Source organism: Dryobates pubescens, chromosome 24 (assembly GCF_014839835.1).
Source record: "Dryobates pubescens isolate bDryPub1 chromosome 24, bDryPub1.pri, whole genome shotgun sequence".
Classification (NCBI taxonomy): domain Eukaryota; kingdom Metazoa; phylum Chordata; class Aves; order Piciformes; family Picidae; genus Dryobates; species Dryobates pubescens.
The window spans coordinates 8,640,204-8,712,292 of record NC_071635.1 but is presented as its reverse complement, the minus strand read 5'-3'; the positions used below and the strand labels follow the sequence as shown (position 1 = coordinate 8,712,292).

Genomic DNA, 72,089 nt, shown 5'->3' with positions numbered 1-72,089 from the left:
ATGTGCAACATCCTTCCACATGATCATAAATCATTTCTTATGCTTACTATGCTGCATAATGTTAGAAGAGGTATTTCTATAGAACCAATTTGCTGTGACTGAGTTTAAGCCTGATAGCTTTGGCTAATACACAGGACATGCTGTTATTTTGATTTTTTTTACTTTCAGACCAGAACTCTTCCTCCTCTAGGTCAAGAAGCAAATACAGTGGTGCACTGTCACTCCGGTTCTGCCTACAGGTTTTGGAGCAATATGCAGTGCAATTTGCAGAAGATATCAGTTTTTATTACTGAAGCCCAAGGATTATTTTTCAGGAACAATTTAGTTTCTTTTTCTCCTGAATGTCCTTGACTGAGGTTATTTCCCTTTGTCACTGCAGACTGTCATTTCATGGAAATGACATAGTCTTCATAGTCCTAAAAATTATTTTCTGTTGCATTGCCATGAAAATAGATCATCCTCTCTTTCTTTTCTTTTTTAGTGCATAACATATATTCATTATCTTCCTAACTTGTCTGCTTAAATCTGTACTGTACTGACATGTTTTCTGGTTTTATACTTCAGTTTATAAACCACCAGCATTTTAAAGCCTGAGATTGTCCTCTGTAATATCCAATTACAACAGCATTACAGGCAGAAAGTGAAGTAAATTATACTGAATAAGCTCAAAATTCCTGACTGAGCTACCTCCATGAAACACAATTGTATACATATGTCTGTGGCAATGCTACACTAAGACATCTTATAAATGTTTACAGTTATCACTTTAGTGTCTCGGTTTGATTTCTCCATTAAATACCATTGGCTTTTTCTTGCTATTTATACAGGAGCCCTGCTTCACAGAAAACAGAAAAACAGCAAAATTAAGCAGGACACTAAATCCATCTCAGGGTTCTGCTGACATCAGAAATCACTCAAGCTTTGCTCAAGAGACTCTTCACGTATTTATAACCCTGTCCTTTACAGGCTTCTTCCATTTACTCTATATGTGGGCGACCAACTGAATATTTGCATGACAGCCAATATGGATCCCTCATATGCCAACTGTGAGCTGTCTGATGGTAGGACCCACACACCAGCCAGGTTTGAAAATGTCCTGGACAAAAACATTTATCATGTAGCAAGAACTAAAGGAGCTGCCTGTTAAATACTATCCAGAAAAACAAAACTGTTGTAAGAGAAGTAGACAAGATAAAAGTAACTTAAGAGCCTCTTCAGAGATGAGAAGAACATTTAGGGTTCATACAAACAGTGGTGGTTTTCTTTAATAATATTTCTTGGTTAACAGATTTCTGCAGAACCTTTTGAGCCATGTACTCAGCCTTTCCTCAGAGTCAGGTAAAGCATCATTCAATGAGAAATGCTGCACAGCTGCCACCTGCTCAGGTGATCTTACATCACATTATGACAACGGTTACAGCAGCCTTGTTCTCTCAGGGACTCCACAAATGTTTTCTACTGTTTTGGTGGGGTTTTTTTAATTATTCTGAGTAATTCCTGGGTTTTCTGACAGCTATTACCAGCAAGGACAAGATTAAGGAATGAGACCATTAAAGGACAATGGATTGGTCCTAACAGCTTTCAGGTAGCACACAGTACTCGGCACTCAAGGACTGTAATGAAATCCATACATTGGCCTCTTTGGCTGAAAGGAGTGATCTGACTAGCCATGGATGTTTGTGGCATGCATGTTTGAATAAGCACCTTCCATCAGCATTATATGTCAATGGTAAAAATCTGTCCCCACTGACATAAAAGTAGAATCATTTTCAAATGTTATTCACAAGATAGGACAGCATTATTCATGTTGGATAAAACCTTACTTTTGATAGAACAGTTTCTGTTGACACCTCTTCAAAGGTAAGCTAGGTCTTAAAGTAGGAATAAATCCAATGCCACTGGACCATTTTGTACTTTGCTAGGAATCAATTTTTTCTAGTTTGCTTATGATATTAAAACAATCTTTAGCTAAAATAATCCCACTCCCTTTTAATGGCAATCAGCCCTTCTGCTTCAAAGCTAGCTTAGTTGCTTTGCATCTTCTACTTGTGTCTGTGTGTCAGAGTCACACATGAAAAAAAGAAGACTCGAGCGTTACAGTAAGGTGTTGATAGCATCCAGGTCCCAAAATTCATGTTCTGAAAACACTGTCTCAACAAAGGAGCTGCAGAACCTAATTGCTTTCTTTTTCTGTAAGATGTGGTTATTATGCTGTGAAGAGTGAAGTATCTTTCACTGTAAGTGGGAGTTGGAATGACTGAACCTGCACTGCTCTTGATGTGTGCCCTGCAGCAAGTCATTGCTCTCTCTGCAACACTTCCTTCAACTGTAAAATGAACTTGTAGAACCATCCTCAGAGCAAGGATGGGAAAATAACTAGTAATGTAGACATCTAAAATATCTGTGATCTTCAACTATACATTTCTAAAATGAGAAAGGTGAAGTGACTGGCAGCCTTTGCTATACTGATTTCTTTTTTTACTACGGTGAAATTAAGAAACTGCCAGAGAAATTGCCAGAACATGAAGATTATTTGTTGTTTAATTTTTCAATAAACATTTGTCAGCTGTCAGTTTCTGGAGGCAGGACTCCGAGGACTGGGTACCCAGCAGTCCTCCAGCTTTGTCAAGAGATCAGCTGAGAGAAGAACAGGAGCCTACACCACCAGCTGCAGGGCAGTATGCAGGTCAGCCACTTGGTATTGCCTCCAAACTGCAATGAGTAAGAGCCAGTTTATGACCCATCTAGGATATGCTGTCTCTTCAGTCTGTGCTTCGTTCTTGAACACAGGCTGTAAATTAAACCAATTCTTCAAAACCAACTTGTAACCTCCTAACCAAACTGCAACTGGATAAACCTCTTGTGAAAATATAATTGAAACAGATCTCTGGATTTACATGTAAGAAATATATAAAGTAATGTCATAAACCCTGACTGGACTTTAGTAGAATGGTTTCAGAATCTGAAAGACACTATTAGACGACATCGTGGCACTAAAAGAGCCTGGTGACAGTCATTACTAATTTTTTCTCTACTGTGCACAGAAGACTGAAAAGATTAGGAGTGCTTGGTCTAGAAAAAGATGAAATCAAATCTGGTCTAAGAAATAGAAATGGCATATTTTCCATGTATTTGTATTCATAAGAAAAGAACAAATGGGCATTCATAATTATGCCAGACTAACATATGCCTGGAATATTTGCGCTGACCTGTAAATTTAATTCTGGGACCATTATGTTGTCTGAAAAGCTTCTAATTTTGTTTATTCTTTCCTTTTGCATTTACCACTTTGAAGTAAATGCACATTGAATGGTAAAGGTTTTCCATTCAGCAAGAACACTATGAACAAGAAATATGCCAAAAACTGGCAATGCAAATCATTCAGCTGGGTTCACTCTAGAAAAATGGGCTGCCTGCAACACCAGAAACCCATTTGTCCTTGTTTGCATTCATTGTGCAAGGATAGAGTCAGGGTAGGTAGGCTCAGAACAAATCACAAACACACCTCTTGTCTTCTAGCTCACGAAGAATAATAAAACATTAGGGGAAATCAGTTTCCTATGTGTGTATCAGACACCTCTGGAAAGACTTGCAGCCATTGTAACATGCTAGGAAGCTGAGTCTTTTTGGTTCTGCTAAATGATGGACGGACAGTTGACACAAGATAATCAAATCCTAGCATAAAAGAAAATAACTAAATGCTCCTCAGAAGGAAGGATAGGGCAAGGGCAATGTTATAATCCACAGCCTTTGGAGGGCTTGTCAAGCACATACTATTAAAATAAACACTCAGCTCTGAGGAAACCTACATTATGCTCCAACTCAAAATATGCTGAGAATCACCATTTACAGGGGAAGAAGGCTTAGGAGCTGATTCAGTGGTTCTATGTCATTCAGCTTTTAACCCTTACAGGGGAAAGTGAATCCATAAGATATCAGGCAACTCTGTGAAGCAGAAACCATGTGAAAACCTGCTAAAGTATGGGGCAGAGTAGAGCTGCATGGTTTCTGCTTTTTGGGTGTTCTTTTTGGGGGGGTGGGGTGTGTGTTTATTTATTTGTTTGATTGTTGGTTCCTAAAGGTTTCACTGTCTTCCTTTGCAGTCATCTTATTTTAATATAAAATCTAACGGCACCCAAATATAGGGTGATGTTTTCAGATCTGGAGAGTTGGAACTAGGTGTAAATTGATTGTGGTCTTAGTTTAAAAACAAACAAACAAAACTGAAAAAAAACCACCCAAACCTGAAAGCAGAGTCTCTGCAGCAGAACAGGATATCTGAATTGCATTACATCAACAAACACTGACAGTCTCATTTTTACAGTAATCATTGCAGCAAGAAAGGAATATAATATTCTCACTTTAGATGTTACTACTAAACCCAGGTATCTTCAAGAAAAACTGCAAGAGTTTACAATCACAGCAAACTCAGTAGAGGGTTAAAATAAATAAGATCTGAAATGTATAAAAAGCCAAAAGGAATATAAAGGCAACTGTTGTAGCACGACATGCACAAAGTACCCACCATGACAGTACCTTAGACATGCTGCTGAAACTTTCAAGGGTAAAATATATTTATGTAGATTGAAAAATAAAGCACTTAAAATTGAAGAAAAGCTAGATTCAGGCTGGTGTTATAAATGCAATTCTCTCTTTATGCCTTCCCAACCTATGCACTAAACTGCAGCAGGGCACCCCTAGGCAAATAATAGGCTATCATGTAATTGTACACTGGATCATAATGTATTCACATCAGAAGGCAAAATTAAAGATACATCTACTTTCATGGGAATAAAAGAGGCAAGTAATGATGGTGAAGGATTTACAAGTCTGTATTTATCAAGAACAGAGAATTAAAAGGCTTTTAGCAAATGGACTTTTTCTAACTGGTGAAAGTATCACATTGATATTCTCCATAGTTACAGCTCCAACACTGGTAGCAATAATAGAAGTGACGTTAGAAATAGGGCTTAAGGCACTGAGGCTCAAATTGCTGTCATCACCAAGGGGAAATTCTACATCTAATTGCAGATTCTCTAACAGTCAGCTAGCCTGATTTAGTCTGATGACCCATCAAGATTCAAAACTGAACTTAAGTACAACCTTCTGGAAATTGCTTGTATATAAATTCTTAATGTAACCTTTGGAACATACTATTCAGATCTTGTCCTCTTTACATTCAGGGGTTTTTTAATTACTTTTTGTACCATCTTATGGCATTTAATGAAGAACATGCTTAATGACCAGAAGGTGTAATTTTGTACAGGTTCACTGTAGCAGCAACACAAACATGCTGAGATCTGAGAGGACAACTCTCACAAGAGCTTGTGCTCACAACGACCTCACTTGTCTCAGTTTCAGAATGAAACTATGATAAAGCTGCTCACTGAGCAGATTTCTATTCCTTGTTCTAGTAAGCAATTAATTTAAATCCTGATAAATAATCATCAACTTTTCTCTTGTTCCTGTCACTGCAGTAACAAATCAATTCTCAGTATTATCCAAAGGCTGCAGATTTACGTATCAGCAAGGGCTGGGAGTATTCCAGCTGTACATATCGGTTCATGTTTATTTCCAGTAACAATATTAACTACAGTACTCAATAAAATAAATTGCACAAGATTGGAATTTACCTTCTAAAATATGCAATTCCTGTGTGCAGCCACTGGATGGACTTGTGGAGCCAGTGAATATTTTCTTATTGTAGACAAGATGCACAATTAGGTGAGCAACTGGGAGGAACTTTCCCTTCTGGGCAGGAGGAGGAGTTTTCTGTAGAAAGGACCGAGCCTAAAAAGCAAGGTACAAGGAGGGATTTTAGCCTTGCCTCTTCAATTGATTCTTTTTTTTTCAACACAGTTAGTTTAAGAAAAGCTAAGCTGTAGAAATGAAGTGAACAGGGTGATAAGAACATTAGTTTCTAGGAGAGCACACAGGTCAGTTCCAAACGTGGTTATTTGGCATTCAGGTTTTAAGGTACAAACACTAAATGTTGTACCGAAAGGAAGGTAAGGCTTTTTGATCACTCAGCTTGCAAACAGGCCATAGTTATTTAAAGTTCTGGTTAGTTTTTGAAACCTATCCTACTTTAAAATGCTTGTGTTCTTGAAGAATACATTAAGAAGGTATCTGCTTAAGCTACCTTACTATTTTATATTTTTTTTGGAATAAGAACCAGTTTGAACCACTCTGAATTCTAGGTGTAAAATGAGCCCTACCTTAAGTAAACTTTAGTATGATCATCCATGAACATAAAAATGTTACTTCCTTTTTCATTACAGCTGGCTGTTGCAAGTGCTTCTGAGAATTTTGAGTGCATTATACTTAACTATAGTACAGTCTATTTCACATAGATTTTAGGCTCAGTTACCATTTCAGTGCATACACACGTGACTCTATATCCTGTGTTCTGCTGTTGTGTAGCTAGGAGAAGTAGCAGATGCCAGTTGCAACTCAAGAAATTCACCTCAAAGAAAGTCCAAGTATATAGGATTGCTCGCTCACTCTCCCTCTTCAGATAAACCCAGCTAGAGGATCTAAATGTGGCTCACATGGTTGTATCATTTGATCTGACTGCCATCACTCTATTCTGTCCCAAACAATTTAGACTGGCACCAAACTCAGCTTTAGGTGAGGTTACTCTGCATGCCTGGATTTGTCTGTGTGCTGAGAAGGCTATATGCGGAATCTGCAGTGAGTCAGTGTCCTTGGGGTCTTTATTAATTGCATGGGACAGTCTGAGTGAGTGTCCATTACAGCCAGGATGAGCAAGGCACAGTTCAAAAAGGCATTTGAGTGGGGAAGGAAGGCTGAGGCAGTGTCTATTCAGCGTCTATTGCTCTCAGTCCTCTTCTGGAAGAAAACATGAGATTGTAGACATGGCTTAGCCAAGAAGGTCTTTCCATCCTAATTCACTTCTTAATCATGTACACCACCAACTCTGTGGATAAAATGACAACTGAAGAAAATTCGCTCTGGATCACACCAATCTTTTGCTGCTTTCTACAATAATCTGTAAATTCTTGTTATTTTTCAGGAAAGCAAACTATGCCTGAAATAGGGCTCAAATCAAACTGATTTAGCAGCCACATTTCAAGTTATGCATGCACTTTAACACCATTCTAAGTCAGGAGCTGACACCCATGAATTAATTGCCTGCAATGATAACACAGGCCCTGGAATGGGATGGAATGACACCTGTTACAATTACAATAATCACGATGCCCATCACTGGACACGAAATGCACGCAGAGTGTCTCTGGCATGTCAGGGCTCCCGAATGCCATATGCTGCCCTGACCTCAGATGGGGGAATACCATCTGGCATAGAAGTCCTGCAGTTGGCACTGCAGGCTGCAGGCTCCTCTGTCCCCTTCCCCACCTCCTGCCCTACCTCTGTGTTACGAAAAGGGATCTTGCAGGAATGAAGTCAAGCTACAAGAATATTGAATGTCTGAGTCAGGGACTAGGAATGGGGCTGGCAGCTCTAGAGACTGCCTGATTATATCATTGCCTGAAAGCAAAATTGTGACAAATCAGGTTCTCCAGTACCTCTCACTAGGCAGTAAGATCTCCCTTCATGTTCTCACCACGACATACAGTGTCATGTCACAGGTGTGTGCCTCCCTGATAAAAGTCTCCGGAAAACATCATGCCTCAGCCAAGAATGCTTCCCCCTGCAAAGCCCCTGAGCACAACTTGCTATTCTTAGATTGTTCTGACCTCCTTTAATTTCCTGACCTTGTTCTGTAACTAGGTGTTGGTCCCCTTTTAATCATGCCAGACCAACCAAACAGCAATCTTCTCATACCACTGCTGATTTAGGAAGCCTTTGCTAAGCTTCTGCACTGGGAATCTTCCACCATGCAGAGATTAAGTCAGAGACTTCCTTCCAGGGTAGGTGGCATCATGAGCTGCCAGCTCCAGGCTGGGACAGTAAATTAGGTGGGGCAGTATCCTAGTATTACAGAGGGCAATGTAGGCAGAGCTTGTGGAATTACTTAGTACCACTAAACCAGCCACCTACACAAGCAAATCAAGTGAATCATCTACCTTACTGGTCTATCAAGCCTCAGGCACATATACTGGATGTGTAATGGTGGACTGGTTCACCTGAATTACATTTTTAAAGTGCTTCTAAATTATATGTTACAATTTAAGCTAGTTAAAGCCACAGCCTCAATGTGGGAGCCATCCTCCTTTGGCCAGAAAGTCTAAGCCATTTATTATTGTAGATGAACCACTGAACAGAAATCTGCTTATTCCTATAAATGGAATATTTGCCTAAAGTTCTAAACCCAAAGAATTGCAGGATAATTGAATTATTCTATCACTGTGTCAAACTTTTCAATCTACTCGAGTTAGGAAACATGAAATAAATATCTATACCTATAATGCTGGTTTGAATTAAAGCTCTGTCAGGCAATCACTTGCTAGATCCACAAATGACAAAGCTGATGCAACGCTCTCAATCTTTTCACTCACAGATTGTTTGGTAAATGGCTTTATTTATGTTGGATGCACTACTAAAATCATTCAAATTAGTAACCAATCTGTTCCTGTTCCTGTACACCTGAGAGAGTAACAGCAAATCTGTCTTACTGCAGCCAAATGACAAATATCAGAAAAACTGTTGCCAAGACTGCCTGGTTTGTCTGGGTTGAGGCTTGTGGGTTCCCACCTGTTCTGTGCAATGCCACTCCGTATATTATGTCACAGCACAGGCTAAGCACAGCTTGGAACACTGCAAGTGTGGGTGACATATGACATCCAAAATGAATTCCCTTCACTTAATTAACATTATGTACTGTCTTTGACACAGAGAAAAATGTTAGTAGCATATTCCTAAAATGTAGAAAAATTGCATTGATTTCTGTTGGGGCACTGGCATGTGCCATTCTGAAGAAGTAACACGATTACAGTGCTCACACAGCTCAACCCCAACATTTGAAATGTCTAAAGCTCCTGCCAGATTATTTTCTGCATATCCAAAGTGCTTTCACATACTCATGCTGATAGGTATTTCTTATCTCTTGACATTTCAGTTAAAGGCATAAGGGCTACTAGTACCTGTTTCCAAGTGTTCTGTAACCTATTTCTAGTCAGTTCAGGGTTTCATTTCTGACACCACACGCACAGCCCTTGCTCTTTGAAAGCAACTACCCATGCAAATATGAAGGAAGAAGGAATTGGAAAGGAAAAATAATAACTTGTGATTCCTGAACAACAGATGGAAAAAACTGATAAACTTTCTGTCCTGGAGAACAGGGATAATCAGCTCCAAAGCCAGAAGCTGGTAATGACAGACTTCTCTCCCCACTAGCAAGTGCACATCCAGAGCTGACCAATGCAGTTTCCAGGCATGCTCAACGAGGCAGGCCCTGATCCAGAGCTATCCCTATCCCTGTTTTGCCAGTTTTCAGTGCCTTAAAACTCTTTATACTATGTCCCAGCTACCTTTGCCTTTGATCCACACTGCTTTATAATGGGGTATGTCTTTTATGAATTTGGTCTGTATTTAAACCCCTGCCAATGAACTGTGCTGTTACACAGTGTGCTGTGTACTTGGAAATGAGTCTCACACTGCTTGCTAACTGCAGATTGCAAGCCACAAATCCACTCTCACTGGCCATCCAACCCAATCCCACTTGGGGGAATGGATTTCTTCAAAAGGAGTAGGTAGAATAATGCAGGGCACTAATTTCATGTACCAATATGCATAATAATTTCATGTATGAGTATGCTTTTTCCTTATCCATGATTCAGTGGCTCTGGATGAGCTCAGAACTCAGGTGACTGAAAATAGTCAGGGAATAGTCTTTATTCATATACTTGAGACAAAGAGTGATGACACAGCTAGTTAAACAGGGAAGGGGTACATTCATGTGTGGCAATTAAAAATTAATCTAGTGGTCTAGCAAAAATGACAGAACTCATACACTAGCAGAATGGAGAAGCATACTGTGATCTTTTCCATAATGTGCTGCTCATGCATTAAGGAGTTCAGTGATTTCTAAATATAGCAGTATTGTGTAGCAGCACTACTTAGATAGTAGCAATGTAATTTAATCTAAAAATAGAGGAATGCTTCTCCCTACAAATACCTAAAGACTGTAACTGTGGCTTCACAGGCAGCTTAAGGCAATCTAAGTTTGCACTGTCACTGAAAGCAGCTGTCCTATCCTCCCCTCCATCTCTGGCTGTAAGTTTCTGCTTTTCCCTTGCCAGGGCACTATCCTGTAAAACACCACCAAGCCATCACACAGCCATTCAGTTTGTGAGCAAAGAAGCTCCCTGGCATCTGGCCAACTCAGAGAACACAGCAGCAAACTCAGTGACAATTTGTACAGCGGTCTTAGGTAGCATTTAGGTTAGATATTAATGAGATGTGAGTGGGTTTGGAAGCCAAAGATCCATTTTCATGCTTAAGCATTTGATACAGTAGATGGCCTGCATGCCTCAAAATGAAATCCAAAGCAGCTAGCAAGCTGATCTGAAACCTGCTTGAAGGCATTGTCTCAGGAAGTACTTGCCTACAGTGGGTCAAAAGGGACATCTCAGTGCATGGCCACGTGTGCTCTGTTACACCTAGATGAGCGTCACTAGGCAGCACTCCAGAAGGTAGTCCAGATAGATCATCGTCCTCTGCTAAAGTGACCTAGCAGAGGAGAGCACCACAGTGGTAACACTGATTTACAAAATGGCATTAGTCCCTGGTTGGAGTTGGGAAATATGAACTAATTCTTGCTTTGGCTAAACACAGATCTTTCAGGTATGATCTGGTTATCAGGCTAACATTTTGCGTTTGGATGGAATAAAGCAAAGCGTCAGGCACTTGAGGCACTTGAAGCTGTCTCTTGAAAAGGGAATGTCAGGCTCACTGGGCTAGACAGGACCACAACGCTAATCCTTTAACATAAAAAGGACCAAAGAAAGAACACATCTTAATGCCATGATGACCAACTGTAGGCATGAGAAGCACAGCTCTGCATCTGAATGTAGATGGAAAAAAAGATTTAGCTTTCTTACATGTGAGCCTCTTATTACTGCCCATTTAAAACAGAACAAAACCCCAACTCAACTCACTGATTTGTCTTACAAAGCTGAAGAATCTGGTCTTTTTTTCATGCATCCAGATGGATGTTGCATGTGTCACACAGTTACTTTATCAAGCCTGCAGTTTCTAATGCAAGGTAGTGCTCAGGCAGAAGCCCCTACTTCCATCTTTGTGAAGTTATGTGAATACTGAGGAAAAATGACAGGTATTTTTAAAATGCATTTTATGTGGCTGTGTTTTCCCTCTCTCATCCCAAATGCCTCCAGGTCAGGCAGCAGAGCTGCATGCCACAGCACCATCTGTCAGGCTGTTTAAAAAGGCACAGACATATCATTCCTATCTTGGGGTTCTTCTTTCTTGAATTGTGCAAAAGAGTGATGAGGCTACAGAGCAGTTTTTCCTTCTTTCCCCTCCTTTGGGCTGTAGTGATTGCCTTTCATTTTGAAGATCGTTCCAAGGAGCACAAAATATGAATTGCTGTTATAAAGACTGGAAACTTGTGTCATGGTTCTTCTGACATCTTTCCTCAGACACCATACATATATCTTTTCATCCTCAGCCTTAAAACCAGTTAAATCAAACAGAAGGCTATTTCAGATTGGGCTGTCCTGCTAAACCAGTGTGACTGCTGCTCTTTACCTGAGAGTCTTTTTATGAGTTGCCAGTCAGGTCACCCAAATTGTCAGTTCAGAGCAGGAGAACCAGCTACCAGGTACTCACATTTCCACAGGAGCTCTCACATCAGTGCAGAACATCTCACTTAACATGGATTCCCAAGTGCAAATCAATAGAGAAAAAAGCAAGTCCTATCCATGAACTCATCTGATCACCAGATTTGTATTGAAAAGCTAACCCTAAACTGTCTGCTGTAGCTAAAGACTGCAGTCAATACCAAAGCTTCTTTTCCTTTTGTTTTGGAAAACAAAGATCAGTTGCAATATGTTATTTCTAATCCACCTTCACAACACAGATTAAGAAGCTGTGTAAACAGGGAGATTAGGCTCTATCAACTGCTCTTTAAAGCAGCCTATAAAGAAAGAATTGCAGCTGCCTTAATTAGGTAACACCTGTATTGCTGGCTGTAAAACGTCTGGAATTCAATCAGATTTGAACTTTGCAGAGTTCTTGCATACGTGGGCCAGTTCACAGTTCTCTGCACTCTGGACAGACCAACACAGCATGGCCTGTTCACCTTTGCAGTTAGGAGAGGAACTGTCTTTCTCTCTAAGTAAGTTTTCCATCCATCTTCTGAGCAAAAATAGCATTAATACACAGCTTGGGTGTCTACATTTGGTAATGATTACAACCGTAAACAGCTCCTAAGCTTGATGCAGTGTTCTGCTGTATTTAATGAGATAAATCAGTGGGACCTAGCAATGCTGGGTTAACAGTTGGACTTGATCTTAATGGTCTCTTCCAGCAAAAATGATTCTATGATTCTGTAATTCATGCATTTCAGAGTGCTACATCCTAAATTCATGCTTACAGCCAATCCATCATGACAGGAGAAGAATGATAGAGAACACCTCAAATTTAGAGGCTACAGCTAAAGAACAAAGCACAACACTGCACGTTGTCTGCTGTGTCTTAAGAGACAATTTACAGGTCTAAGTCTGTGAAAGCAGCAGAGACTGCCAAGGGCAGCCAAGTGGCTGGCTGGTGGCTGGGAAGCACTGGCACCCTGAGGACAGCTGAGAGGGTATTAGTGATGCTGCAGCATCTCAGAACACAAGGAAGTGTTTTCTAAAAGAATCTGTACTAGCTGAGCAGAAGCAAGTAAAGAGAGCTGCTTTCTTCAAATTGCAATCTACTTCAGACTAGATGAAGAAGTAGCTATCATCAGCTGTACTGGGAATCCCGCAGTTAAGAAATCTGCTATGCCTGCAGCACAGCTAGAGGCATAGAAAATGTAACTGAGATGTGAGATTTTGTGATTGCATTGGCAAATATTTAGATGTCACTGAAGACACACAGTACATAAATGGGATGGAAGTACTCATGATTGTAGGAGCAGCAGAAGGGAGGAGCACAGGTGCAAATTACAATAAACACAGCAATACTGATGCAGAGAGGACTGTAGTCTTGTCAGCTCAGCAGAAGATTATTCCCCTGTCCCGATCTCATTTTGTATGAAGGGAAAAACTGAACTTAACACGCATGATGACGTATCTCTAACTGGGCTTTTTCAAATGAGAAATGCCTCTGACAGAAGAAACAAAACTCCTGATTTTTCATAGGCAGAAACAATTCTTAAATGTCCTTGCACTGAACAACCCTTTTGTAAAAAATATCAAATGACATTTATGAAATCAAAAGCAGAGTATGAAGGGAAGCACAGTGCAAGTATTTAATTTGAAAACTCTAGTTGTACTTCGTTTTCCAAGTTTAATTATCAGAAACTGCTAGGATCCTACTAAAAAGAACAGAACATTTGCAATACCAGATCAAATGTTCTATCTTAATAATTCTTTTCCTTAAAAGAAGAGAGGGTTTTTCTCTTCTCACGTGTGCAGTCTTTAATTAGTCTGCTCAGACACAAGCAGCGTTAGCTAGACTCTGCCACAATTACCCACATTTGGTAGCTAATTACTCCTTGAATAGTCTTAAGGCTACCAGCAATTTTAATACAATTGGCAGCCTGGGGCCCTTAGGAGCTGTTCCAGCAACCAAGAATAGCTGGAACGGAGAGGCGGGCCAGCCACGACCCTTTCTCCTCAGCCACAACCTAACATATCAACGAAGCCAAAGGCAAGAGCAACACAGAAATGAAAATATTCCCAAGTGGCTAAACGTGCTCTCTTTATGGCCTTTTTAAACTAATGGAGTAGCATAAAGAGACTATGGGGAAATGGAAAATAGGACCTTTTAAATGCTAAAGCACTGGCAGGACTACTAATGATTTTCCAATTTTGCAATGTTCCATTAAAACCACAGTACAAAACACTTACATGGGATCAGATTCTGAGACAAGGCTTTTATACTAGTAATTTTATTCACTGATGCCTCATTGCAGTAATTTACATTACTGCAATATGAGTGTCAAGTGGATATAAAATGCTGACTTGATTTAGTCACATTCCATATGTATTTTACACAGGTAGAAAAAACTTCACAAGGGACACAGCAGTGTCTGTGATTTCATTAAAACGATTCCTGCTGTACCTTGTGTGACATCAGTGGCAGACTAAAATTAGCATGAAAATTTAAATGAGAACTTCAGTTTTAAATACACTGTTAATTCAGACTCTATTCCACAACTCCAGAGTGTTCCTTGCAAACTCAGCAGTACCGAGTTAGCAAAGAGCAAAGAATTCCTTTCAGAAACTTCACAACGATATGAGAGTTAAAAACCTTCCCTTTCTGAGTGTTTGTGTAACCAAGACCTAACTGAAGAACTAGCTCATCACCTCTGCTTCTCCTGTTCCCTTCAATCGAGGCCAGTGTTCCCACCAAAAAAATTACTGGTTTCCCCTCAGATTCTCAGAGGGAACTCACTCTTCTTTCATTGCATGACCATTGCATGACCATTGCATGACCACTGCATGACCACTGCATGATCTGGGACAAGAGAAGAGGTGCCAGCACTCGATGCACACAAATTTGGAGGAAGAGTGGAAAAGGTTTATCCCATTGCTACTCTGGATTAGGTGTATGGTAGAACTGCACCTCAATCATTGCCACTCTGAAAACACCTGGAATAATCCTCCCTTCAGTTTATCCCACACCACCATACCCTTTTGCCAGGTCTGCTATAAGTTCTCAGCTCCAATTGCTTTCATACAGCATGGTGTTTGGAGGGGAAAATAGTAAAATTCAGTAGCAGTGCCAGCTTTCAAAATTCTTGCTGTTCTCCAGTGAAATCAGTTCCATGGGCTAGTCCACAACACACCCAAAACCCTGCTGTGCTAGCCTAGCAAAGGCTGCAGTGCAGGTGCAGAAATGAGCAGCCAGTGTTATGTCACTGCGTGTTGAATTGCAGTTGGTTACAGCTCCTGGCTAAACACAGACGATGCTACAGTGACAAAAGTAAATCCATACATTCTAATGGAATGTAAAGGACAATTAACAAAATCCCCCAAAAAATCTTGATCAACCTCAGCCAGTTTTATCTCAAGTTAGTAAAACGTGTGTACACCTACCAATGGATTTGGCCCTTTGATTTATGAAAACTCCAAAAACATCTGGTTCACACCATAATGTTCTTGTTTACTATCTTCACCTCCAATAACTACTGTCATGACAATTCATCTTCAGAATGAAATGCCAAGGATCCATAATACAGCACAGCAGCAGCATATTTAAAAGAAGAAACATGGTGGGAAGCACAAAATCAGAGCCCTTTTCTTCTACAACATGGTCCCAAACCTAACCCCATTATCTCAGTAATTATATTCCTAGTTATTATGACTCTCTGTTTTCCCCGTCTCATTATTTACAGTTATAGGTGAGTACACTGGAGATGGCAATACAAATCACATTCTGAAACATCTCTGTATTTGCCTTAGGTGTAAAAAATGATTTGAATTTGTGACTCTCCCCTCCTTTCTCTCTGAGGAAAAAATTGTCAGTCTATTTACAGCTAATCCGATATAGACATGCTCTGACTTGAAAAAGATTTGTCTAAGGACTTTGCAGGCTTTACAGAACATTAAGGGCGTAAGCTATCACTCTGTGAGACAGTAAATTGCTTGGAGAAATAATTTTGTCCCAGGAGAGTTCCTATCAGATGAGATACTGTCTGTTTGTACCACTCTAACTTTATGCTGGGTGAAGCATAATTTATCCCCCTCAACTGACAGAAGGCTGGCATAAAATGGGAATAAACTCTGTAACATATGCTCTGGCTGATTCGACAAAAATGTAGTGGTGTGCTCACGCCCATAGAGATCAAATCTTTACTGCCAGGAAATCCAGCATGCACAGATTTTATACTACTTAATGCAGAGCCACGGCCTCATATTGCTTCATTTCTTCATCATATTAATTGATTTATTATGGATACAAATAAGGAGTATAGGTTTGTTTGAAATCTCCCTGACAAATCCTTCTCTGGAGTGAGCCTACTGTAGTGTAATGGTTCTCCAAACAGGGACAAACACAATCTCCAGACAGTGTGAATGTCTCTGTCATAACACTTGTACCTTTATGGTACAAATGTCCCTTTACTTAAGGCAAAAGAGGCTGTAACACCTCTCTGTAAAAGAGATGTTGGGCTGGCAATATAGCTGCACTACTGGAGAAGCATGCAGATATTTTTGTGTACTAGGGTAAACCTCATTTACCTCATCCTGAAATCCTTTTAGAAGTAAGTCTCAGACAATGTGGGGTATGTTTTTAGCCACTGCTGACACAGAACATGCATTTCAAAGGCAACATAACACTTTCCTCGATACTACTAACAGTTTCAGCAAGTTTGTGGCACCTTTCATTTTGCACCTTTACTTGAGAAACTGAAAATGAGGATTCTGACAAGGTTTGGATCCTCTAAACCATTGGTGTGTTGTTTTGAGCTGACTGGCACTGCTGGGAAGCATCACCTTTCACAAGAAACCAGGAAGACTATAATCAGAAAGACTCAGGTATTCAGATGAGGAGCAATTAATTCCTAAGCTGTAGCATGGGATTTTGGGTAGAAAAATGCTCTGGAATATGCCATGCATGCTATGAGGCTTTATAGAGGTCTGTGGTGCTTATTCTCAACAAGCCTTAGGTTAGATGACTACAAATTTGCACAGTTGTTTAGTGCCAGGTTAAGTGTATGGATTGCACGAGATAAGGGTTGAGTGCTCTTTTTAATTACATGTCAAATTAAACATCAGTCTTGGGCTGTATTTTCCTATGAGCATGGGATGTGTGGTACCTGATCTTACAAACTGGTTGCTTTACTCTTCTTTAAAGCATTCTGGCATAATGGCCATTTATGGACAACTAAGTAGACAACTGGTGTCTAAATAAAAAAAGTGTATTAATATTAGAAATATATAAAAGCAGTTTTTAAAGAACAATGCTATCAAACCTTCTGTCAGGTAACAAAAAATAGTTTTTAACTACCTAGTAGAGTTTGGCATGCCAAGTGCAGAATGAAATCTGTGAAAGTGAAGTCTATAACTGCACTGTGACAATTTTTCCTACTGCTCAGGGACCTCCTCATTAGTCTTTACAGAATCTGTATCTGCACATAAACTTTAAATGCTGGAAACTATTCATTACCCTTCCAACAAGTGCCTTCTTCCCTCATTCTTTCTCATGCCATTAAGCTGTCAAGAGTTTCTTCTTATCCCTTGTTCCTCTTGTACCTGCAGAAAGTGTTAGAATTTGGTGCTCCTCTTCTGCATTCCACAGCAATGTCATTGGGGATGAGATGCACTTGTTTGCTAGCTGTAGCAACAGCTTTGCTCAGTCTAACTGGCCTGTCCATGCTCAGAGCACCTGCAAAATGAGAGATGAAGAATGCATTAATCAGAAATCCAACAGAAAAGTTGTCTAGCTTCCTCATGATAAAGGCCCCAGTTTATATATACAATGTCTATCCTCTCTTTCTAGGCAAGGAGAAGGTATGCTGCTCCAGTAGGAGACTTTCTTCAGCCAATGAAAAGAAGATTTTGCAGAGCCAGTGACACGTTATCAGTGAATGTCATCACTGGAAACAGAAGTGACCCAGCACAATTCACCTTGTTAACTAAACAATTCAGCCACAATTCTGGCTGCACAGTTAAGTCTGTAGGTATTATTTATTTCAAAGTGGCAAAGGTTACTGATGAGTTGCTGATGTAATTGCTGCTACAAGTAGCACAAAAAAACAGGACCAAAAATAGAAAAAAAACACAGAAAAAAAGGCAAAAAGTGAAAAGCATGGACTTTGCTACATAGGACTTCAGCAAGTTACTGCTCACTATGAATGCTTGCCAAAGAATGAAGGCTGCATGTGAGCAGTTTTCACTCACCCCCCTCTACAAAAAACAACTTACAAGGACAGACTGAATTTGGTGACTTTGAACCCTGACACACTTTGTCCAAAAGGTCTATTATCAGCAGCCTGAGTTATGACTTATCTCTATCTCCATTTCCCATCATGGATTATGACAACACACTAAAGAAAAGGTACCCAACCATATGAACAGTCCTATATGCCTATTTAAACTCATTAAGTCACTGTTATGACACATTTACACTTGGTTGTGTATTTACCATTTCCCCCCTCAATAATGATGTGGACTTTGGTATGGAACAGAGGCAATAAAGTCCTGCATAAGCTGTTTGAATGGCTTTTGCCCTTCACAGAAACCAATCACTCTAGGAAAACCAACACTGCAACAGACATGGCTAACACCCATGTATCAGCTTGAAAGATTGGTTCCTTCACTTTGATTCTGGGGGGAATCCTGTGAATTGACTGCTGAAATCTCCTAGGATAGCCAGCGACCATTTCTGAAGTGAACCCCAAACTTAGGTGTGCAACTACTATGATTCACTGGCTCATCAAAACAGGGGCTCATTAGTTGTCTCTCCAAGCAGTACCTGGAATAGTCCATTGACATGGAAAAGAAAAAGTGATTTAAGGCTGAATAAAAAATGCCTTAAAGACGTACTGGAAGAGACATGGAAAAGCAGGTAAGCAGGACAGACATACAAGAATGCAGAACAGAAGGAATGCTAGTAGTAGCCTGTTTCTGTTTGTGATCTTTAACTCACAGCTAGCAGCATCGTGTAGCAACACTAACACCTACAGAAAGAGCATCAGCTGAGCTGGACACCTGTGAACAACCTAGCAGATGATGATTATGGTGAACCAAGGAAATTACCACAGGAATTTTTAACACAAGTGGTATCATGCTACAGAATAAAATGTACATGTAAACTCAGCGGTATTTTACAAAGATAATCCCAAGACAGAGTTAAAATACAAAAAAGCAGCAACTAAAATGGTGCTAAATCAGTGTTAGTTTTTAACACTAAATGAAAAGTCTCTGTATTAGTGGTGTTTCCTGCAGGGGAAAGAAACAAACATACAAAACAACCCAGAGCTTTTTAAATCCAAGATAAAATGTGGTGTTAAAGCCACTAAATAAGCTCTCCCTGACTTCACAGGATTGAACAATATCACTGCACAGATAAACATAACCTGGTTACTCAAGTGCTCTGTTTGCCAGGGTTGTAGTAAAATACACACAGTACAATTCTGCCCAGTATGTGAAAGGTTGTACCTGTGCAGTCAAGAACTGAGTTGGATGAATGGCAACATGAACATTATCTGCAGTTGCATTCAAGAGTTCAAATCCTTTTCTAATGTTAATTCTACATTTTACAAACACTATTCGATGACCTGCAGTGTCATTCACTACCAGTGCTAAGGCTGAGCACACCTGAGCTCATGCACTGCAAAAGGCCTGCTGCCCAGCCCACAAGGCAGATCTCATCCCCAGTCTCCTTGTCGCACTCTTCTGATTATGCAACTTGCTATTTTTATCTTCTCTGTGCTCCTTTTTGGAGACCCCCTAAAGATTCTTCTGCAGCTTCTACATAGTGTCTGTACTGTGGATACATCCCATAATACAGTGGCATTTAGTATTTGTTCTAAAAGCATCTGTAGTCAAATATGAAAACAGTTACTTAGTGCAGGAGGATGCCCTGTTTATACCAAAACTCTGCCTTCCTGTTCACTGATGGCCATGCCCAAAGGCCTGCCTGGGCACTTTCTCTGCTGTTTCACCACGGCCTGGAGAGTGCATCTGACTATGGCCACATTCATATAGTTCATGTATCCCAGATTAATTGTCTTGTTAAAAACCTGCCTTTGCAAATGGACTGGCACGTGCCTTTTGAAAATGTATCTCCAGTATACAGGTCAGGAATTTGCTTGAGCAGATCTGGAATAATACACACCAGAGCTGCTGTGAGGCCATGAGCTCAGAGGCAGAGTAACCTCAGTCTTCCACCTCTGAAGGAAAGCTGCTCCTAGCTTGTACACCAAGCTGGGATTCAGTTTCTGCAAACCTACCTCTGGCTCTGTAGCAAGACAACCCTAGTTACTCAGTTGGTTATAGCTTGACTGGTGCTTACAGATTACTGCTGGTCCCAGCCTGGACTAACAGAGACTTTTCTGCGAAGCACACCATTAGACAGAGTAACTTCATAATGGATGAAGAAAACCAAACTGTTTTGTCAGAGATTAATTTAATCCATTTCTGCTATATTATGACCAGGCACTTCAGAGAGCACAACACTTAGAAAGTCTAAGAAGTAGACTTACAAGAAAAGTGTTTCCAGCAAGTCTAGGGACCATGCCTGGAATACTGCATCCAGTTTTGGGCTCGGCAGTTCAAGAGAGACAGGGATCTGCTGGAGAGTCCAGCAGAGAGCTACAAGGATGACTGGAGGACTTGAAATTCTCTCCTATGAAGAAAGGCTGAGAGAACTGGAGCTGTTTAGTCTTGAGAAGGGAAGGCTGAGAGGTGATCTTATTAACATCTATAAATATCTGAGGGGTGGGTGTCAGGATGAAGGTGCCAGTCCCTAGGACAAGGAACAGCAGGTATCAGCTGGAACACAGCAGGTTCCACCTCAGCACGAGGAGACGCTTCTTTACAGTGAGGGTGATGGAGCACTGGAACAGGCTGCCCAGAGAGGTTGTGGAATCTCCTTCTCTTGAGACTTTCAAAACCCACCTGGAATTGTTCCTGTGCACGCTGCCCTAGGTGATCCTGGTTTGGCAGGGATATTATACTCAATGATCTCTAGAGGTTCTTTCCAACATCTAACATTCTGTGACTCTGTGACTTCTCTGCAGCGAAAAACTGTATCTGTTGGTAAGAATTTAGTTCAAAGGCTGCTCATATGGTATTTCCCAAAAGTTGACAGAAATTTCTGAACAACTTGCAGGCATTCAGCATTAAAATATCCTTTGATGTGATAGTAACAAAAAAATATAGATGTGGTCTACATGAAGCACTTAACAATATGAAATAAAGATGTGCTAAGGAATGGAAGCCCTGACCTCAACACCAAGCATTTCCAAGCTGTGTCAGCTTAAAACAAAACCAGCAGAGCATCACACACATTAAGCTGGGTTTAAATATATCCAAAATCAATGGACCTGATTGATTGTTCTATTATTTTAGACTTACTGAGATACCCCTACATTTCTTCACACACAGTTTACCTCCTAATCTGTCCTGAATCTAGCTTGTCTGTACATCATAAGAGATGTTTCTTCAGCTTCAAAATCAATGGAAAATAAAGTTCAGCCTGATAGTGGCTTTTATTGGAGCTGTTTCAGTTTGCAAAGTTGTGCTTTCCACTGAGCTCAGTCTTCTTTCCAGAAACTGTAATAAGCAGTGTTTGAAAAGTAATGGAGATAACTGAATTGAGGCATTCACCTCCTAATGGAAAAGTCATCCTGATTCTCTCTAAAATAAAATGTGAGAGATCTATTTCATGTGGAGCAAACAAAGCAGGTGGCAAGTGATCTATTTGTGACATTCTCAGGATAAAGGTGCAATAGTCACTCATAGTGTTTGACACATTATACCACAGAAGGCTCCACTCTGAAGAAAATGTTTACTGATGTAGAAAAATACTGAACATCTAACACCTGTCAGCAATAACATCACTACAACTACTACTGTTTCTTTCTGTTGCTAGAACAAAATTATGTCAGATATGGCAGAGAAACTGCTATAAAAGTTAATGGCTATTAACCTCCACAAACAAGAGGATAAATGCATAACAACAGATGGGACTGCAGACAAATATAGTGATAAATTGTTTGGCTTTGTGTTATTCTTCACATTTTCTTAGGGGAAAAATACACATAAAATTAAATAATTACTTAAGAGCAACAAAATCTGTAACATATGTAATTAGAAATTTGGTAATTATCTTACATGGTGTTTTAGGGTTCAATAACATTTTTATGGGGAACTGTGATATGCAAGTACTAATACTTTGCTCTTCACACACACAAATTAATTTCAGAGTACGAAAAATGCCGAGATTTTTTTTCACAGGTGACCTGGGATGCCCGATTTTCCTTTCACTCCTCTAATCATGCTGCTGTAATTACTCCAATGACACACACAATTACATACATTGGCAGTACCTGGGCTCCTTAACCATGGATCAGTATCTATGACAGCCAGCCGCCAATTAGATCAAAGTAAGATTCGTTCACACCAAAAGAACCACCAAGAAGATCAGTGGAAGCAACATCCTAATGCTAATTTCTGGGGCTCCTTTAGAGCAGAACTTTCCTACTCTACATGCACAGAGTTTTTGTCCTGTCAAACTAAAGATAGGTGAGAAAGAAATACTGGAAGCAATCATGGTGAAGAAATTGTTGGGGTTTTTTTCTGATATATTTCTGGCAGGTAAAACTAACAGCAGAGTAATATTTAGCTGAAGTTGAAACTAGTCTTCCCCAAGACTGGAAGACATTTGCTTGTCATATTTGAGTTAGCAGATCATGACTGCCTGTGTCATCTAACGATGGTGCTATGGCATTCAAAGTGCCTGCGGCTGCACTGGAACTTCAACTTCCTTGGCACTTTGTATCTGGACTTGTCTGAGGTGTGTAAGAACAAGAGCAAACAGACAGTGTTTCTCCTGCTTGGAACCTATGCATTTTCAGTGGTGTCTGGCTGCTAGATTTGCAAATGTTCTAATCCAAGTATACTTAACTATATTTAGTAAATGGATGACACTGTTGGGGCTTTTTTCGGTCTATTTTCTAGTGTTTATATTCTTTCAAGTAAAAGTCTTCTAAACTTGGGTCTTTCAAATGAATTTAATGAAATTAAGGCAGGTTCCTTGAACTCTTTTTGGTTTCCAACCATTATCTGGGGATCACAAACAGCCACTATTTTGCTGTGCTGGATTCAAAGCTCACGGAAGAGAGGTATCCTAGCCAAGATTGGGTACCAACATACTCGCTTCAAGACACATCCAGAACAGACAAATGAAGGTAGCCACACTGATTTCTGAAAGCATTCCTTCCAGAATACAGCAGACCACCACATTTGCACAGGGGAAAACACGTGTTTTTAAAGACATGTCTAGAATTATTTAACCAGTCTGAATTTAGAGATAAGATCTTGGTGGGAAGATGGGTGAAAGTACGTCACATCTCATGCTTCTTGTTTTCATTTTCTGAGCCTATCTTTAAAATACAAAGGAAGTTAAAAGAACACAGTAAGATGTTGTGGATGAAAATCTAGAAGTAAGAATGCAACTCCATCGTTTTCTTACTGATGCCCAGACAATCCAAATATGTTATGGTGATAAGACCTGTTCTTAACCACAGTCAAGCTATGACTCGTTGAGATAAAAGGACTTTCTTAATCATGTTTACTTATACACATATTAAAAGAAGCCTGCTTGTTTAAGAGGAATAGTAGTAGTATTTTAATTGTAGGTCTTTAATTGTAGGTCTTTACCTGGCAAGAACTTCATCCTGTTTCCTTACAGAGGTAGTTATTACTGAACTGGCTCAGAGGTCAGAAGACAGCACCTTATCATCGTACAGGGTGTTGAAGACACAGAGCTTTATGTAAATTCTAAGTATCAGGAATGTTATTTTACTTTTCCACTGCATTGAGTCTCTTGCCCTAACAGCCTTTGTGAAGACATTTGAGTTTTCCAGCTTTTGCAACTGAGTGACATAATTGAGAATTACTCCAAAAGCTGATGTCACCAGGCCGGGATGCTTCAGCACCACACAGCGACGTGGAGTAACAGGGTTTCTCAGGTCCAAAGTACTCCTTGTAGCACATTGTAACCGCAGGGAGAGTGGCTGAGCCTGGCTCACATCCCCAAGGGCAAATCGCGCCTTTGTAGAGCAGCTCTTCAGTACTATCTGGTGACAGTTAGTTTTGCTTTGGACACATTCACAAGACAAAGGGGATAGGCAGGCTAAATTCTGGCCAGGTCTTTGTCATCCCTGCAGGTAACAGTCTACTGAGATGATCCATCTGAACCCGCTCTCTCCTTGAAAATGATAAAAGCTTTGAGTCTTTCTCACTTAACTAAGCAAACTGGCATGGCCTGTACTTAACAAGCTGTATTAAAGCCACCTATGTGCTGACACTGCTGTATTTGACAGCACAAGGAGTAATTCCAGCGGATTAGCCTCCTGTTAGTAATCATCCCGTTTTCTGACGGCCAAAAATGGGACGGCTGTAGTTACCCTAAGCAATGAGGTGCACCAAACGGTCCCTTCAGCTACCTCCAGGTTTCCCTCCAAGCCTAGTCGCTTCGTCACCTCAGGGGCCCGCCTGCCTCCACTCAAGCGGGCAACCACATACAGGCTCAGCAGACGTGTCGCATACTCAGCAACCACCGAAAGGGCGCAGCACAACGTGAATACACCACGGCGGCCAACACCGCCGGCCTTCGACCCTTTCGCCAGCGGCGGAGGCACACGGGGCGCGCTGCAACCCAGAACGGGGCACCCACCGCGCCGCCCTCAGGCCCCTCACGCCGCCCTGCCTGCTGCCCGCGCTCTCCGCGTTGGCTGTGACAGGTGGCGGCGCCCGCTCGCTCTCCTGTGGAGCGACGACAGGGGGGCGGTTAGAGAGGGGCAGCTGGACAACGGCGGCCGGGGCGCGGCGCGAGCGGGCCACAGTGGCGCTGACGAGCGCGAGACAAACCCCTCGCCTCTCTCTGCCCGCGAGCTCCAGCCACCGCCACCTGGCCGCGCGAGGAGAGACACCGAGGCCGCGCAAACGCAGTGCCGGGGGTGGCGACGCCTCTCGCGAGCAGAGGACCCCTTGGCCTGAAGGGGCGTGTCCGCGCCCCATTCGCCGGCGGGGCGCGAGCCTGCCAGGGGCGGTGTGGCTGAGGCAGAGCACCAATGGGAAGCGGGAGAGATTCGTTCGGGGGCGGGGGCGCGGGCGCGGCAGCCACCGCCTCCTCCTGGCGTCTCTGCGGGCGCGAGCGGGGCGGAGCCGCGCGGCGGGCGGGCGCTGGCCTGGCAGTGATGGCGGACGACGGGGATGGCAGGCTAAGGACTGAGGGGAGCAGCGACGGCGGCCTAGGGAACGGGGGCGGCGGGGATCCGCCGGCCGGCGCGGCGGCGGTGCTGGGCGGTGAGATGCTGCTGAACGTGGGGCTTCTGGCGCTGGCGCTGCTGGCGGCCTACCGGCTGTACCTGCGCTGGGGGACGCGGAGCGGGCCGGGGGGCGAGGCTCGGCAGAGCCAGGCCGCCGCTCTGCCGCGGATGAAGCGGCGAGATTTCTCCCTGGAGCAGCTGCGCGAGTTCGACGGGGCCCACAATCCTCGCATCCTTCTGGCTGTCAACGGCAAAGTCTTCGACGTGACCAAAGGCAGCAAGTTCTACGGGCCCGGTGAGACGCCGGGGTCGGGGCGGGGGGCGTCCCTCGGCAGGAGCCGCCGTGCCGGGCGAGGGGCTCCGCACTGACCCTCGGCTGCCGGGCGGCGCTGGCGGGAGGCGGTCCTGTAGAGGACGGCGGGGATCTGCCCCGGCGGGCGCGCCCCACCGCCGGGGGCTCCGTGCTGACGGCTCCTGGGCCGCACCCCACCTGGGGGGCGGTGGGTTTCGAGGAGGCCTCACTGCCTTTCAGCGGGCCTCGGCATTTATCTCGGGCCGCCAGCCCCGTGCTCGCTCTCAGCAGCCGTGATAGGGCCGCCGACTGCTCGCGGTGCTCGTGTCAGATGAGAAACGGCCGTTGCAGACCCTTACTAGGACCGTCTGTTAGGGGCCTTACGGTAGTTTTAAACAGGTGATGCAAAAGGGGTCTGGGTTCTACTCAGACATCCCTCACGCATCCATTTTCCCAGTTGTCTAGATCTGGATGTGCAATGTTTAATTATTTCTTTATTTCCCCCCCCCCCCCCCGTCTTTTCTAGTAGGTTTCCCAAGTGCATCTGAGCAATGAAAGAAAAAAACAGCTAGTTAGTTATTTAGGTGCAAATGCCATGTCGAGTATGAATTTTGATCAGGATAGAGGCAAGAAGAGGTAGCTTGGGGACTGATCTGTTGCTACCATTGAGAAGAGCGCAGAAATCAACCCAGTCTCTTAAATAATGCATTTATTTGGAGCTGAGATGTGTACTTCAAAGGTTCAGAAACAGATACTTCAAAGGCAATGTTATGTTTCCATATTCACATTGTAGAGTGTGAAACTGTTAGAGTATTTTTTTCATAATAAATAGTGTTCTTAATAATGAGGTGGATAGACTTAGCAGTGAGCACTGTGTTCACATCTGATGCCAAAGGAAATGAGGGTTATGACTGCTGGTTATTTTCTTCCTTAAACAATGGTGGTTTGGAAAACTTGATCTAATCAAATCATGCAGAAGTTTTTCATAGTAGGTATGGCAAGTATTTGTGTATGAGGGGTGGAGGAGTGAGAGGGTACTTTTTTCGCCTTCAGGAAATGGTTCAAGTAATAGTTACTACTTTTTAACAGTCTTAGTTTACAAAAAGAAAAAACACCAGGGTAGTGAACAAGCAGTTGTTACAGTTGGACTGGGCTTGTGCTTTGTGACTTGTTACACTCACAGTTTGTGAGACCATGTTGCATGTGACTACCAGTTGCAGAAATTGAAACTGCCACAAATCAATGAAAATGCTTTTCACATGGGGTACTTTAAAAAGTAATGGTGGAATCTAAGCTACCCTATTTTTGCTTGTTGACCAGGAAAGCTGGGAAAATACAGCCTGGTATGCTGCAGCTTTCATGACACTTAATGAAGCTAGTTCTTTTGTCTCTCTCACTTCAGGGGCTTTTAAACTCAGTCCTGTGTGCTGATAGAAGATGCAGGTAATAATATACTACATAAATACCCATAAGGTGACAGATTGCATCATCAATTACTGTATGAAATAATGCTGAACCATAATCTAGACATTCACTTTTAACTCTTTTGCGTATCAAATGTTAATTAAATTTTAAGACTCTCCACCGTAGATGCACTCTCCACTGCTCACTGCAGGGGGGTTGGATTAGATGACCTTTTAAGGTCCCTTCCAACCCAAGCCATTCTATGATTCTGCGATATCACTGGTTCACATTGTCAACCTCTGGGGGTCTATTATGGTGAGGAAGCTGAAGCTTTATGTTCTGGGACATCAGTCTGCTTTTTTGATAACTGGCAGCAGCTGGTTCCCCTAAAGCAGTGCTTTCAGCTTCTCATGGAGAGGGACAAAGGCTTTTCTTCCCCCTGTAGTGAAAGATTGTCTTTTTATAACAGAACTGACATTATCTTTGTCTATCAGATCTCTGTCACTTGGGACCATGCACATTAGGATAGTGATGCTCAACCTGTGCATCATCAGCCATGTGTTTTGTGCCAAACATGTTGATTTTTTAATTGTGCTAATGTCATTTCCCTGCATGGATGCATGTCAGGGAGTATTTTCTTGTAACTTTGGTGGCTGAAAAGAAGGTGGTTTGCAGGCCTTAAAGGATCTGTGAAGACTTAGGTGCAAAATTCTTCCACAGCTAATAGAGACCATTTCAGAAAGACTTCAGACAGAGTAACCAGATGTCCACAGCACTTCTCTTGGTAATTTTATGTCTCATAGCTGGAGTGCAGCAAAAGTACAAAGCATACTATGGCCAAATTTTGTTTAACAGAAGAAACAGTTGAGGGCACTGGGTTTGCTGACACTGCAGAGCCACGTTGTGAGCCTTTTGTACTTTGTTGAGGTACTGATGTGAAGTAGTGCTTCTGCTTTGAATTCAGCAGAAAGCATTGGTGGAGTGCTCGCTATCAAATTTTCAGTAAGTCTTCACTGGGTGATAGTTGAGCAACATGGTTGTCTCAGGAGACTTCTGATGTCTTGACATTAAGTCTTGTTCCTTTGTTTTTTCAGTGTAGTTTCGATGCAAAGGAGTTTCTTATTTTTCTGCTTACAGCAGGAGGCTAAAAATGACCAGAATTGTCATCTAGTCCAGACTTTAGTCCAGCAGTTGAGATTAAATTCCAGTACAATTCCCACCTAGCTTCTGATTATATTAGAAGTTCTCCTGTTCCTATGTTTCTGTGCATTGAGTCCTGTTACGCTTTGGTCTGTTTCACTGAAGAGCCTTTTAACCACATACAGTTAAGGTAGTTTTAAAAACTAACAGGCTGCTGAAGTCATCCTTTCAAGCAGCCTGATGGAAGACTGCACTTTCCTGAACATTTAATAGAAATGTTTGTGATTTTTGTTTTATTTGTTTTTTACATTCTCATGTTGTCTTCTTTAAACCTTCCACAGTTTCTGTCACAGGTTTCCTATCAGTCTTTGGAATGTCTAATGCATTTTAGCTAAGAGCAGGAGAAGTTTCTATCACACATTTAATGTCCATGCCTTCGCTTACACTCACCTCTTAATGTAAAACTTTACTTGCCAAGGTCTTCTCCAGAGTGCTGCTTCCTGGGATAGTGCTTTGTACTGCAAGTGTACCCTTTAGCTTTTAGTTGTGTTAAATATCACCTCTGTTTGTGTCCAGATGAGTAAGTGTCCTAGAATTCTTTGCTTGATTATTAACTTTAATTAATTGCCTTCTACTTTATCTCACACGATCTCTAAAAGAAATAAACAATTAGTAGCTTACTGTCAAAAATGTCACATAACCAGAATTTCAGAGGAGCTGTTTTGGGGTGATTTCCCCAGCTGTAGTCATATCTCATGACAGGGTCTAATGGTGAATACCTTTAGTGAGTGCTGTGTTGGCTTTATAAGGAGAGACAGTTTTTACCCGTTCATTTGTCACAACATTTAATTTCATGTTTGTTTGTATCAAGACTCTGGGTAGTGTATTAGTCAGTAGCAGGGCATAGTAAGAGTTAAAGTAATGTTAGCAAATATTAATATTTGGCATCTACATTGGCATGCCAAGATAATGCTGTAAACAGGTTTTGATTAACTTATGCGTGGCAGTGTTAATGAAAAATACATGTCTTTGAGCATGACAAAGCAAGGTTATAGGCAAGCCAGTGTACACAACTCCTCACATCACTTCTTGGTTCTTAATGTTTCATGGTTTAAAAAAAAAAAATCAATTTCCTGTCTTTCTTTTGCAGCAGTACCCTGTCACTGTCAACTCATTTCTCATCCCACTCTTGCCTTTCAAAGCATCACGAAGATGTCTGCTTCCCAGTTTGCCAAGAGGAATAGACTAAATAGTAGTAGTTCCTTCCACAAAAATTTCCATCATGTTTCATTTTTCACGAGGAAAAAAAGATTTTTATTCCATGTTGCTAATCCAGTGAAGAACTGTGAGTTCTGTTGTTAAATGCTTTGAAAAATTCCATAGTAAACCATTGTCATGCCTTTCCCATCATTTGATGCTGTTAGACTTCCTTTGGAACTGAGTCCTCTAGTCTTCATTGTGCCTCTCTTGAAAAGATGGCAGTGATGCTTTTCAGTCTGTCCTTTACAAGGGTATGGTTAGAGCGAAATGCTGCCGGAGGGACATGATACATGTCTGGAGAATTCTGGTAAGGGTGGCTTTATGCTAAGAACAGAACAGATATGTACAGAGGGCAGGAGTTGGGGGAAAAGAAGTGCTTCCTGTAAGGTGTGTGTCTTCTCTGTGTTCCTAATGTTTGTCAGCTCTCTGGTGTCTGTCTGCTAGAGGTGTCTCTCAGCCTGGGACTAAGCCTTTCAAACAAACAGCATTTCTGGATAAAGAAGCTACATTCCTGCTAGGAGTAGTAAAACTAAAAGGGTGCATTCCTGCATATTGGCGAGAGATCGTTTCCAGACTTGTGATTAAAGGGAGTGGTGCCCTTCCCATCAGGTTGAAGGGCTTGTTGTAAGCCCTTAGTCGATGCTCACAGAGAGCAGGGATGAGTTAAGTGGTTTCATGCAGGAAGATGCATCTCGCTTCTGCTTTGTGTGTCTGTCAGCTCTCTTGGTCTTTTTTATTTTTCCTCTTTCAATAATCCAAATATAATCCTTAAAACTGGAGCAATTGTGTGATAGAAGGCCCATGTAAATCTCTAGCTCTGAGGTAAAGCATTCAGGTTCCAGTCACCTGAGGCTGGAAGGGCCTGATCAAGCAGCTATGCTTAAAGCAAGATATATTAGGATGTGATGGTGGCATCCTGGTTAATTGTATAGAGATGTTATATTCAGTGCATAGCAGTGTAGCTCGCTCTCATTTAATCAAGAATCCTGGCCAGAATTGTTTGCTTGTGTGATTATGAAATAAAATAAGCAGCCAGAGCATTTCTCACTAAAGCAAGGTGTGTGATCTAGGCCCTTTTCAAGTATGGAGCTATCTTCCAGGAATCTCCTGGCTACTAAACTACAGACCCTTCTGGTGGTGCTTGTTGCATGCCCCTTTAGTTGCAATTTGGTCACTGATTCTTGCACTTTTTTCTCCAGTTAAAAAGGAAGCAAGCAAAAGAGGCCTCTCTCTTTCAGGTTTAGACCCCTCTTTCTAAGCAGTTCCTGTCTTAGCATGTGCTCTTCTAAGGACACTTACTTTCCATGAAATTGTAACTTAAAATTGACCCACATCTTTCCTTTCATGTAAATCTGGAGCAGTAAAGTTAAAACTATGTCACCTTGAATTCCCAGCGATGTTATTAGAAAGCTTCTGCTTTCAAACTGCATCACAAAACGGCTTTGTCTAATTTGTAGCTTTTTTCATTCCCTCATAAAAGATGCAACACTGAACAAACATGTCAGGATTCAGATGGAAAATTTTAACAGACAGTGGAGATTTTGCTTGGATTTGGAGTGGAAAAGGTAGACAAAGTGGTAGAATAGTGCAGCTGTCAATAATTTTGTGGTCCGTCTCCTTTTGTTCCTTTAACTTAAAGGAGAGATTATTTTTTATTCTTCTCTGAATTTCTAAACTTTAGACAAAACTGGCACTTATTTCAGAGCCCACAGATGCAAAGAACATCTGGTATGCTTTGCATACTTGGTGATTGCTTGAAAGTGCTTTTTGTCTACTTGAAAAAACCAAGGCTGGTTTAAAAAGGAACCTTGTTAACCCCTGTGGCCCCTTTAGAGAACTTGTATGGGCCTTCTGAGAATGAATGCAATTAGTAGATTACAAATCACTTCATTAGATATAAAGTCCACTGTGATGCAGTCCCTGTGCTGACAGAAGGAGCAATCCAAAGTTCAGTGTGCAGTGTTCACCATTGTTACAAGTCTTGGAGCAATAGTCTGGGATGTTCTGCAGTGCTAGTGTAGAACCAAACTGGTCAGATAGCTTCTTTGGTAAGCCAGGAGTAGCTACTCAAACACTTTTTGCTGGGGGAACTATTGGCCAAACTGGTTGAAAGTTGTAACATGCTATTCCAAGATGCAGTTTAGTCTGGTTTGGAGCAAGTAGCTAGAAGCATGGCTTCCAAATTGAAACGTCAGCTCGGACAGTTTCATACTTCAAAATTTTAAATACAGTGCTTTAATGTCAAATTTCTTTTTCCTTGCCTGCTGTTGTTTCAGGGTGTCTGCAAAGAGAAATCTTCATTTGAGAATCAAAACAGGGCTAGGATATGCAGAAATTGTGAGTGCAGGAATTGGAAAATTGTTTGTTTTACTGCCTGCAGAGGCTTCGATTTGCCAGTTCTTGAGCTACCCAGTTCATCTGTGAATAAAGATGAATGTCAGGATGTCAAATCTGTCAGGCCAGATTTTTAACTGGATTCTGAAGGAAAGTGAGGATCTGCAGGTGGTGGGTAGCAAGAATGTGCATGTGTTGTAGCTTAGAGAAGGATGTACTTAACACAAGGTATGAGTTGTACAGTAAAGGAGGACTTCACACAGGGTGAAAAGGCAGTGCATAAATGTGGTGGTATAGGTGGGGAGATACGTAGGCAAATATGTAGTCTTGATAACTGTTTGATCTCAGCACTAAAATAAACAAAGGCTCTGAACTAGAGTGGTTTAATGTGAAAGCAATGATGGGAAGAAAAGCATTCTTCAAGGTACAAAGTTTTCCTTCACATAAGGCTGCTGGCTCTGTGTAACCAAGTACCATGAAGCAGGTGTGCTTTCATGGGTTTTGACACTTGCCTGATTTTCCTTTTGTAGTTGCCAGATGACAAAGTGGAGTGGGAAGAGAAATTACTTTAAGATATATTTGATTATTAAGTAGTTAATTTGAGGGTACAGCAAAAGAAAATCACTGGAATTTTGTGATAGGGTCTCAAAAAAATCAGCATGGTACACATACCAATGCTGATTGCATCTGGTTTTGCAGTCTCTTCAGTATGTCTGTCCTGTTCTGGTGCAATCAATTATTTAGAACAGGAGCTGCTCTAAATAGGTGGGAAGACAAAAGGAAAGAAGAGAAGGACTATGGGTAGGCCTTGCAGGGCAAACTGCAGCTGGTCATGCAAGAACTCCGTGGGAGTATGTCTAGGATTGCACTAATGTCACTGCCTCAGAATCAGTTCTTGAAGTGTCTGATCTCCTCAGGGCTCTCTGTACTCTCTGTGCTGGCACCTTCCTGGATGCAATGAAAGCTGATATGCAAAATGCCTCTTTCAGAGTGTTGCACCAGTGTTTATACAAAAATGAGTAGTAGACAGGGGCTTAGAGCATAACCCAGGACCTGTGTATTCAGTATTAATAGAAAATACAGTACTTAACCTCTGTGCAAAAGTATTTGAGTGGAACCTTTAAACCTTAAATAGGTTGCTCATGCTGAGGTCTCTGAACTTCTGCTTTAGCAACCCTGCAACTAAGCTAAAGCCAGGCTGGCACTTTTCTTTAAATAATCACAATTCAATATTTGCCTTTCAGCAAAGGATTAAAGAGTGGAGCACGTTTCTAACTTAAACTTGCAGAGCTGGAATTTGAGATGCTGTCTACAAAGCCCAAAGGCTGGATTTTGCTAGTTAGCATTCTGTTGAGTGTTTGGACCTTGCTTGATGGTTTGTCTGTGACTTCTGAATACTCCTGTAGTAAACAAGCTGGAATATTAACATTTAATTGCTTTTTAGAAAAGCACCTAACATTACAATGCATTTGCAGAAATTTTGCATCCATCAATCCTAATGCAAGCTGACATGTTCTAAAAACATGCCTTCAGCTAAGTGCATTATTGAAGATTATGTATTAAGTGTATTATTGAGGTAATGTAATTCTCTTTTTCATAGAAATGATTGGAGTCAAGGTGGTGGACCAGGAGGTGGCATCTCAGCAGGTGCTGCAGGAGTCCATAACCCACTAAATGCAGGGTGGAAGGGAAGAGGAGCAGTGTGCTCCTCTGGCTCTGGTTAGGCAGAATTTTGAAACCATGTTTTCAAATAGCTGGTAGGGTTTATGGGATATTTATTTTAAGCACTTCAGAGCAAGAAGAAACTGGCGACAAACTACTGTTGGTGGGGAGGTTAAATGCCAGTTTATAATTTCTCTTAAGTATTTACTGATTGTGTGTGGTCTTTCTAAGAGCTTTTTAAGGCTCCCTGTGTTCTTCATTCAGAGTATCAAAAACTAGATTACTCAAATGACAGCTTTTGGAGTGAAAGCAAGACTTTGTGTTTGCAGAAGCTCTACCTTAGGTGGCACATGATGGCCGTGACTACCTCTCACCTTGTTCTATGGGACTGAGTGTGTAAAATGGGTAGAGTAAATATCTCTGTATAGGATTGGTTTCAGTCTCTGAATCCTGATTTTCAAACTAATATTTAATTCAGGATGCAAATAGGAAAGACAAAGTTCACAGGGTTCCTGACTTTGTTTCTCTTAAGTAGCATAACTAGTCCCTGCTCCCAGAGGTGGTTCTTCTGAATGCCAATTCTGAAGCTAAGTATCTGAAAGGAAAAGCATAGATATTCTGTCAATAGTTCTGGTTATTGGCAACCAGATGTGTACAGTGCAAGCTACCAGCTGACATTTCCTGCTTGGATGTGTACTTGTGAATTTTGCTTTTAAATTGGTTTATTTCCAGAGAGACAAGGGAATTGTCTTTGGCACACAAGATATCCTTCTGTTCTCGAGTTTGACTGTAAGCCACTTACAATGCCAAGCACTCTGGGGTGGAGAGACGACACCAGTTCTGGGGAGGATGTAGTTTCTTCTAATCCATACAGTACTCAGGTTCCCTGCCTCAAGAGCTCTTCCTCTGTCTCAACCCTGAAGTCAATGCCCGGCAAGAGCAGGAGCAGATAGGTGTGGTGGCTGGAGCAAGCGGCCTGGGAGGAAGCCAGCCTCTCTGAATGATTTCCTGTGGCTCGTCCTGGTGCAGAAGAGGTCTGAGGTGCTACAGCAGGCAATAGAGGGGGTGAAGGACAGTGTGTTGCCACTTGCTTGTGTTCATTCTTGCCCATGGGTGCTGCCTTTTCTTCAGGCTGATGGCCACTGTCGTCTTCCAAGAGGTAAGCCAGAGAAGGGTTCTGGCCTGTGTATCTTCTAGTAGTGACCACTCTGTAGAATGCCTTGGGCAGTTCATTGCTGCTTAGCTGCTGCAGTTAGTGCAGAAAATTTTAAAGTGTGTTTTGTTTTGTATTTTTCATTGAGTGAATGAAGGTGTTTGTTTTTAGGTTACACAAATCTAAGGTAACTATGCTTGAGTTCTTCAGATGAATTAGAAAGTGAGAAAGCCAGCTGCTAATTGTGTCCTGAAAGCTGTTGATTTGCAGATCATACAGTTGTCTTGATAATAATATTGATTTGACAGTCATTGCTCAAAATTTTATTAGCATATTTGTGCAGTTTTGCATCAGTCAAGAAGTAAGTAAGTAGTTGCTTTACAGTTTTAACCTGAAGATTTGTGCAGTTTGGAAGAATGCAGGATATGAGTATGGCTGATCAGCTGCCCAAAATAAGGTTATTTCTACAGAAGTAAGAAATGTGTCAAAAGATGGACTGTCAAGTATGCAGAAAGTTGTGGTGGTTCTGTAAGTGAAGTGTAATTATTAATTAGCCCTCTTCAGTTCTATTTATTGATACATGGATTTCTAATGAAGATGTCTATAGAGCTTGCTTCTGTTTATGCCTGACTTGTAAATATTCTATGTTGTGCTTAATAGAAGTGCGTTTCTTTTGAATTCCAGCCTCCAGTCCCTTTGGAATTTGCATCAACTGGCTTGCATCAAATGGCAGGGATTTTTCCAGATACCCCTTCAAAGCTATCTTCCCGGTTCTGCTTTTCTCAGCAGACTTTATCTCCTAGTGATACTTAAGCTTGAATTGCACTGCTGTTGCATGTCCAACAGCCATGGCCTTGCAACTACTGCTGTTCCCATCACTGCAGAAGCTGAATGTATGGCTTTGGCAGATTATTTAAAGAACTGAGACTGGTCACCATAAACAGAGGCTTGAAGGTATCAATTTTCTCTTCTTGTTTTCAGAGGGTCCATATGGAATATTTGCTGGCAGAGATGCCTCCAGGGGACTAGCAACTTTCTGTCTAGATAAAGATGCACTCAGAGATGAATATGATGACCTATCGGACTTAAATGCTGTACAGATGGAAAGTGTAAGAGAGTGGGAAATGCAATTTAAAGGTAAATTCTCAAACTAGAAGCACATCTTTAGCTTCAGAAAATGTTTTAGATAAAAATTACTGATTTGGGCTGGGGGCAGCTTTAAAAGAAATGGTGACAGTAACATTAGAAACACTGTGTAGCTTTATTAGGGTAAACCCCAGGCAATTCAGGCTTTTTTTCTCACATAGAGAGGTTTCCACTGTAGCTCACAGTAACTTTTTCAGCCTTTTAGTTTATAAAAGAAAGCTGTTCTCTTCTCCACTCTCAGTGCAGAATTTCACTCTGGCACCTCAGCGTAGCTTAGCCGATGGAATTCCTGCTTGCAGCTTGGTGGCTTTGGATGGTACAGAAAGGTGATTAGGGCTAAGAGTTGTTTTGGCATAAGGGGCTGAACAAGTTTGACGTGAAATAATTTCTCAAAAGCAGGGAAGTATGCCCTGGGGAAGGTGGGGGTCACTTTTCACATTAACTGAAATCAAAATAGGCTGAGGGAATTCATGCTGGTTTTAATAGCAGTGTTTTCAGCCATTGTGTGATAAAGCTTGCCTGATCACCTGTGGGAGAATTGAAACCAAGTACTTGGAGCAGGGAAAGCAGCGAGCAGCAAGATTGTTTTAGGAGGCTGAGCTTGCTGATAAACTGCCATCAATTACAGTGATTTGGGTTGAGGACCTTAGTGTGTAGGAGAAAAAGTGGATTTGCAGCAGTGCAGGCTAACTAGCAAATGCAGCTGTATTTGATTGTAATGGAATCATAAATCTTTTTCAGAAAAATATGACTACGTAGGTAGACTCCTAAAACCAGGGGAAGAACCATCAGAATACACAGATGAGGAAGATACCAAGGATCACACTAAACAGGAATGAACTTTGTAAACAACCAAAGTCAGGGGCCTTCGGAACTGCAACCTCTTATTCCCCATCACAGAATGTCCTGCATCTTTGGGTACAGTTCATCTGCTGCGAAAAACATTCAACAGTTTTGTACAAGGAAAATAATACACTCACAAAGGAAGATTTGAATACTAGACATTATTTGTGCTGCCAAACCTTTTGTTGCAGTTTATTTCTAATGTCTGGTTAGGCTCTGTTAGTGAAGAGGGGCCAGGGATTTAAAGGTAAAAATGCTATTTCTTTTTATCGGTAAGCTTGAAGCCTTCTAATAGTCTATATTACAAGCTCTCTAAAGGATGTGAGTCTTCAAGCTCAGTGGGAAGGTTTGACTCTTGTTTCATGTGTGTCTTCTCCTTCAGCATTAAAGAAAAACGTGTACATCAGCATCAGTGGGTTAGACTGCTGACACTGGTGTTAAAATGTGAATTTCCAGTTTTGTTTTGTATGTGGGTGTTAGTTGCCCTGGCAGAATACTTCAGTTCTCTAAGAGAAGTCCATGTAGATTAGGATGGAGGTAAAATTCATCCTTTCTCTAAAGGATTGGGTAAAACTGCTTCTCTGCAACACCTATTATCTGAAGCCTGCCTCTCCCCCCTTTTCCCATCCTCTAAATCCAATCAAATATTAATTGTGCCTTATTTCGCTTGCATAGACTTGAATTGTTTTAAGGGACAGCCCCAAAATTCTGGTTTCATAGTCACTACAAGCAGCATTGAGACTGAAGTTAGAATGTTCTGTTGACTGGAAAACCTTGATGTCATTCTGTGTATAGAATGTAAAAGAGGAATACTCAGTGTTACTGCCATATGTTAATACTACATATACTTCAGTTAGCATTGTGATGGCCAAATGCATACTCCTGTGCTTCTTTTTAAGTAATTACAAACACACACAAAAATCACCCTTCCTCCTCTTCCAGAAGCTGCCTAACTTTGGGGAGCACAGCCTTCACCCCCTTGTAGAGCGAAGGGGCGAGCACGTGTGTCTGTGTGTGCGTCTGTCTTGAGTGCAAGACTGGGGAGGGATGGTTTCTGCAGTCACTGTAAATACGAGTTACCATTTTAATAAAGCATGTACAATACCACTTGTGCTGTCAGACTGTGTGTAGAAGCTGCAATAGGATGAGAACACAGCTGCAATAGGATGAGAACACCACAGCAACAGCAGAAGGCTGGGATATGAAACATCCACCTCTGTTAATACCTTTCCTTGTCTTCATGGTGCTACTTCTCCTTTCAAGTCCTAGCTTTTGAAGAACGTTCAGGACTTACTGAGGTAAGCTTTACTTAAGAGAATAAACCCACACCAATGCATTTATGGTGGGGGCAAAAAGTGCATAACTAAAGCAGCAGCCCTTCAGGAGATCCTGCAACACACGTCTTGTGGTACTGAGGAGAGCGCCGGGGACCTCCACGGGGGTATCACTCAACATACTGTAGAAATCTCACCCCCTCTTCTGCTCTCTCCCTCCTGGTAACACTATTAAGGTCATGACTTGCACCTTTATAGCTTACATCTGTACCTGTTTGCAGATTTCACCTGTGACAGGTCTGCAGTAGCAGATTTCCATGTTTACATCCTGTGGAACTGTAATCTGTGACATTCCAGAAACTAATTCCTTTTTACTACTCTGACTGGAAGAGATTTATATTGATGCTAATAAATAAACAATAATCCTCCCTCCACTGAATCCTGTGTAACTCACATGTTGGCAGGTTGAACTCTTCCTTGCATGTCCACGCTGGGAACAGCAGAGTTTATCACAAGAAGTAAGGGAACTGGAGCCATTTTGCTGCAGGAGGCAGGTGCCCCTTGCAGGATCTCATACAGGCTGAACAATCCCATTAGCCTGGTGGCTCTTCAGCTGCTGACTCATCCAGTAAAGCACTGATTTCTGCACTGGTCATATTTGTTGAGCTCTAATGCAGCATCCAGCACTCAATGTGCAGGTTAACACTGTTAGTGTCTGCTCATCATCTAGCACTGCTGAAATGCTGTACTGTAACCAACTACAAAAATAGGTTTGAGATGCAACCACAGAAGCTACCAAGGGATAAATAAAAGCTTTCTTGCACAGGACAGCAGCATCTGGCAGAGCTGTAGCCTTAGCTGTTTGCCACGCTTCTGTCTGCTTTAGACAGAAACTTCCAACTGCAGAAAGAGGGATCAGGAGTAACCTTTTCCTTTCCCTCGCTGCAATAAATGCAGTGATGCTTAATCACAGTGAAGCTGCAGAAAGTTCTGGTGTTTGTGACTTTCAAATTGTTTTCAAAGAACAACACTCGAATATGATTTAGGACTGCTCAGACAGCACAATGGGTAAAGGCCAAGTTCTGTTTTGAAGCCATTTAATGGCAAGCGTGAGGAACATAAAACCATCACCCCATGGCTGCAGTATGTTGCTTAGACTGCTGCTTCTTGATGCCCAGTGGAGCTAAATGTCATTCATTCTACCCTTTTTACAATCAGTAATTCTAAGCTGATAACCTACAAAAAAAAAACACCCAAACCTGCTTTAGAGCACACTGTAGCTTTGTTATAAAAAAGTTGACAATAATTTTGCCTGACAAAGCCATCAGAACTGCAGTGCAGTTAATATAATTTTTGGAGGCACTCCTATTTGTGCCAATCGCTTGGTCAAAATTCATTATTAACCAGACTGACAGGCACTATTAACCAAATGACAACATGCTACAGCTTGTTTAAGCAACGTAAGGGACTCGACAGGAGCACTTCTCTGTCTTTAGAAACAAAATACTTTCCCAGTTAAATACATGGCTCATTTGCCTAGGCTAGACTGTTAAACTCTGCAGTAGTTGTTTTGTTTTGATGCTTCTGCCTCATTTGTGCACCACTTCCCAAAGATGCTTTTGTACCCTTTAGACACAGCATGTCTTCTGCTTCCGATTGTTTCCCTTTAAATATCTTAGTTCTAAGCTATCTCCCGACTTTTTTTCTTCTTCTATTTGAAGTTTAGTCTGCAAAATCAGTTTGATTAAACTCTGTTGTACAGGTCAAAGAACAGTTAAACCTTGTGCTTGGTTTGAGTCTCTCTTTATTGTAGAGAAAATGATTACCAAAGTTGGTGAGGTTTTATTTCCTCCAGGAAAGAGATGCACTGTTGTGTGGAACAGTACAAAACACTCAGTAACACCTTGTACTTGGAATGTAGAAGTCTTCCTGGCTCTACTTTGTTATGGCAAAGCAGTGTGGTTTCTCATGAAGGGTAACTCACTAACTCAGCACTGCTGAAGTTCATTTATGAAGCTCAGAGAATGTTTATGGCCTTATAGTCCTTCCTGCAGTCTTGCTTCTCTCCCATTTTAGTATTGCAGGCTGTGGGGGGAAAACCCTGTCATGGCTGTCATCTGACTGCTCTTTCAGGCATGAATGGAATGATGCAATTCCAGCTGTACATTTGGCTACTTACTCCTTTTCTGCTTCACAAGTAATAATGTAACTCTGGCCTTGAAGGCTTAATTGTTTAGCTCCCAAATCTAAGTCTGAATGTTACTGGCAAATCCTTCCAGTGGCTTCTAATTTTTGGTTGAAGGTAAATGTTTACAGATTGGGTTTTAAGCTTGCTTTTGATAGAAGATGTGGATCAAGGTCAGCACAAATGCAGATTAACTTCAACAAAAGCCCAAAGAAACCCAAAATGTTCCTTGTCCTTTCTCTTTGGGCATTCTTGTGGGTCTGTATTTTTCCTCTAGCAGGAGGCAGCAAGTTTAATGTGTTTCAGAGAGATCTGTCTGGCACTAGAACTGGCTACTGCAAAATTCATGAACAAATCTAATTCTCTGCATTCTGGTTACAAAGCTAACAGGCAGAGAAGAAAGCTTTTGAGGTTACCAGTACAGCCCAGCATAGCTGTGGGATCTGTCAGTAAAAGGACAGCAGCTAACACTTACACTCTCTCTTCCTCTATCTGGAGCCAAGTGGCAGTGTAGTTTTCTCACCTCCATACTGCAGTGGTGCCTGAAGCAAAGTCTGCAGGGTAGAGGCTACCACGAATACAAACTTGTTTCTGTTCATTCTAATGCCTTGTCTCCCACAGAAACCCAAATCCCTGCTGAACTCCAGGAGGATCAGTCATGCAGACAGGCTCCTGCTGCTCATTAGAGAGGAACATGATCTGGTCTCCATCAGGAACAAGAGCCAGGTTGAGCCTTCCCTTCCTTCCCTTTTAAAAAGCTCTTGGAATCCAGTATTTTGAGTATGACTGAAGAAAAACCTTACTCAGGTTAAGCAGCGCAGTTTTCTTTAACTACGTGGACAGTCACTTCTTCACAGGGGGGAAAAAAAAGCCCCAAAATAACAAACCAAACAACCACAAATACTAACAAAACTCTAACAAGCACATGGGAGAATTTTCAGACAAGGAAAGGTCCTTGCTAAGTGTTTAGTAATAGACTACTATTAGAATACAAGCAGTCTTAAAGCCATCCTATTGAAGATTGTCCAAAATGGACCTAAAAGACGTTGGAAAGGGTGTTGGACGTGTACGTGTGTTCAACAAGTGTACAGCTCTGCAACAGGTATGCCACTCACTGAAAGGTGATTAACTACCTGGAGCCATAGAGAGAAACAAGCTGCTTAGCCAGCAAAGTCTTCAAGGTTTATCCTGAAGTTCAGTGGTGTTCTCAGCATACTGTGCACACAACGATAATCTAAGGTGGGACTTCTACCATGTGCCTGCAAGGGGCTAAATTCAAGGGTGTGGGGAGTGAAAGGAGGCCTTCCTGACAAGTAGCCAGAGCTGTGGGCAGACTTTGGGAGCGTTTGTCCACCTAAGTAAAGGGGCACTGCCTAAGGAACTAGCCCTAGAGAGTCCGACAGGCCAGACTGCAGGCAAAGTATTCACTCTTTGCTTTCAGCTACATTCATCTGTCATTCTCCTTTGACAAACACCCAGTCACATGAAAAAGGAAAAATAAATAAATAGGGAACTTGAAAATTAGCTCACATGTTAAGAACCACTTAGTGGGCTGGGTTTCCTCAATACCTTAGTGCAGCAGAGGCCACTGAAATCCACATGCACATTTACAGCCTTACACTCTCTCAAGCTGTTCTTCTTCACGCTTTGGGGAAAAGAGAAAGTTGATATACACCACTTAGTTTTTGTTATTGTTGTTTTTATAAAATTTTCAAGATATCACAAAATTACACACACTAAATGCTTAATCTGCACATTCTGCAATGAAAAAAACGTGAAATATCTTAAATCTATTACTTGTATATACAATTTCAATCCAAATTTACATTCGCGTCGTTCTCTTGGATAGCAAAAAGGCATGGATCAAACACAGGGTTGAGATGTGTCACTTCAGCACATTGATAAGACATTGCTTAAAACATTGGTACGTGTTTATTTAACCTCATGTAGAGCAGGCCACTCGGAAAATGCTCCATTTTTGCATTGAAATTGTATTCACCCTCGGGAAGGCCACCACTACCAGTCTGCTTCACAAGGCAAACATTCGTCTCTCGTCTCATTCAGATTCACAAGACAATGACTGAAAAATTCATGAAGTTGTTACAACCTCTCAGATCCAGTATGAGCTTACAACTCCCCCCAGGTGGCTGTGCAGTCAGTTAGGACACCTTCATGGATTAAGGCATTTGTGCTAGATGTCACTTTTTAACTCGAAAAGCTAACTGAAGGCTTTCCTGCAGTTAACCAACGAAAAGCTGAAATTTTTCTCACCTAACCTTGGAAGAAATAAATTAGCTACTGGGTTCTTCTTGAGTCTTCAAAAACAAAGTAATGAAGTTAATAAGAAATTGCAGGATATAAATATCCTCACCTTTCAGCTACAGATTTGTATTTTAATAACTTACATTCAGTGAAATTGTATTTAGACCTGTTTGAAATTACTTAGGCTTAGCTAGCACAAGTTAAGCAGAACTTCATTCAGATATTGCAAAATAAAGCAAAAAATGATAAAATCAAGGAGAAAAATTTACAAGGAATACTTTGTCTCCCTCCAAACTCATTTTTATTACTTGAAATACGGAAGAAAAAATATTTTTTAAAAGTTAAGCCTCTCCTGTTTAACTACTTCATTTGAATTCTCCAGTGATCATGAAGACACCTCTCAAGCAGAGCATAATTTGAATAGCTTCCTATTTTAACAACCTGCACAAACTGTAGATGCTGTTAGGCAATTTAAGACACTAGGAAATCAACAGATCCATTTTCCTCTGCATTTTTCCATTGCTGGAGTTAAGAACCAGTACTGAAGCATCTGCAAAATTATCCCAGTAATGTCCACTCAGAGTCCCTGCTTAATAAAATACTAACTATGGAGACCCTGAAAAATAGAGAAACTATGTTTTGAAACAGAATCCAGAAATGCAGTTTCAGCTAAGGCTGCACATTCCCAAGTGTGCTTTTGCACAACCCCATACTTCTGAATAGTTAGATTCGAGAGCAAAGCAACCATGTGGATCCTTCCTTTACCTTTATAATTCTATATAGAATGGAATCTTGTTTGCTTTGGTAAAATACAAATAATGGGCAAATCTGGGCAAAGAAAGCACAGTAATTAACATGGAATATCATACCTTTTTTTAAGAAATACCAGCTGAAATGTAAGGCATCCCCCAAAGTACTTTTTGCATATGCAAGGAATGCAGTTCTTTGTAAACAAAAGCTTGAGGAAAGCAATACTGAAGCCAAAGAATCTTCCCTAGGTTTCTTTTGATGATCCCAAAACCCAAGAGCAACTCTCCTAGGGTGTGTGTTTTGGAACTAAATCCTGTGAAAGAGAGAATCCCATCTTTTGTCTTCCCATACATTTTTAATCATGTACTAGACTGGCTTGCCTTGAAGTTCTCCGTATCATGAGAGGTGCGAGAGTTGATCCTCAAGGGCACAAGATCTTCTGAAGCCTATTTTTCTGGTACATCATTTTCTATAGATTTCCTGGCAGCACTGCTGTGGCCTGCGGGTGCTTGCACAGTATTCCCACTGGTAGCATTTCCCAGGGCCTGGGGCTGGCAGGCAGCCGTGGGTCTAGAGGCAAGCAGCGGTTTAGAAGTACTCAACTGGTGTCTGCGATGACCCAGATCCTCGCCTGTTGTGGCAACCAGTCTCTTTCTGCCAGATTCTTCACTTATAGGAGGCTGAAAATAAACATTGGCAACCTGTTAGACGTTCTTCTGTCGGGCCAGCTGTTTGCCTTTTTCTATGCTCAAAGGATCAAAACAGAGCATTCCGCAATTAGATCCTAATCTTAGCTCCTCACAAGTCACTGGTGACACCCTCAAGCTTTCCTGGCTGTCTAGCTCCAAGTGCCATTTCATGATGCATTAAGGACTTTCAGCAGCCTTAATTGTTGCTGCCCAAATATTGGCAACAGCTCCCAGAAAAAGCAGGATTCTGGAGGATGGTGCCACCATAACCCAGTGACAGGAAGCACAGCAGCACTGTGCTCTGGAATCACAGTTTGAGTTCAGCATTCTGAAGGAAGGATACATTGAATTTGGCATATAAGAGTCTCAGCAAGGACAATGGCTGTCACAGTTCATTAAGAAATGCCAGTTGAGCATTAATTCATTTGCCAAATTCTTCAGCAGTCTACAAGTCAAGTCTTACTACATGACAAAGAAGCCATTTCATGCTGTTTGTTTCATCACGCAATGAAAATGGCTCACTGCTTTTTACATTTTAGCCACCACATCTCAATACCATGCTCTGGTTCAAAGACTGTCTAGAATGTAACTGCATTTTCAATTTCAAATAGAAGTTTTTTTCCCCCAATCATGCTTTTTCTAGTCATTGACAGGACACATGAAGCTGCCTTTTTGTGAAATTAAGTGCTAGCCTCAGTGTAGCTGGCAGTAAAAACATTAGTACAACAAATGTTTGTTTAAAATAGGTATTGAAACTTACATCCACTCTGAAGTCCTCCAGTCTCTTAAATTTACTAAGGTATTCTTGTAGTTTGGGGTCAATGGATGGAGTCTTGTGCTGAGAGTACTTTAGATAAGCCCAAAATTTTTCCAGTCCATATAGCTGACCTAATGGAAAAAAAGCATAACTGTACCAATTACAAAGAACAGAATTGATTTAAAAAGTCATCATTATTCACTGGTGACTTCATGTTTAAGATAAAAGAATATGAAGAAAAACTGCTCCTGAGTTAGTTAAGTCAGTGCCAAGGAACTCAACTCAAGCTACCCCTGTGTGAGCAGCAACTGGCCCACGATAATTACCAGCTTCGTAGTCTTTCTTTGTTTCTTCTTGGAAATCCTTGAATATTTCTTGCCTGAATTTCTTTTCTAGGCCATAGCTGTAAAATCTAAACAAGCATTCCAATCCATACCTGTAACAGAAGAGAGATGCATGAAAATTTTACCTGTTCCTCAGGAGGATGCAAGTTTTCAGTCTCTCCTTGCATTTCAGTAAATGGCATTGTCCCAGTTTCCCCTTCTCATAACAGCTGCTTCCTTTCCACACCAATTTTTATTGACCTCTTTCTCCGAAACACCTTCACAAATAATCAAAACTGACTTGGGAAAAATCAGGTTTGTCTCACAGTTTCAACTTACCAACTACAGACACCCCACACACACACAAAGATGACAACGGCTTTCACTTCTCCAGTGTATTTGTATACACAGTTTCAACATAAACCCAGCCACAGTGGGTCAGGCCAAAACTCACAGCCAGGGCAAAACCCACTGTGCAGGGCAGGACTCTGTGTTCTTTCAGTTCTGCATGCCCCAGCACCAGGATTTCTGGCTCAGACACTCTGGCTTTAGCTGCCACACCATAACCAGAGCTTATTGTGAGACTTCAGATAGCTGGGACCTCCTGTTCTGCATTCATCTGCTGCCACATTAGTCCACCTAAAAGCCTTCTGAAGTTTCTCTTGGTAAATATATACTTGAGTTTGGTAAATATAGACTTGAGTAACTGCAGAGCGTCAAGAAAGCTCAAAGCAGACACCTTTGCACCCTAGAGACTCTCTCTCTGCAGTCTCAGGCATACCCAAACGTCAGGATTTCCATAGCCAGTACCTCCTCACTTAGCATTCAAAACATTGGGCTACTTTGTCTGTAGCTAGGCTAAGAGAAGTGCAGGAAATGGGTGAAAGGAAGAAAATAACAGCAAAGAGCTTAAGGGGTGGTGGCAGTTTTCCTTGCAGTCATTATTCTGGTATTTTTGTAAGCTGAGAAGAAGTTTGAATTATTTGAATGAGGTTAAGAATGTCTTCACCTCTGGAAGGAAGAATCTTACGAGCGTTAGTAAATCTAGAGCCGACTTGTCACTGTCAAGAAGTCATGGGGTTTGCAGACTTTGGGACCAATTACAAGTCAGGGAATGGGGAACATTTAGCTCTTTATTTTCACATCACCAATATGCAGACTGATTGTTGGTATTTATAATAGCAGCCTGTGTAAGTTATTTTAAGACTTGCAAAGAGTCGAAGCCACTTCAGATACACATACACTTCACAGTCACTAAAACAAATGGTAAGAGCTCAGCAGTGGTTAATTTGCAGGAAGAAACCAAATACCTATAGTGTTCTTTTGCATCATCTAGAGCAAGCTGTTTGAATTCTTCATACATTTTCTTGTTAAAATGATCTCTCAGAAAAAAGGACCAGAAACGAAAAAGTGTGTTCATTTCTTGGGACTGGCCAATTCCCAACCGTTTCCTCTCTGGAAGGAAAACACCAAGTCAGAAAAATTCAGCAGAATATTGTCAAGTGCCTTTCCATTAGTAATATACAAACAAGACATTCCAGTAAGTTAAGTTTAATGTTTGAGATTAGTGCTTTTTGTCAGGGAATGTGAAGTTCAATGGAAAGCAGAATTCAATACAATAGAAGCATCAAATAAAATTTGTTTCCCTTTCCCAAGAAAAATTAAGGATGAAGAACAATGTGTGGAAACCTGGTATCACAGAACGGCTTAGGTCGGAAGGGACCTCAGAGATCATCTACTCCAACCTCCCTGCCACACACAGGGATGCCTCTCAACTAGAGCTGGCTGTCCAAGGCCTCCTCCAATCTGGCCATAAACACCTCCAGGAAGAGGGCGCCCACAACCTCCTTGGTCAACCTGTTCCAGCATCTCACCGCCCTCATACTGAAGAGCTTCTTCCTAGGGTCCAGTGTAAACCTACTCTCCCTCAGCTTAAAACCATTCCCCCTTGTCCTGTTGCTAAACACTAAAGGTCACTCCCCAGTTTTCCCGTAGGCTCGTTTCAGGTATTGGAAGGCAGCTGCAAGGTCCCTGCAGAGCCTTCTCTTCTCCAGGCTAAACCACCCCAGCTCCTGCAGCCTGTCCTCATAGCAGAGGCGCTCAAATCACACCTGGTAACTTCTACATAACACCTTAGGAAGCTCACTTAGCAGCTTACCCATTAGACACCTCCGTCGGTATTTGTGGTACACCTGTTGAGTGAAGCCATTTTCCTTTAACAGTTCATGAGAAGGATGCTGAAATTTTGGAAGAGAATTTGGGGTACATCCCAAACTTCCTACTAGTGGAGCTCCTTCTGAAGGCGAAGCATTGGAACTGCTAAAGAAAAAAAGAAAACCAAACCAACATAGCTCTGCCTTATCAACAATGCTTTGCTGGAGAATCAGCTGTCAGCCATGCTGACCTTCCTTCACAAGAGCTGTCAGAACAGTAGTCACCTGATGAGCACTACAGTGCATGCCTGTGGTCCCAGTTATCTGTTCTTGGCTGCACCTCAAGAAAAATCAGATTCTGCACTAGTATGCCAAAAGCCAGACGGTTTTGGATGATGATAATTAAACACCACTGTCATGCCTGATTTTAAATGACCACTTAAAGGCAAAAATCACTGAAGCAAACATAAGTACTTCCAATGATGTCACTGTTACTGTTTCATGGGTCAGCAAACAATACTGGCTAGATACTTCCAGGGCTTACTTCCAGACAGCCTTGCAATCTGCATTTTAATCTATCTTGAACGCTTTTCTTGCTTTGACTGTACTTACAAATTGCCTTTTATCACAGCCTATTTCTCCATCAGCTGTGGGAACTAGTGACATTAATTATACCTCAAACAAATTTTCTACAGCAAAAAAAAATTACCTCACAGAGGAAGTTCTTGGCCTGTGGTCTCTGGAATCCATCACCCAACCAACGTGGCATTCTAAGGGAGGATTTGTACTGTGTCGTGTTTTCCTCTTTCTTGGAATCTGAGAAAGTAAATGGAACATTTATTTTCCTAATTTGAGTTCACTTGTTCTCTCCCTTTTTAAAAATGAAGTCCTGAAAATGTGATAGTTTGTCCAGCACTTTATGAAAAGTTACAACACTCCAGTTTCATAACCTTATGATTAGCCTTATGTAAACTCCATTTTCATAACCTTGTTATTAGCCTTCTGGAAGAAACAAAAAAAAATCTTTAGCCATTACACTTTTTCAGCAAGGACTTCTAAGAAATGTTACAGGGAAAAAAAACCAAATCAAATCATTTTGTAGGGAAAAAGAACAAATACAGTAAATATTTTGAAGATGAAGAAGTAGGAGCATTTCATTTTTTTTGCCTTTTCATTCTTGTTGCACTGGAAGCACAGACATGAGTTCCATAGGCTTCTCTGGGTTTAAAAAGCTATTGTTACATCTTGTCATTTACCTTTACATCAATGGATCGTGGTTCTTTAACTACAGGGTAGAACCTGGGTGTTTTGTTGGGATCCTGTAGCCTTGGGGTGCGAGGAGTTCGTGGGGTGAAGCCAGGGTAAACACAGGGGGAATCTGGAACTGCTGTTGGCAGCGATCGAGCGACTGGTGCTGCTGGAGGTGCATCAATGCTGAACAAACTGCGAGGCAGCTCCTCTGCTAAACGTGTAAAGCAGGAAGGAGAAAACATTTGTTTTCAAAAGAGACTGCGGATTTGACAGCCTAAGCTTCCCTAGTATCTTAAAGGCTGCTTCATGTCAAGTAAACTGATCAGAGGACTGGAGAACCTCCCCTATGTGGACAGACTGTGAGAGTTGGGGTTGCTCACCCTGAAGAAAAGAAGGCACCAGGAAGACCTTACAGTGGCCTTCCAATACCCAAAGGGGGCTTACAGGAAAACCAGGAATGGACTTTTTATGAAGGCTTGTGTTGATAGGATGAGAGGGAATGGATTGAAGCTTGACGAAAGCAGATTTAGACTGGAAGAAATTCTTTACGCTAAGGGTGGTGAAACACCGGAACTGGTTGTCCAGGAAGGTTGTGGATGCCCCCCTCCCTGGAGGTGCTCAAAGTCATGTTGGATGAGGCCTTGAGCAACCTGGTCTAGTGGAAGGTGTCCCTGCTCGTGACAGAGGGAACTAGATCTTTAAAGGTCCCTTCCAACCCAAACTATTCTCTGAATCTATGATCTACTACATCCCCCAAAATGACTCAATTAAGCAGAAACACTTGGTGTAGCAGCAGCACAAACCACTCAGGAATATGCAATAAGGGTTCAAGCAGGTCTTTGCTAGAAAAATGAAAACCTACTTCTTCCTTCCCTGCTTGTTCTCCTATCTACACTAGCAAAGTCACAGAAAACAAGCACTGGTGAAAGTGTAACCCTGTTGTTGCCCTTTGCTGAGATGGTGGTTTGCTAAGGGGGTTTTCTTCAAGTACTTTAAAACACGCTACTAGCACGCACTGCAGTGCACATTAATAGTACGAATATATCAAAGAGATCCCAGATGATAAGATTTGAACAGTGATTGTGCAGTAAGGTTATGATAGAAGCAGAAAATTCTTGTAATCTCACTTTGATCTATCTCCATTTCCCATAAAAACACTGGTTTCTTGAAAATGCTTCACAACATCAGTAGCTATTTACATATTCTAAATGACAAGTTAAACAAAAAGCATCAGATGGTGGTGCATGGTGACAACAAAACAGAACACTTCCTTTTGATGCTTGTATCTCTCCTGAGAAGTACTAGTACCAGCTTCTTCAAATGCAGTGGAAACATGGAATGAAGCTGGAGGTGGGGAGATTCAGACTGGACATGAGGAAGAAGTTCTTCACCACGAGAGTGGTGAAGCCCTGGAATGGGTTGCTCCAGGGAGGTGGCTGAGGCCCCATGCCTCGAGGTGTTTAAGACCAGGCTGAATGAGGCTCTGGCCAGCCTGATCTAGTGTGGGGTGTCCCTGCCCATGGCAGGGGGGTTGGAACTAGATGATCCTTGTGGTCCCTTCCAACCCTGACTGAGTCTATGATCTCTACTGGCAAACAGGTGACAATTTGAAAAATGAGCAAAGGAAAGCCCCTCAGACTGAGTGAACCAACATTAACTCTTGCTGCCTGTGTAACACTTTAACACTCCCACAGAACTCTAAACCCAAATATGTATTACTCACCTTTCCGTATCACCGCAGGAACTTCCTGGGTTGGATCAGCAATTGGTTCTGGTACAAGATTATCAAATTCCTCCTTACTAATGAGATTTAGCTTCTTAAAGTTCTCAATCTCTTGCTGGATTAGAGAAAGCAAAGTGTAAAGGCAAAGCAGGATAATGGATATCATCCTGAGAAACAGGTGAATTTCACAGAAGATGAAATAAGGCAGAACTGAGACAACTATCCACACACAGCCAGTACAGACTCCCTTCAAGGTAGGCAGAAAGTCTCCAGCACAGACTGTGAAAACATTGCCACAAACACTGTACAAACTGTACCCATACACATTGCTGCTCACACTGTGCTAACTAAAAGAAACAGTTACATGAAGGAGTGGGTGAATGGAGGCAGGTAAGGTGACCTAAGTGTGACTTTTCAGACTCAAATAAGAAACAGAAGCAATCCTGATCCCTGCCAAGCCTCAAACCATTCTCTCTCCTGCAGTAAGTGAGCCCAGAAAGGTCCTACCAACATAGGAGGGCAGCTACTTTCCTCAGGCTACCTCTCAAGAAAAGCCAGTATTTAAAAGTGAAGTGGTCGGCTGTGATGAGAGTTTTGATGGGGTTTTGTTGTGGTTTGCTTCTTTTCTGTTGTTGGGGAGGGGGGGGAGGTTGTTTGTTTGGTTTGATTTTGTTGCTGTTTTTATTAGGAGCTTGAACTGTGAAAGAACAGGATTTTTCCAAGTTGTGTGGCATCACTCAGATCACTCACACCCCATCTCAGCTGCAGATGGGGCAGGATATGTGTGTGTGTGCATGCCAAGGGGGAAAAATCTTCTTTAAATCAGTCAAGAACGTAACAACAACAAAAACTGCAACATTTTCTCTTGGTGTGTGCTACTTCTCACTGTCCTCTTCCAGTTTGCTGATTTTCTTGTTCATTTCCTTTGTAATAAATACTCCACATTCTGAATTCTCCCTTTATTTCTTGTTCTTACTCTCCACAATCATTTCTAACTTGGTCAGCTCTTTTGTACCCACATGCTTCAGTTGTCCTTTAATCTACTTTCCTTCTCCCAACCCCCAACCCACCTGTCCTTATGCACAGACAAAGCTCCTTCCCCTCGCCACTTAGTGTTTAGGTAACTCAGTATTTCTGTACACATAATACCTGCTAGTGACAAAGGGGGGGTGCTGGCAGACATGCCACTCACAGGACTTGCTCACACAACAGAAGGGGTTTCTTTGTTAAGCAAGACTAGAAAGCGACAGGACTGTGATGTGTCACACTGACCCCTGCCTATGCAGTGCTGGAGTTAACTCATATGTCATTTTACAGCTGCTCAGCCTATTTTCAATAGTGACAAATTTTAAGGAAATCCATCACAAAGCTGACAATCTCCTTGCAAACCTTTGAAAGCCTCCAAGACGGAGCCCAGTGTACAGGGCTAGAGAATAAAAAGGTTTCTCTAATAGGGTGTGCAATCCAATGTTGCAGTTCCCACAGAGCTATCACTGTAACAAACTGCAAGACAAAAAGCACTCTCAAATGACTGTATTACATTCCTCTCTGGTTATCTCATCTCAGGAAAATGCCACTTTCCCCTCCACTAGGGGTTTGCAAGTGTTATGAAACAAGCTAATCACAGAACAAGAAAACACCAGAAAGGTTGAACTATCTCCACTGTTACAAATAGTTCTACAGACTACTCCCTCAGTGGTATTGGTCAAATCTGACAAAATATATCTTGCTGGGTTTGCTTTCAACTGTTTATAGTTTTATAAAAAGAGTACCTGAAAGGGGCCTAAAGAAAGCTGGGCAGGTACTTTTTACAAGGGCTTATAGGGATAGGATGAGAGGGAATGGATTGAAGCTGCAGAATGGAAGGTTTAACCTGGGTATTGCAGAAATTCTTTACAGTGAGGGTGGTGAAACACTGACACAGGTTGCCTAGGGAAGCTGTGGATGCCCCATCCCTGTAGGTGTTCAAGGCCAGGCTGGATGAGGCCTTGAGCAACCTGGGCCAGGGAAAGGTGTCCCTGCCCATGGCAGAGCAGGGCTGGAACTAGATGGTCTTTAAGGTCCCTTCCAACCCAAAGCATTCAATCGATGAATTTGATAACCTGTAGATTCAACCACTGTCACTTCTCCTTCAGAAAAGTGGAGCATTTCACAATGATATAGCAGAGATGGAAGGTGATTTCAGAACTGTTTGGACAGGCATGGTTTTCAGGTCAAAACCGAGGAGTTACCTTCATCAAAGTGTCATTTTCACGCTGCTCCATCCACAGATCCTGTTCATAGTAGTATAAGCCATCATTAATAACTTTAGCCAGTTCTGATGTGATTTTTGCACGGCACACATGGTTGCCAGTATGATCTCCATCAGGATGTTTTCTCATATATGGTGGTGTCTGTGCCACAATCAAAATCTTGTTTACATCCTGGTCATCAATTTCATAATCAGAATCACTGTCTGACCAATCGGTAAATTTATTCTTCCGACCCTGCATTTGTTCCATCTCTTCATCAAACAAAAAATCAAGCTCCTCTTGCTCTTGCTCCTCTGGAGGTGGGTGTTGTTGAGCTGATGTTTGATGAGGTACAGCACCACTTTCCTAAATTAATAAAGATGATGAGCTTTATATTTGAATTGGAGACAAACAGAACATGATAGAACATTCTCAATAAACATACAGCAATTAGAGACATTAGAACAGTGATTTACTTAAACATCTGAAACAAATAATTCTGCCATAAGCTTGTGGAAGTATTCTCAAAGCACATTTACAGCCAACAGGTACAACTGCCCCTCAGCAGAAATATCTCCAGTGTTCCCTTCTCATTTTAGTGAGCTTTGGATCAAGATTTTAAATGCACTTAGTTACTCTAGGTCTGGTAGAGCAAGCAGTATGCACACAAACTGCATTGCACTATCAAGCACCAAATACATTAAGACATGAAAAATTCTTTTTTACAATGCCATCTGAAAGCTGGCAGATTTTGTGTGTGTTTGCTTAAACAGACATTGAAGAGATTTTTACCTTCAGTTTGACCGTGGATGCACGATGCCTCTTCTTCACTTCTATCCAAGGTTCAGAGTCCAAATCAGGCAAACTCGTAGACAATCCTTTAGACATTGTCTGAAAATTACTTGTTTCAGTGTTTTCCTTGGGACTTAGGGGGCTTCCCATTCTTGGAGAGCTTGGAGCAGACTCTAGCAGTGGAAAATAATAGTTCAGCTCCTATTGTGGGCTGGTTTGCTTATGTTTTGTTGGAGTTTAGTTGTTTCATTAGTCTTGAACTGCAGCTACCTTTTTTCTACCTCTCTGGTTAAAGATAACATTTCCTTTTCATGTCCAGGGGACTGCTTTCCACAGTTCACTTAATATTTTAAAAAAGATCAATTCTAGAAACCTATTTATGCAGAAAGTTTCTAACAGCCTGAGAGAAATGACGTGCTGTTCAGAAAACAAGAGCAGCATCATTAGGGACATGTTTTCTCCACACCATCCTCTGGCTCTATGGATGGGTGCCTAACTCAACCTTCATTCTTCCCATTTAACTCCAGCCAACTTTTGAGCAGAAGGTTTCCTTGCCAAGGGTTGTCAGCAAACAAAGCAGTTTCCCTATTAATAAAATGAATGGCATCCTCCTCCAAAACCAGGATGCACCAAATAAAGGCTTAACTTTCAGCTGCTACCAAAATGACACAGATTTTATGACTAACTTCAGATCATTACTGCTGCTACCACCACCAAAGGACTGTTGTCCATCACAGTACATTCTGGAGAATGGTCACAGCCCTAACACATAAGAGACACTTTTATCTACTTCTCTTCAGCCACACCAGCCATGTGACTTGGCAACTGCAAGGCTGACAGGCACATCAGCTGAATAAATGGTTACCAAATGTACAACTTCTATTACAAAATCAGTACCAAGAGGCAAACTTCCTAAGCTAGACAGGCAATCCTTATTTTACACAAACATAAATTTAAGGCTTTACCAGTATGTGAGCCAAAAATTTGGCCTGGTATGAATTCTGGACAATTGATGAGCTGAGAAAAGTCAGTTGGTGGCAGACTGCATGGCGGAGGACCTGGGATCGGCCACTTCTCTGGATCAACCCTTTTTCTTATCCTCTGATCCACAGTTTCAACTTCTGTGCTGTCCTTTAGGGCCTGTGAGACAAACATACCATAACTTTAAAAGCTTTTACATATCCATCACCATCCAAAAAAAGAAAAAACTTCGGCATTTATAGCCTCTTCATAAAATCCTCATCATTGCAAAGCTTTCCTTAACTTCACGGCACTGACTATAAATAGCAGCACTAAATTAACCAAGCAACTCTCTACTTACATACTTGTGAACTATTTTACCTCCAAAATGAGCGCAGGATTTGTAGTGAGAGCCTGCATACGACGGAAACTAGCAATCAATGAAACAGGCAGAAATCCTTGCTGGTCCATCTTTCTTCTCAGGAAGAAGTCTCTTTCCAAATTTTCTGTGCTAAAATAATACTCACTGCAGAAAGAAACATAGAGGCCATTGTAAAATAGCTACCTAGAGAGGTCTTGTTAAAATCTTCCACTAAAAGCAGAGCATTCTTTGTCAGCAAGTCCTTCTTTCAGCAGGTGTGTCATTAGAAGCAGGACTTCCAGAACAGCACAGCATGCTTGACATCTTAAGAGAGACTTTATGATCCAGCATGGTCCACAGGAGTATAAATCAAAGCCTTATTACAGTTGCATATATGAACTGCATAAGGAAAAACTATGTTTAATTTCTCTTTCACCCACCCCCTCCCTTATTACTTACATGAACAGAAGGAAACAACATTCTCTTAGCCTCCATATAGATGAAGGACAACTACAGCTTACAGTCAGGGCATAAGTTATTTCCCACACAGCAGTATCAGTACACCTTCATCCTGAACTGCATCCTTTCTTTTCCCAGTTTCCAGTATATTAGAAGGTTTAAAAATCCTATCTGAGTGTTGAGAGACACAATCTGTACTCTGTTATCATTACTTCACACATGCTTGTGAAAAGATGAGGGGGGGAAAAAAAATAGTCATGTTGTTGTTGTCGTGAGGCCATACCAAAAGACACAACAGTTCATGGGGAAAGGTAAAGTCTAAAAGAAGAGATGATGTTTAGTGGATTAAGAGGGACAAGGAAGGACAATCTCAAGAATCTGACAGTACCACAGAACAAGACAGACATGGAACGAAGAAGTAGCAGACAAACAATCTTCTTAAACAATGAAGCTGCTCTAGGAAATGATCAAAGAGTGAAGACATTTTATACTTAAAGGGGAAAAGTAAAAAATTCAAATCATGACCTGCCAAAGCAAATGAACGAGACAACTTGTTATAAAAAAGAATGGGGAAACCCTCAATTTAATCATGCCAACTAAAACCTAGGTCTTTCACAGAATTTACACATCATACCATGATTTTGAGTATTATACCCAAAAGATACTACTGCTTATAGGTTCAGGAAAATGTAGAGAAATACTTAATGGAGAGCAATTAAAGTTCTGTGACAAAAAGAGAGGTTGTGCAAAATTAAAACAAGAGAGTATTAAAATGCTGACAAATAAAAAACCCACCAAACATGCAAATAAATGTAAACTAAGTTAATTCTATTTTCAAAGTATCATGTTCTAGTTCAAGCTCCACTGAAATCAGGACCAAGGCAAAATTTACCAAGAGGAGAGGACTCTGATGCCATCTTTGACCCAAAGAGAAAGTTGGTACCATTTCTTTATTTTCTGACAGATGTAAGACAAAGCCAAAGCTCTCTATATGAACACTTAGCTCCAAGACAGAATGAATACAAACTCTGAAAGCTGGACAATAAGACATACAACAAATGAAAATATTGCCAGTAGTGCAAACAGAGACAAGAATAAGGCGTTGGGAAAACTAAGCTCTTATTCAGAGATAAGTAAACTGATTAGTGAAGCAGCTGTGCAGAAAGAGAAGGTTGCTTTCAAGAATAGCCTATTCTGAACTGCTACATTGCTTTTCCCCTCCCACTCTAGAAGATAAGCAAGCACAAAAGCCATATTCCAGCATGTGACTAGTGTTACCTTTACAGTCATACAGTAAAGGTAAAATCTTCTAATGATTCACCTAGTTAAAAACTCCACAAGCAGAAATGGACAATGACTGAACTTGACTCAAACTGCCTCACTTGATGTCCATCACTCTAGAAAAAGGAACGTTAAAGACCATTAATGATATGAAGACACAGCACAAGTTTGCTCCAAGTAGAGGGACAAACCTAAACACATGCACACCCCCTCCAGCTTTCCATTTTCCTCAGTGTCCTGGCCTGTCCTTGAACTGATGCACACATGAGTTTGTGTTTATTCTTTTTGAAAAAGGCTTCAGATAGACTTCCACTGCATGTTACAGACTGAGGAGTTGCTAAGCACTGAAACTCTTCAGGCTGACAACTTCAGCCTGTAATTGAAAATGTTAAAGATGGAATGTGATACAAATATGACTCTCCCAGATATCATGCTGCTTCTGGGGATAAGCATAAACTACTTGCTAGCAGTGTATGTCTTACTGGAATTACACATCAACTTAGCTGGACACAGCCTTTAAGATTTTTTCCCTATTAAGCAGATAAAGTGTTTTAAAACTCAACCATTCACTAGGATTCAAACTCATCTCACTTCTCTTAATAGATCTGGATTTCTCCTGAACTCTATAATGGACTCTGAGACTTAACAGTTTTCTGTAGCTTCTTTCTGTATATATTTCTTCATCATAGTCAGTATTTTATAATTAAACTATGGAAAGCAGACAAAACCATCTCCATGTAGAAGACAGTAACAGATACCTGGGGGGGGGGGGAGGGAAAGTCTGTTTCCCACAATTTTTAATGTATTAAGTGAAAAATAGTTTTCCTTAAGGGGCACAAAACCAGCACAGTTCTGTTCTAAACCTGCTCACAAATCTCTCTCATGGAAAGCAAACTCCATAATCAACCTGCCCTGGGAGTTCCTATCAGCCAAGCAACCAATGGCTCTGGTTAGCCAGGCACGCCAAGTCTTCCACTGACACCTGCCAACCTCTTGTTGCTAAAATAAAATACAAATATCACCAGAAGTCAGATGTGACCAATACTGTAACTGACATTATTCTCAGCAGAGGGGGACATCATCATGTCCTACCTTAGAAGGTCTGGATTCTACACTGCATGCCCAGAAATCTGGCCAACAGTGGAGTCTCTGTGCTCCTCCCTCACTTGTCTGAGGACAGTGCAGGCCGATTATCCTGACATGGGGGTACATGTCCACTGTCAGGTCTCATAAGGGCCTGGCAGCAAGAGTAACAAAAAAGACTGCAATAGAAGTTTTGAAGTTGATAGCCACATGCCAGATACTTTCTGCCCTTACAGAGGCTTTTTTTCTTCCTTTTTGCGTCAACTGTAACAAAAGAAGCAAGAATAAAATAAGCAAGTTGCTGCATGGAATACAAGGGCAATCAAAAACCACCACAGAGGCATCGCAGAGAAATGCTGGTGCAAGGAGAGAAGATGAAATATCTGCCAGTGGTGGAAACTGTCTCTTTAAAAGCAACTAGTGGTTTCCAGGCCCTTTTTGACTTGTCTCCTGGTGATAATCAGTCTTCCAGATGGTTTCTCATTGCCTAATGGTGTACATGAGAAAGTAAACATTTCAGATTATTGAAAAATCAAGTATCATTGCAAAGCTACTCGCTTTCAGTTACATGTTTCAGGGGAAACACGCTGAAAACATACAACTACAAGACTTCTCAAAGTGAAACTGAGACCACCAAGTAAGGGAAACACCCAGCTACATCATCCAAGAGCAGCTTTATCAGCAAACAGACCAACAGTACTCAAAAGCACAAGCTCAGAGACAGCCATATCTCAGTTGCATGAGAACATAAAAAGAGGGCTACGATCCATGAAGCAGGTATGCAAGTTAGAGCCAGACAACACCACAAGATGCAGAAAAGCTTCCTTAAAATTCCTCCCCATCACTCAAGTAGTCGATACCGGCTGGAAAAAAGTCCAAACTGACGTTGGTGAGAATCACATCAAAAGGTTAAACTGAAATGCCTAAATTTCCATCTTTATATGGATAATAAGAATCAAACACTGTTTGAAAGTATTTATTTTAACTGGACCTGTAAAAATATTTGTACATTAAACAACCCACTTACATTTGGTGTTTTATGTATTCTTTGAGAAGTGCTTCATCCACGGAATACATCTGCATTCCTGTTCCATCACCATAGTAGTACATCACGCTAGCATTGAGCTCAGGTTGGAACACTTGGTCAGTTCCTTCACCATACAGTTCTTGATAACCAACAGAATATTCAAAGCTCACTTAAAGATAAAAGGAGAACATAAAAGAAAGATGATGAAAAATACCAAGTCCACCACAGTTATTTTAAGGCATGGTACATACTGCTCTTGCAGTTTTCAGCATCTGATTTTAAGAAGATGCTTAATTCATACACAAGCAATAACGTTATAAATATATGTTTAAACTTTTTGCTAAGCATATACTACTTCACGTACTTCGAGGGTTTCCTCTGCCTCGACCTCTTCCTCTGCCTCTCCCTCTTCCTCTGCCCCTGGAGAATCCTCTGACACTGCCACCCTCACTTCTCACACTGCACACTTCATCTTGATCATCTCTCTTCTCTCTATCACGACGCCAATCTTTAAGAGGAACAAAACAAAACAATCAGAATTAAATATCACAGAAGAATTACATAGCCTCTAATTTCTTCCTGGGTGTTAACCATAAAACACTGCACTGAAGTGTCTCCATTTTCTGGATGCCCAGAAAGGCTGAAGGAAATGTCACTGCAGAATACACTGTTAGTGCCAAAATCTCCCTCGTAGCAGAAATCTCATCTTGTGCCCAGGCAATCAACTGACTCAGTCCCGCTGGCTGAAGCAGGTGGCCAGATCTGAAAACTACAAGGGTGAAAGGAGGTTTACCCAGCCAGGACTTAGGTAGGGCACATTGGATAGAATTTCTTGAAGAGTAGATGGGCTTGACTGGCAGTCAAACACTTCTAAAGCAGCTGGACACTTGTGCCAGCTCAAGGATCACAATACCTATGATCAGCTTGAGATGAGAAGCAGTGATCACAGAATTCTTCTTCTAACCATGATAAGGCAGTCCACTCCAGCGGACAGCTTGAAAACCTAGAGTCAGGACAAGCTGCTAGCTCTTGACAATCCTGCTACAGGTGGGGATTTCTATTTCAACATAAAGCACCAATCTCATGCCTACTCACATGGTATTATACTTGAATTGCCACAAAGAAAAACCCAGAGATTGAAAGCTACTTACTTCTTGTCTCACTCCGTCTGTTGTTGTGAGGTATTAGCTTGTTTGATTCCAGCAGAAACCTTGAGCTGGTTCGAGAGCCTGGTCTTTCTTGACTGTCTGTCCTTACATCATCCAAGTGAAGTGGCACCCATTTCTGCTTGTTACCTTAAAAATTAATATATTACTCTTAATTACAGAACTAGCTGAGGTTTGAGCTTCTGAAAAGATTCTATGGAATTGGTCTTGGGTAACTAGTAACAGTTCATTTCAAAGTTTAACAGCTGGGAGTGGCACAACATGGATACCAAGACATGATGGAAGACTAAACAATAAATGCAATGAACAGGAATTTCTCAAACTTACCCAAGTTTTACATATGTCAACTGACAGTGAGCTTCTTTTTATCTAGTAAATTTTGAGATGTCAGCTCCATTACCAAGGATTTATAGCTACAAAAGTGTTAAAGATGATTCACTACTATATAATTTCACAACCTGTATATGAAATGGAAAGCTAAAAACAATGTATCAAGTTAACCACTAAAATAAAGATGTCAATGGCAAACCATACAGATTTCCCTGAAAATCTGTGGAATTGTGTTTCACCTTCAGACATTCAGATTAAGTTAATTCACATGCATCAAAAATCATTAGCAAAGCTGTATTTTCTTGAAGGCTGGCCTGGAGTATCCAGTAACCACGCATTTAATGATAGCATTCACTATTCTATACTTGATTGCTATTGTGGGCATGATACCTTGGTAGCCAAGAAATGTAAGCAAATATGTTGGATGTATTATCCACACTGGGGAGAAAAATAAATTAGGTTGTACCTGCAGAATGCTTTGCTTTTGATTTCCACTTAGAAATGCAAAGCAGTATAGGATTTCTTTATAAATATACACACAGGAAGATTAACAAATCTAAACCACATGGGTCTTTAGGATCTGAAGAAATATCAGCAAGGAAACAAAGGGGGGGAAAAAAAATATATAAAATCAAACAGCTAATGGCAGCAATATCTTCAAACTCTCTCAGCTGTCCTTCCAGCCTACCCCAACCTACTGCCCAAATAAGATCCAGGTTTGCTTCCCATTTTTAATGTAATATTGAATAGAAAAAAAAAGGAAATTAATAATCTGGTTTAGTTTGAGTGATCACTTCAAGGTGTAAACCCAGAGCAAACCATGCAAATTAAAATGTTACTGTTTAAAGTGACAAGTGCATACATGTGAAGTCATATTTAGAGTTAAATATTTAATGAAACAAAGATACCAGAGACAGTAACTGTTCATACAGCCACACCAAAATTTTGAAGCAACTGTCAGAACCCCACAGACTATCAGTAGGATATGAGCTATTTTTCCCCCAGAATTCCTATTTGACTAAACAGAACACTCCAAAGCCTGAGCAAGGAAGTCTGTTTCAAGCTTCCTAGCAGAAAGCAATATATCCTGTTAGCACCTAGAAAATGCAATCCATGAAATGTTTTATCAAGTCATTCAGCTGGAATTAGTGTAACTGTACCAGTGGTGACTTACTGCATGATACATGCTGCACAGACTAACCTTTCTTCCTTTGGTTATTAGTTTGAGCTTCATCTTCACTGGTGTTATCTCCTGGACCATCTGGCTTTGCCTCTGAGTTGTCCTTGATTCCATTATTGCTTTTTTGATCAGTTTTCTCCTCCTTTTCTCTTCTATTTGTCGTCTTTTTACTGTGACTTGTAGTCTTACACTGCAAGAGATACTGGTAATTACTTCTGACAGTACAGCTGCTGACAGCAAAAGACACACATTTCCTTCAGCTATTAGAATTCCTTTTTTATTACCTGTTCTTAACAACTTCATTAGGGCAAGTTAAGAACTTTAAGTTAAGGCTTTGTCAAGTCTCATTTTAAATAGTTCTATTTTCTGCTAAATTGGCAAGACAATTAGAGGAATTCTTAGACTAGAAAAGTCTTCAGTTTTCTTTCACAGAAGATATAGAACTGCCAAGTGCACAGGAATCATGTTTCAATAGTTCAGAATGGAGTTTTATAGCAAAGAGGAAATAATATTGCTCACCAGTACCTACTGTTCAGACCGATTAGCTTCAAAAAGCTGTGCTTACAGAATACTGAATGGTAAATCAGAAATTCCCTTGATGCTGCACAACCTCAACAGCATGCCAAATGTTCACACAAAATGTAAGAAAGCCATAGGTCTTAATTCTATTCCACTAAATCAGAACATGAATCAAAAGATCAGAGGATGTGGAGGTGTATGATTACAGACTTATTTTTTCCCACATTAGGACATGGTATTTGCTGGGAACTGTGTGCCTGTGAATAGTGCCAGTATCCTGCAGATCACCACTTACTGGTTTCAAAGAAGGCAAAATGATCAGCGATAGTGAAAAGTTTCATTTTCCTCTGGTATCAAGACAGGCTGGGGCATGAGTAGATTGAGAGCAGCCCTGAGAAGGAGGACTTGGGGGTACTGGTAGATGAAAAGTTGGACATAAGGTGGCAATGTCTGCTCACAGCCCAGAAGGCAAACCCTATCCTGGGGTACATAAAAAGCAGCATGAGCAGCAGGTTAAGGGAGGTGATTCTGCCCCAGTGAGGCACACACACTGGAGTCCTCATCACTCCAGACTCATGGATCTGTTGGAAAAGGTCCAGAAGGCAGCCACAACAATGCTCAGAGGGCCTGAACACCACTCCTGTGAAGAAAGGCTGAGAGAGTTACATCCCTCTAATACCACCAGATAAATAGGCAGCATTAGGATGCAAGTCATGTGCCCTTCTCCTGAAGGAGTAGTCTCTTCCATTCACAACACCTCAGCAACTGATAGGGATAGTAATGATGGAGAATCTTATAAATACTTCTTAGAAGGTAAATCAAGGAGCTTTTATATATCCTAACCCATGATGTGACGTATGCACATACCAAAGTATTCTAACAGATATCTGAACAACTGAACAAGCATTACTCTTGGCTTTTTCAGGTTTTAAAGACTCTTGTAAAACAAGCTACTAGAGGAGGCAAATTCTCCCTACCAGTAAACACAAAGTAGTGTCAAATATACAGACATGTGTAATTTTGCAATGCTAAAAGCCTGGAGACCTGAAAATGGGGGGGATGGTGAAGGGTTCAGAACTCCAGTACCAGTGCAGACAACTAAGCACAGAGCAGTACACTGAATCATTGACAAAACTTCCATTGAAGCCCTACAAGACCCAAGGCACATTCTGGGGGGGAATGGTATTAAGCAAAGACGTCAATGTGGTTCAAAAAAACCCCAAAAAACCCCAAACCCACTGAAGATGACAAAGGGTACTTACTTCATTGCTTGCTATTTCACTTGGTGTTGGCCAGTTTGTGATATCACCAAAATCATCAGCCTGCAAAGATGCAAACAGTTTATAGTACTTCCTAGATTTAGTCCTTCTTAATATATGGAAAAGTTTAGTGATGAGTCAGACTGCCCCTTTGAGCAGAACTGTTAGAAGCAGCAATTAAAAACAAACAAACAAAAAAGCCAAGAGAAAACAAATACACAGCTTCTGAAAACAGACTATGATCAGCTGCAGAAACAACTACTCATTGCAGCTACATCCAAATCAAGGTTCAATACATCCTAGTTTGCAATTAGCATGACTTTCTAAACAATGCCTTCATGAAGAATATTTTAAGTGGGCACAGACAAAACAAAAAAGGCAGAAAGCAGGCACATTTTTTTACATTCTATTAGAAAACAAGCTAAGGCTTATTTGAGCACACATAGAACAACACTGTCTTACATAGCTTCCTATGTGACTTAAAAGTACCTCACACACACACCAAAAAAAAAAATAATCACTGCATGTTAGGGGTTGGAAGAGATCTCAAAAGATCATCCAGTCCAACCCCACTGCCAGAGCAGGACCACCCAGGGGAGGTCACACAGGAACACATCCAGCTGGGTTTTCAGTGTCTCCTGAGAAGGAAACTCCACAACTTCTCTGGGCAGCCTGTTCCAGGGCTCTGTCACTCTTGCAGGAGAAAAGTTTTTCCTTATTTTCATATGGAACCTCCCCTGCTCTAGCTTGCCCTTGTCCTATCATTGGACATCACTGAGCAGAGCCTAGCTCCATCTTCCTGACACTTGCCCTTTACAGCTTTATAAACATGAATGAGGTTACCCCTCAGTCTCCTCTTCTCCCAGCTGAAGAGGCCCAGCTCTATTAGCCTTTCCTCAGAAAGGAGATGTTCCACTGTTCAAAAAAAGGTCTTAGGTTTTGGAAGACCTTTGTGCACAGGCACTATTCAACTGCAAGAAGAGTTACTGTACAAAATATTTCAGTCTTTTTATTGGAAGTCTTTGTCTCCTGTTGTTGTTAGGGTATTTTTCTAACAGCACATAAAGCACACACAATTCCAAAATCAATCTAGCATCACTTCTACTCAAGTGATGTTTCTTGGCAGTCTCCTTTCACATTTTTATATGAACCTATTGGGTTCCTAATCAAAAGTACCTTTCTTGATCCCTCATACATCACTGCTTTAGCACCCCTTCTAATTTTACATTTCCCTTTCTATCTCCAAAATTAACCATTACCAAGGCAGAACACAACATTTTTGATTGTAACCTCCAAATAGTTTGTTGTCTCTTTGTTAGTAATATCAGCTACTTACCACACTGAATATTTACAACCAGAAATACTTCGAAATTCTTTCATTTTCCTACCATAATATCAAGCTGGTTTAGATGAACAGGTTAGATTGACTGGTGCACAAGACAACCAGTCCAGTAACTCACAGTTAAATATCCTTCTGGCAAATACAAACCTTGCTGCTTTTCCTTGTCCTGGGTTTTGCTGCTTTTATAACTTTAGTGAAATTCTGTAGTTCTGTAAAGGAAGAAAAGTATTTTCAGGTGAGGAAATAGACTACAATTAAAATGAGTAAAGAAGGGGTACTTGATCAACTCTGTTTAACCATCATACTACATATCAAAGGTTTTTTTTAGGCCTTGGTATCAGAGTCAATGAACACTTCCACAAAGTACCCAAAAGTACATAACACTGAAAAACTCATATTGATAATGAGTGTAAATAACCTTGAACACCATGTGCACTGGATAGCTGTATAACAGTATTTAAATGCATTTGCTCAGCTGTAAGGTCAAGACTACCTCAACAAACTGGTATTTTAGTGTAATAACTAAGGGGGGGGGGGGAGACCTCTTGAAACATTGCCCTACTGGAAACTGTATTTAGAAGACAGAATTTAGGGAATTTATCATTATGCAAGCACACAAAAAAAATAGAAGCAATTACACATTCACAAATTGCCAGTAATTTCCTTTTCTAAGCAATTACTTAAATGCCAAATAAAATCTAGCCATATTGCTCATAATCAAGTTGAAGCAATGAATATGAAAAAAAAAATATGTAAGGCAAGATGAAAAGGGAAAAATTATTGTAAAGGCTAGATTAACACTAATAATTTGTAATGGCCAAACTCCACAGTGGGTGTTTATAATATATGTGGGCAGATTCAATGAAGCTGACACAGCATTTTCAGAACCATCCTGAATCCAGACTTTCTGATAATGATGATCCCATCTGATATCCTACACAAGAGTCAAATTCACTTCCACCAGTGCCAGCAATTTAATAGAATACTTGGAAAGAACTCCCTCATGTATAGCAACATTATTAAGCCTAACAATCTAGGATTGATAACCTACACTGATAAAAGGCTATTTAGGCTTCCTGTGTCTCTTAATACATGTGCATTTACCCTTCTGTAGATGAATCCAATTTTCTTACTCTACCTTTTTTCCCTATCTATCACCACTGTGCTCTACTTTCTGCACTGCAAATTCAGGGGGAAAAGCCCAAATACCTCTACCAGGCAGCTTTTCTTGGAGATTAGAATAATTGCAGATGGAAGCCCCTTGTAACTTCTCCTGTTAAGCCCTGTTTCTGTTCTCTCAATACATATTTTCCCATAGAGAAGTGGTCACAACCTTTCCTTGAAACTTATTATTTCATTGCAAGACAAGCTTGAAACATTGAACATGACTGAAATCACTAGTGCGTTATTATTTCATACAGGGATAGCATCATCTCCTCAACCCTTATCTCTCACGCATCCAGTGACTAATCTTCCTTATCACAGCTTCACACTGGGAACCCCACCCTCATGCCCCAATGACTCTGAAAGCCCTCTGTCTGCTTCCTGGAATACAGTATGAACGTTAGAAGCATAAACTAATGTATACTCTCTGTATTCCACTGGGAATTACACCAACACTGCTCCATACAACCTGCACATCACACAAGACATGTGAATTCAGTGAAGTTGGATCAACCTGTGACCTTTGCCACACCATTCACCAGCAGGTTTTTTTCCCCTCTACTACAGATCTGCGTTTTAAAAGAAAGGCAAAGGACACACCTCCAAAGTGTCTCTCTTGTTAGTCAGCCTCAATTAACAATAGACTGAGAGCTTTCAGAAACGCACAGAGTAATCCTAATTTTCACTTGTCATCCAATAGTAAACTAATTGCCCCCTACAAAACAAGACAAACAGCTGTAGAGGTGGAGCAGCAAACAAATTTGTAATTTTCTCCAGCAAAACTGCCAATTATCTGCAAAGTTAAACTGAGTGGCCGCGGCATTTGTCCTCTAGTACTCTGTAAACACGCATCTCTGGCTGTTCAATTACCTTACTGAAGCCCTTTTTCCATTTCACAGCACTTTTACTTCAATTGCTGTTGACTGCTGTGCCAGAGCTTCTACTCTGTGTCACCAGGGCGTAGCAAGGGATTTGCAAAGAAAAGTCTCCATGTTGCTGCACTATCTTAGTCATGGGATACTATTCCAGGCGGCAGGAGAGACTATCTGAATCAAGTAGAATGAGACTCAACTCGTCTTAAGGAATCTCTCTTATCTGTATGTAGTAATCCAAGACTTGGAAGATGCATTTGCACACTAAATGAAAAGCAAATTAATATTAGGCAACACAGCACCTTGTTGACTGTGCTCTTTCAGAGCTCAAAAGCCTGAGATCTTGCCACACTCTGTTCTTCCCTACCCCAAAACAACTCCACAGAGCTTCCTGTCCTTCCATAAGGGCCACGCTCAAAACCAAATTCAACTGGTCTTTCAATTAAAGATCAGCTTTCCAGGGACTATTGTGTGGGAATTGGATTTTAGGGTGAAGTATGACATGGAAAATTAACAGAGGGTGGGGACAGGGGGGGGAAGAGGAAAAGAATAAAAATCATTGTATCACTTTAAAGGTTCTGCCCAGGTCACAACTGTTACACTGTTATGAACAGGCCCTAGAGCCACTGTTCAGGCAAAATTAACTCATTTAGTTGAAAGCATTATGCTCAACATTACTCCAGTGTTTGGTTTTAACATCACACAGAAGTGCTGAACACTCAGAAACAGCATCTTTAGTACATTGTTCCAGCAGAAGCCAACATGCTCTTGCAAATAAACTAAATTCACTTACTGTTAAGTCCAACCCAACTGTATTAAAATGGTTCATTCAGGCATATGCTACAAAGCAACCTGTTCAGCAACAGCATGCTGTGTGGATAAAAGAATTCAGCTGTCTTCAGTTACTTTACTTGTTGGGTTTCAGCTCAGTTTTTAGTGGGTTGGGAAAACACAAAATAATGGATGAGGAAGTGGCATTGCCCATAATCATCTTTCAGTTGCTGAACTCCATGCAGTGAGGGTGCCATCCACATGAAAAGAGAAATCAGCCTGCTGATTTGCTGTAAGGATTTCTAAACATTACTCAGTTTCCCTTTTCACTTGGACTTCACATGTATTTTCTTCAATGAAGGAACATTGCATAAACACCAGAAGCGTTTCAGGAGGCAGGTGAAACCACCCAGCAGAACAGCTCTTCAAAGCTTCGGTGGAACACATTTGTTCAACTCATACAACACTTTCCTTTCAATGCTCAGTTTGAAACTTCACACTATGATCCGTTTCTAAACAAGGTAAGCTTCACTTAAATCTGTCATCTTAGCTGATAAGTGTGACTGCCAAATGTGACAAAACAAGCCCCTGGAATATGTAACAATTTAAATCTAGAGCATGGATTTAGATCCAAGATTCTGGGAAATAAACAAAAACAACATCAGCAATTATGCTAACATCCTTTCCTACAATAGCTCTAGCATTTTATAGCAAAACTACAGTAGATTGACCCTTTTCAAATGATTTGAATAACTAAGGTAGTGAGTTATGACACCTACACTCTTCCATCACTCAAAACCAGGCAGTTTGTCAGCATAACAAACAACAGGAGAAAAAAATAGCCCAAATACATGATTAATCACTATACTGTTTATTTTCCTTGCATTTCATTCCTCATCCCATTTTTAACCCTTTGCCCTTTAACCCATAGAAAGCTGTAACCTCTGACTTTACTTTCTTCTAAAGCTTTCACGGTCTCAAGGGGGCACAGCAAGCCTATACTGGAGAAGGGATTTCTCTCTCAGAACAGGTCCTCAGCTCAGAAAAACAAACAAAAAAATCCAGAAACACCAAACTTAGCATACAAAATCACATATGCTGTTATATCCAACTACAATACAAACAACAGGTTTGTATAGATAATGGGTTTAACCCCTTCAGTGTTGGGCTAATTGTCTATGGTGTACCTTCTGGAAATCCTTTAAACAATTTCATAAATCTGCTACTAAAACACTCAGTGAATTCCTAAGAACAGTAACATCTGCCTTAGGTACACCCAAAACATTTGATAATCACATCATCTACCAATTCACTAATGAAAAGCTGGCTAGTCCCACTAACATAATATACCTTCACTAAACTGTGCTTTTACAAGCTCTTCTGCCAACAGACTAAAGCAAATTAATTTATACAATAGCACTACAATGAACTGGTTCTGCTACCAAAATATTAATCAGATAAAGGTGCTCTTTGATGCCCAGAAATAAAGGCAATGAAGAAACACAAACTGAACACAATATAAAAGCCTGAAGTGTGCAGTTATTTTAATTAACTACATCATTCAAGCACACTAGGAAGCAAACCCACTTCAACCACTTCAGCAGCACAGGTGTTTTGCTTCTCTGAATGCTTTCATAAATTTCATGGACAATTTTTGAATAATTATCTAAAGAATCTTTAAGAGACCCACAGCAGCTATACAAACCACAGGAATACTAAGAGAACTTGGCATTCAGATTCCCTTTTGCAAGGTTACAAAGCGGGCAGGGCTTTTGGATCCAAAGGAAGAGGTAGGAGAACTTTTGTAATAAAACTATTTCACCAACTTAACCCTGGACAAATTATGTATATGGAGGAAAGGTAGCTAGCCTCTTCTGAGAGCTAGTAACTAGGTAACCAGCCTACCCCTGAGAGCAAAGCTCTGAGGAGCAGCTGAGGAAAAACAACACTCAGAGGAAAGACAAGGAACACAGGACTAATGCTGGGTTGTTCTGCAGCTTCCATAAGGATACCACTTGCTGGCTCAACTTTAAAAAGCTCATCTCGTTACCTTGTAAAAACAAATTATCTACAAGATGATACAGGGCCTCTTCCCTGCAACTGCTCCTCTCCTCTCACTCACAGATCTTCCACCTGAAGACTCACCGCAGCGTATCGGCCAGGTACTATACAGAAGGCAAGGAGAGGAAGGCACACCACAGAAGAGCCTTTCATCAGCCGACAGCCCGTGCTAAAGCTAACTCCCTGCGCTGATGATCACCATGATGAGACAGAAGCCTATTAATTTTACTGACAATTTTATACTGCTACCAGGCTTTCTCCACACGTTAATGTGGATTAGGATATAAAAGTTGGTGTATAATTCCAAAACTATTCTGTCTAAAAGACAAGTTTAATAAAAGGCTTAGTCAGAGACACTGAACTGCGGTAGCAAACATAGCATGAACAATTCAAATGTTTACATCTAGTGTTTGGTTTACTACAGCATGGCTAAAACCTGCTAACCTATCTGAGACAAAAAATACAGCAGGTCATAGTAACAATGCTTTGACCAGATTCTTCCACCAAGAATTTTAAGCCTTTTACATTACTTTTCCCCTTGCAGCATATGGTGACACGAACAGTTTCTTTTGGTACCAAGAGCCAGGTTTGCCTCGATTACAAACTAATGCCACACTAAACTGAAAGTCAAACGATGAGAGGCTGGGGCCATTTTTCTCAAGTGGTTAACTATCACTGAACATGCCATGCATGCACGTCTCAGGAAACTTACAACAAATTAAGCCAGGATCAACAAGTCAAACAGGATTCAGCCACTACTTTGATGTGAGATTCTTTTACGTTTTATTATCCTCTTTACGGATAGTTTTACATTCCATCCCAGCAGTATTTCTGCTCATCTACTTATTATTTCACATGACTAATTTCCATACTACTACATTCATAAGGGCCTAGCGTGACTGATTTTGCTTTGCCAACATGCAATTAGTTACTTCAAAATACATCCCTCATTGCAGATGGAGGCACATGGTAATTCCTTCCTTCAAACAGCCAGGAAAGATGAGCTGCTTTGTCTTTTATGAGGCAAACAGCAGCAGCTCCTTCATGGTGCTTTTGGTGGTGGCCAAACCAAAACATGCACCCTGGTGCTCTTTGCCAATGCCATTACCAGCACCAGTGAATCCCAGGTTTGCTTGATTGTCACAGAAAATGATGTTCTAGTGCTGCTACTCAGTCTAGTATTAATTTGATAAATAGTAAGCACAACTTTTCAGCAGAAAAAAAAGAAAGTCCTCTTCATCATCAGTCAAAGTAGGTAATGCACATAGTGTATGAGCTCACTGCTGCCTTCCTCCACCTGCTTTCAACAACCATTTTATCTTAAGTGGAAAAGTAAACTTAACAGAATGTGAAGCATGCAGTGCTAATGCAACAAAAGCAGCGTTCCCAAAGCCTCTCCTGTACCACTATTACTGCCACAGCAAGGCAAATTAGTGACAAGTTCCCTTTCATGCAAGAACAAGACCACAAGCTGCTGCCCAGCACACTGGACTGTAGAAACCACACATAAATAGGTGTTTATGAATGTGTCAGTACACACAAAGTAAACAGCCCTGATGATAAAGATGACTGTTGCCAAAAGGTTTGATCTTCAATTAAGTAGAGATTTTGTGGTCTAGAAAACTCCTCTGCTTGCGTGAAACTATAAATTATGTATTTTTCTTTGTGAAGAAAGTACACATTTAATTCAAGGATAAAAGTGACCATGAGATCACAAAAAGGTTTGTCAGGTGCCTTCAGGAGCAAGTGCTGAGATTGAAATTGCCAGGAAACACAGGTTGAAATAGGTATTTTGAGGTCAGCAGTTTACCTCCAGCCAAGAACAATAGTCAAGAAGCTGCTAACTTCTAGGAACTCTCTGCTAGCCTAAGCATAAAGCCTGGCCATTGCAAGTCAGGTCTTTGATGACCAACTTTGTGAAGCCATCTGTCTGTTTAGTCAGTATGGAGCCTATAAAGTAGTTTTATCTTGCACGTAGTGATTAAAGGCCAGAAAATTATACCATGGCTACTCTCACTCCATTTCTTTCCACATAAACAGTTCGAATTCTGGGAGCAAGCAAACTGCCTGCTTCTGTCAACATTTAAAGCCTCCACAATCCCAATCTTCAGGAAAGCCAAAACCAAGTAACGGATCGTACCGAGGGCCTTACTGTATAATTAAGCAAAAAAGACCTGCGGTAAAGCAAGCGGGGTTTAGCAGTATTTCCACAGAAAAGCCAAGCGAGGCAAGCAGCTTACCAGCCCCATTTGCCAGTACCAGAGCCCAGCGCCATGCGGGGCTGGCCGGAGGTCACCCCAACCCCCATGCCGGGAGTGACCATTTGCAACCCAGCACTGCGGCTTCCTCACCCTCAGCGCGTCCCCGGCTCCCAGCCCGTGCGAAGGTGGCGGCCGGACCCCCCTTGTCCCCGCTTGCTTCCTTTTTGTGCCCATGTATGTCAAACAGGAGAGCTCCCGGCTCGGCTCCCGCGGAGCCGCACCGCCGGCCGACCCGCACCCGGGCCCTGCTCCGACAGCGCACAGCACGCCGCGGGCAGCGAGAAGAAACACGCGGTTTTCGCTTCTAAAAAAACCACAAACCGACAAACCAAAACCAAAACCAGCCAGCTGCCGCCGCACGCCAACCAGATCCCGGCCCTTCGCACCCCCACCTCCCGCGCCGGGCCCGGCCCGGCCCCCACACCTGGGTCCTCCGGGCCGAGCTGCCCGTCCGCCGAGGGCGGGGAGGGGCTGTCCCGCGCCGCTCTGCGCCTCGTCCACGGGTTCTCCTTGGGCGGCGGGGCTTCCACCACCGGCCGCCGCCGGCCGCTCTCCTCCGCGGCCTCCTCGCCGAGCTCCGGCTGCCGGCTCTCCTCCGACTCCCGGGGGCGGTTCACCGCGGGTCCACCTTCCTCAGCGCCCCAGCCCCGCCGCTCGGCGGGCGCCGCCGACACCTGCGCCGCGGACATGCCCTGCCGCCCGCCGCGAGGGCCGCAAGCCGGGGCGGCCGCAGGGAAGCCAAGGCGGGGGGCGGGGGAGAGCCCGCCTCCTCCCCTCGCCGCCGCCCCGCCCCACCGGCCGGGGCTTCGGGAGATTCCCTGTCAGCTCCTCCGGTGGGGCTGCAACGCCGCTCGGTCTCCCCTTCAGCTGCTCATTCAGCGGTTCCCTTTCCGCAAGCTGCCATGAGGGAAGAAGAAAGGGAGAGCGACTCGACCGCCTCTGCCTGTGGAGGGCCAGGAGTTACTCTGGGCCTCGCCTCGGCCCTACCCGCCTGGAGAGGGGTGCGCGGGCGGCGGCCGCCGCAGCAGCGAGAGCCGGGGCGGGGCTTGGGGGCACTCCTGTGCGTTATGACCTCACGGCGGCCGGGACCGAGCGCGGCGGCGCCGGCTCCCCGAGCACCACCCTCCCGCGGAAGCGGCGGGACGACGGGTACGGGCTCCGACTCGCCGCCGTTGTCATCCAGCAGCTGCTCGAAGCGAGCGCACCTCCGGGCAGCGCGTCACCACTCTCCAGACTTCATCTCAGTCGTTCCAGCACCCCCGTTAGCACG

General features: G+C 41.7%; 2 protein-coding genes across 2 annotated transcripts; one reads left to right on the top strand and one right to left on the bottom strand.

Annotated features, from left to right (window-relative positions):
- The first annotated feature begins 24,980 nt into the window (after positions 1–24,980).
- Positions 24,981–37,440, top strand: PGRMC2 (progesterone receptor membrane component 2). Its single transcript, XM_054172559.1, has 3 exons — positions 24,981–25,394; positions 35,326–35,481; positions 36,232–37,440. The coding sequence occupies exons 1-3, from the start codon at positions 25,028–25,030 to the stop codon at positions 36,327–36,329; spliced, it is 621 nt and encodes a 206-aa protein (XP_054028534.1). The 5' UTR covers positions 24,981–25,027; the 3' UTR covers positions 36,330–37,440.
- Positions 37,441–42,378: 4,938 nt separating this feature from the next.
- LARP1B (La ribonucleoprotein 1B) lies at positions 42,379–71,660 on the bottom strand. The gene is made up of 21 exons (XM_054172545.1): positions 71,244–71,660; positions 63,838–63,899; positions 62,352–62,411; positions 60,592–60,760; positions 59,046–59,189; positions 58,259–58,402; positions 57,895–58,063; positions 54,065–54,209; positions 53,689–53,863; positions 52,724–52,896; positions 51,932–52,297; positions 49,714–49,815; positions 49,516–49,534; positions 49,286–49,291; positions 47,983–48,185; positions 47,436–47,542; positions 46,732–46,892; positions 45,884–46,028; positions 44,577–44,686; positions 44,254–44,381; positions 42,379–43,484 (listed from the first exon to the last, which is right to left on the bottom strand). The coding sequence occupies exons 1-21, from the start codon at positions 71,506–71,508 to the stop codon at positions 43,251–43,253; spliced, it is 3,087 nt and encodes a 1,028-aa protein (XP_054028520.1). The 5' UTR covers positions 71,509–71,660; the 3' UTR covers positions 42,379–43,250.
- Between the last annotated feature and the right edge of the window lie 429 nt (positions 71,661–72,089).

What these genes read in the sequence shown, in the direction of transcription:
- PGRMC2 (XM_054172559.1), top strand. Translation starts at nt 25,028, where the DNA reads ATGGCGGACGACGGGGATGGCAGGCTAAGGACTGAGGGGAGCAGCGAC. An exon ending in CAGCAAGTTCTACGGGCCCG is followed by an intron (nt 25,395 to 35,325) that starts GTGAGACGCCGG and finishes TCTTGTTTTCAG; the next exon opens with AGGGTCCATATGGAATATTT. An exon ending in GTGGGAAATGCAATTTAAAG is followed by an intron (nt 35,482 to 36,231) that starts GTAAATTCTCAA and finishes AATCTTTTTCAG; the next exon opens with AAAAATATGACTACGTAGGT.
- LARP1B (XM_054172545.1), bottom strand. Translation starts at nt 71,508, where the DNA reads ATGTCCGCGGCGCAGGTGTCGGCGGCGCCCGCCGAGCGGCGGGGCTGG. An exon ending in GCTCGGCCCGGAGGACCCAG is followed by an intron (nt 63,900 to 71,243) that starts GTGTGGGGGCCG and finishes CTTCCTTTACAG; the next exon opens with AACTACAGAATTTCACTAAA. An exon ending in GAATACATAAAACACCAAAT is followed by an intron (nt 54,210 to 57,894) that starts GTAAGTGGGTTG and finishes TTCTTTCTGCAG; the next exon opens with TGAGTATTATTTTAGCACAG.